The 72,089-nt window shown below is 41.3% G+C and overlaps 1 protein-coding gene across 1 annotated transcript; it reads left to right on the top strand.

The window, feature by feature from the left end:
- The first annotated feature begins 21,062 nt into the window (after nt 1-21,062).
- On the top strand, nt 21,063-46,234 carry LOC138873484 (uncharacterized). Its single transcript, XM_070151954.1, has 8 exons — nt 21,063-21,129; nt 21,217-21,360; nt 22,193-22,342; nt 42,636-42,989; nt 43,424-43,691; nt 44,968-45,058; nt 45,260-45,530; nt 45,975-46,234. Exons 1-8 carry the CDS (start codon nt 21,063-21,065, stop codon nt 46,232-46,234), a joined length of 1,605 nt encoding a protein of 534 aa, XP_070008055.1.
- Nucleotides 46,235-72,089: the final 25,855 nt, after the last annotated feature.

The raw sequence follows: 72,089 nt of genomic DNA, 5'->3' as shown, positions 1-72,089 counted from the left end.
CCCTAATGCTGACTAAAAAGGAAAATTCAGTTTAGGGTTTAAAACCCTAATGCTGATTGCATGAAAAAGCTCAGTTTAGAGTTTAAAACTCTAATGCTGGCTGAAAGGAAAATTCAGTTTAGGGTTTAAAACCCTAATGCTGACTAAAAGGAAAATTCAGTTTAGGGTTTAAAACCCTAATGCTGATTGCATGGAAAAGCTCAGTTTAGAGTTTAAAACTCTAATGCTGGCTGAAAGGAAAAAGTTCAGTTTAGGGTTTAAAACCCTAATGCTGACTAAAAGGAAAATTCAGTTTAGGGTTTAAAACCCTAATGCTGATTGCATGGAAAAGCTCAGTTTAGAGTTTAAAACTCTAATGTTGGCTGAAAGGAAAAAGTTCAGTTTAGGGTTTAAAACCCTAATGCTGACTAAAAGGAAAATTCAGTTTAGGGTTTAAAACCCTAATGCTGATTGCATGGAAAAGCTCAGTTTAGAGTTTAAAACTCTAATGCTGGCTGAAAGGAAAAAGTTCAGTTTAGGGTTTAAAACCCTAATGCTGACTAAAAGGAAAATTCAGTTTAGGGTTTAAAACCCTAATGCTGATTGGCTGGGGATAGAGCTCTAGAATGCTATACGATCATCTTTCTGAGTTTTCTTGTTTTAATAGAAAAATAAGAGGGAGTTTTGCGGGAACTTACCTTTTGAGTGAATTCCTTATTGCCAAAATGTTTCTTGTACCCGCGTACCTTCTTCTTTGGGCGACACCTGCTTCTTGCACGGTTGTCTTGGATTAATACCTGTTTCGACTTAAAGAACAATTGTTAGTTCGAAAATGACGGTCGGTTCGGTGACCTTGATCGTTCCCGGTTGCTTTGTTGCGTCTTCATTTCTGTTGTGAAGTCCCGCCATTGATTTGATTCATATGCCGAAACCCTTTAGACCGCTCAGGCTTGTATTTCCAGATTCTGTGATGATTTGCCTCGTAAGGCTCTTTTTTTTTTTTTTTTTTTGTGTCCCGTTTTGCTTGGAGGTTCTCAACGGGGATTTTATTGGAGGTATTTTGTGGGGATTTGTACAAAAGGGAAGCTCTGTGGGGAATATTTACAAAGTGGATTCTTTGTGTGGATTTTTGTACAATGGGCATGCTGGGGATTTATTTCAAAGTGGGATTTCTAGGATTTGTTGGGGTAAGCTTGTTGGGGAATGTTTACAAAAGGACTCGCTGGGATGTGCTGGGGAGATTCCATTTTTTTTTTTATATTGAGGAGATTTTGTGGGAGATTGTACAAGACTCTGTTGGGATTTGTACAGGGGGAGACTCTGTGGGGATTTGTCCGAAGGTGGACTTGCTGGGGAAGATTTCAAGATTTCTCTCTTTTTCCTTTACTCCGGAACACCATCAAACGTCATGATTCATCATGCTTGGGTAATCATATCAACGAGATGAGGTGCTTTCCTTCATGAGACGGGATTCCGTGCAAACAAACCATGCCACCTACTCTTTCCGGTGTGTCCTGAACTCGGGGTTAAAATGCAAAAGGGATTCGAAAAGAAACAAAGCAGGGGAAAACAAATCAGAAAAGGAATACCCTTTTCGGGACGAGAAAGACTTATCTGAGGAAGATAACGCTGGCTTTAAATGACATGACATGCTCTTTGGACTGGACGTCCGACCTTCCATGAACTTGCGTTTTCCTGAACCAGAACAGATCTGTGATTCCAAAACCGGTGGAACTTTGCCGAGACCTTCTTGGGGTGGCGTCATTCCTTTTCGGCCAACAGCGCCCTTTGCGGGTTTTCACTGGCTGACCTCTCTCATTTCTCTTCCTGTCATCGCTTGATAGCACTCTTTGCGAGTTTTTACTAAACAAGCTCTCTCATTTTGGTTTCTCTACTCCCGTCGCCTCGTGGTGCCCGAAGGTTTTCACCGCCGAGACTCTCTCATTTTATTTCTCTCAACTCAGGGTGTGCCGGTTTCCATTTGTGATGCTTATTGGTTTCCCACTATCTTTGGTAATTGATTTGAAGGCTTGCACTTGGTAAAGAGAGGTAGCTGATACTAAACTTCTCAAGTGTCCGACATGCCCCGGTTTTCAATTTCAGGGTGGATGGGATTTTGTTGTTGGTGTGACTGAACCTCAGGGAGAGGCTGCCTACGTATCCTTTCGGAATCAAGTCAAACGTAGTTCAGGCCTCAATCAATGTTTTGTTTTCTTTTCTTTTCTTTTCTTTTTTTTTTTTTTTGTAAGCGGCTCAAAAGTTGGTAGAGAGAATTGGGTAGTGTTTGGGGAGCAGTGGGGAATAAACACCTTCGCCATTTTCAACGTGTCAGGACCACTTGGAGTATGATCTAGACGTAGTACCTCTTGACTGCATCTGCATTCACCGCTGTGTCAGGGTCATTTCCTTCGATATCACCTAAATACAATGCTCCTCTTGGCAATATTTTCCTTACGATGTATGGGCCTTTCCAATTTGGGGCAAACTTTCCTTTTGCTTCTTCATGATGCGGCAGAATACGCCTCAGTACCAATTGTCCTACTTCGAAATTCCGAGGTCGGACTTTCTTGTTGTAAGCACGGGCCATCCTTCGTTGGTATAACTGTCCGTGACAAACTGCAGCCATCCGCTTTTCATCAATCAACGTCAATTGCTCCAGTCGAGTCTTAACCCACTCGCTGTCCTCGATTTCTGCTTCGACAATGATTCGAAGTGAAGGAATCTCTACCTCTGCCGGTATTACGGCCTCGGTCCCATAAACCAAAAGATAAGGAGTCGCTCCCACCGATGTGCGTACCGTAGTGCGGTACCCCAATAATGCAAAAGGTAACTGCTCATGCCACTGTCGGGAACTTTGTATTGTTTTCCTCAAAATCTTCTTGATGTTTTTATTTGCAGCTTCCACAGCACCATTGGCTTTTGGCCGATAAGGAGTGGAATTCCTGTGTGTTATCTTGAATTGCTCGCACACATCTCCCATCAAGTGACTGTTCAAGTTTGCTGCATTATCTGTAATGATAGTCGCAGGAATACCGAAGCGACAGATAAGATTTGAGTGTACAAAATCCACTACAGCTTTCTTGGTGACCGACTTGAGAGTGACAGCCTCTACCCATTTTGTGAAGTAATCGATGGCAACCAGTATAAACCTGTGTCCATTCGAAGCCTTTGGTTCAATTGGTCCAATGACGTCCATGCCCCAAGCGACAAATGGCCAAGGTGCGGACATGGGATGCAGTTCCGTGGGAGGTGCATGAATCAAATTACCGTGCACCTGACACTGATGACACTTCCGAACGAAACTAAAGCAATCCTTTTCCATGGTCATCCAGTAATAACCTGCTCGAAGGATTTTCTTTGCCAAGACATACCCGTTCATGTGAGGTCCACACACACCTGCGTGTACTTCGTGCATGATCTTTCTCGCTTCCTCGATATCGACACATCTTAAGAGATTGAGGTCCGGAGTCCTCTTATATAACAATTCACTGCTCAAAAAGAAACCACTTGCATGTCGCCTAATGGTCCTCTTTTGATCTCCAGTTGCATGCTCGGGGTATTCTTGTGTCTTCAGGAATTTCTTGATGTCATGGTACCAAGGCTGCGTATTTGATCCCGCCTCGATTACACTGCAGTAACCGTGTCTTTCCTTGATTTGGATTTCCAAAGGATCAACGTGGGCGTCGCCCGGGTAGGGTAGCATAGAAGCCAGAGTAGCAAGTGCATCTTCCAGTTCATTGCGACACCTCGGAATATACCTGAATTCTATTGAGGTAAAGCGCTTGCTGAGGTCCTCCACATGTTGTCGGTATGGGATAAGTTTGACATCCCGAGTTTCCCATTCGCCTTGAACTTGCCGGATGATCAGGTCAGAATCTCCCATAATCAGTAAGTCTTTGACATCCTGATCGATTGCCATATGTATGCCCATAATGCAGGCTTCATATTCAGCTGTATTATTTGTGCAGAAGAAACGAAGTCTAGCTGTGGCGGGATAATGCTGACCGGCAGGTGAGATCAAAATTGCCCCAATCCCTATACCCTTGGCGTTCACGGCTCCGTCAAAGAACATCTTCCAAACATGAGCTTCCTCTGAGATCACTTCTACGGTGTTTACCTCTTCATCTGGAAAGTAGGTATCCAATGGCTGGTATTCCTCATCGACCGGGTTTTCGGCCAAATGATCTGCTAACGCCTGGGCTTTCATTGCCGTGCGAGTGACATAAACTATGTCGAATTCCGTAAGCAAGATTTGCCATTTAGCCAGTCTCCCAGTAGGCATTGGTTTCTGAAATATATATTTCAAGGGATCCAACCTGCTTATGAGGAATGTAGTGTGGGCTTGGAGATAATGCCTCAGCTTTTGAGCAACCCATGTGAGAGCGCAGCATGTCTTTTCCAACAGAGTGTATTTGGCCTCGTAGCTGGTGAATTTCTTGCTCAGGTAGTAGATCGCCTGCTCCCTTTTCCCGGTCACATCGTGTTGCCCGAGGACGCAGCCAAAAGAGTTCTCCAAGACTGTCAGATACAAGAAAAGTGGCCTCCCTGGTTCGGGAGGGACCAAGACTGGGGGATTCGAAAGGTACTCTTTGACTTTATCAAAGGCTTCTTGACACTCCGTTGTCCACTTAATCGCCGCATCTTTTCTTAACAACTTGAATATGGGCTCACACGTGCTTGTCAGCTGGGCAATAAACCGACTGATGTAGTTCAGCCTGCCCAAAAGACTCATCACGTCTTTCTTCGTTCTTGGGGGAGGTAGATCTTTGATAGATTTTATCTTAGTCGGATCTAGCTCGATACCTCTCCTGCTTACGATGAAACCCAAAAGTTTACCTGACGGAACTCCGAAAGCGCATTTGGCTGGATTTAGCTTCAAGTCATACTTCCTTAGCCTCTCGAAGAATTTCCTCAAGTCTTGGATGTGATTATCCTGTGTCCTGGACTTGACTATTACATCGTCCACGTACACCTCTATTTCCTGATGCATCATGTCATGGAAAATGGCGGTCATGGCCCTCATGTAAGTAGCCCCAGCATTCTTTAGACCAAATGGCATGACCCGATAACAGTAGGTGCCCCAAGGCGTGGTGAAAGCGGTTTTCTCGGCGTCCTCTTCATCCATCAGCACCTGATGATATCCAGCGTAACAATCTACGAAGGATTGTATCTCGTGTTTGGCGCAATTATCAACGAGGATGTGGATGTTGGGCAGCGGGAAATTATCTTTGGGACTTGCTCTGTTCAGATCTCGGTAATCTACACATACCCGAGTTTTCCCGTCCTTTTTCGGTACTGGAACCACATTCGCCAACCATGTTGTATATTGGACTACCCGGATCACTCCTGTTTTCAGTTGCTTGGTGATCTCCTCTTTAATTTTGTCACTGACCTCGGTTTTGAACTTTCGTTGCTTTTGTTGAACCGGAGGACAATCAGGATGAATCGGCAATTTGTGAACCACTAGATCGACACCTAGTCCCGGCATGTCATCATATGACCAAGCAAACACGTCTTTGAATTCGAAAAGAAGTTGAATTATCGCCTCTCTCGTTTTCTTGTCCGTGTGAATGCTTATCTTGGTCTCCCGGATTTCTTCCGGGGTTCCTAAATTTACCGGTTCAGTGTCATTCAGATTTGGCTTAGGTTTATTCTCGAAATATTCCAACTCTCGGTTTATCTCCCTAAAAGCCTCTTCCGCATCATATTCTGGTTCTGGGTTCATTAATTCGCAGTTAAATAGCTCATTGTGATCTGGGCGTGAAGTCCGCAAGCATGTCATATTTAAAGCCGCATTATTAGGACTGAAAAGGAAGATAAGAGGAAAAGTAATAAAATCAGAACAAAAGAAAGAATAGGAAAGCAATGATGATTTTTTTTTATTTTCTTTGGAAAATTGGAAGACAACAACGTTTACAACTAGGAATTCGGAACAACAATTGAAAAGAAGAAAACGTTCAAGTTATGTCCCGGAGATAACTTGTGATACAGGAAAGGTGGCAGGACAGGTCTACCCGGACTTCCGTCTAGTTGGGAATGGCGTGATCTCCCAGTTTTGGAGCTTGGCGTTTGGCCCCATGTACATCATCTCAGCAGTGCTCGTGCCTTCGCCTGGTTGAACCATGTGGACCTCGTAGAGCATTTCCCTCATTGCCCCACATATTTCCTCGATTTCCTCAACTGTGAAGACCTCATCTTCTTCTTCTTCAGTGTACCTTGGCCTGACAAAAGTCGCATGTAAATCCGGCAGTGGTTGAGGCAACTTCCAGCCCTCATTTCTCCTTTTCTTTGCCCATTTTTCGTTTGCTGGAGTAGGTTTGAAACCTAGTCCAAAAGGTTTCTTGATGACTGGTAAAGTAATGGGTTCCGTCATTCCCTGAAGGGTTCGTCCAAGCCCCTTCCCTGGCCTAAATCTGTGTCGGATCATCTCTTTGGCCACCATAACCGAAGCGTTAGACAAGAAAGGCTGGGGGCAAGGTACTCCCTCTTCGTGCTGCTCTGCCAATACCACCTCGAAAGCTTGATAGACCGTATGCTCGCTCCCTTCTCTTGGTTCAAGATACGGGATAGATGGGTCCCGATAAATGGCATGTTCGTCTTCTCCATGGACCACGATCTCTTGGTCTTCATACTCGAACTTCACCATCTGGTGAAGAGTAGAAGGCACGGCTCCTGCCGCATGGATCCAAGGCCTGCCAAGGAGGAAATTGTAAGATGTGTCCATGTCGATCACTTGGAAAGTGACTCGAAATTCGACTGGTCCTATGACCAGCAGCAGGTCTATTTCTCCCATGGTGTCTCTCTTGATACCATCGAAAGCTCTTACACAGACGTTGTTGGGTCGGATTCTTCCGGTCTCAATTTCCATTCTTTGCAGCGTGGAGAGCGGGCAAATGTCAACACCTGATCCCCCATCCAGCATTACCCGCTTGACATAGTAGTCCTTCACATTTGACTGTTAAATGTAATGCCTTGTTGTGTGCTGCTCCTTCCGGGGGTAGATCGTTCTTGCTGAAGGAGATTTGGTTGACGGCGAAGAATCTTTCTGTCATCCGCTCTAATTGCTCCACCGAGGTTTCAACCGGCACATATGCCTCATTCAGGGTCTTCAGTAAGATCTTTTGATGCTCGGCCGACCTTGTCAATAATGATAGCATGGACACCTGCTCAGGGTGCTTGCGCAACTGATCTATCACTTCGTAATCCGGCATCTTCATTTGTTGGAAGAACACTTCCGCTTCTTCAACACTCACGGGCTCCTTTGGAGGGAAGCGCCTTTGTGTGGCGTTGTTCAGTTCTTGGGTATTTGAGTACCCTCCAACGAAAGTATTTTCTGGAAGTTCTTCCATGACCTCCTTACCTTTGTATGTTACCAAAGTCTTTTGATAATTCCACGGCACTGTGGACGGGTTGGTCATTGGCTTTTGTGGCACGCGTCCGATAACCACTGGCTCATTCAGCCGAGGTGGTTGAATCGTCCCCCGGACCACATAGGCCCCTTTTGGCACATACATAGGTTTTGTCTTTTTGATCCCGAAGTTCTGCGTCTTCTTGGCTTGACCTCGCGGTATGTAAAGAACTCCACCCTTTGCCGGTACCACTTTCTTCTCCACCTTCTTTTCAGGCTTGCTTTCCGCAGCCTTGGCCTCCTCCCCCCTTTCTGATTTCTGGTCTATTTCAGGCCTCCTCCCCGTGTCGACAATGGCAATTATGGCTTTCAAGGCAGGGTCGAACTCTTTGTCTTCACAAATCATGCCGATCAGCGGCCCATTATTGTGAGCGGGCAATGGATTGTTAGTCACATTCGGGATCTCTTCGTCCCTTAGCACTATTTTCCCCTGCTCTATCAAATTTTCGACCACTCTTTTCAATGACCAGCAGTCGTTTGTATCATGTCCCTCGGCCCCTGAATGATAGGCGCATCTGACTCCGGCTTTGTAAGAAGGAGATGTCGGGTTTTGCCTCGTTTGGGGAATTGGTTGCAAGAAACCCAACTGGACTAGCTTAGGGAACAATGTAGAGTATTGTTCACCGATGGGCGTGAAAGTCCGCCGTCGAAGGTGGCTCCTGGGGGCGGTAGTTATTCTGCGGGGGTTGTGGGTTATAGTGGTTGCGGTAAGGAGGCTGATTTCTGGGAGGTGGAGCTAGGCCTCGGTTGGCTTGTTGTGGTGGATGGTTATAAGGTTGGGCATTCATGACCATATAAGGTTGATGAGCATATGCCACATTTGAGTGGGGGTAGTAGTGTTGTGGGGCCCTTTCCGGAAAATGGGGCCTGGGATGACGATACTCCCTTGCTTCAGAGGCTGCCATAGCCGTTTCTTCCTTCTTCTTCCCCCTTGTCGTTCCTCCCGACCCGCTTTGGACGGCCTGAGAGGTTGCCCTTATGGCTGCTTGACTCAAAATCCTTCCCGTTTTCAACCCATTCTCTACCATCTCTCCTATCTTGATCGCTTCTGCGAATGGCTTACCCATGGCCGACATCATGTTTTGGAAATAGTCAGACTTCTTGAGCCTGGAGAAAGGTAGTGACCATTTCCACTTCATCCATGGGAGGCTTCACTCTCGACGCCTGTTCACGCCACTTAATAGCATACTCTCTAAAGCTTTCCGAAGGCTTCTTCTTCAAATTCGACAGAGAGTTTCGGTCTGGCGCAATGTCGATGTTATACTGGAATTGCTTTACAAAATCTCTGGCGAGATCATCCCATATATGCCATCGGGACATTTCCTGATCCATATACCATTCTGAAGCTATCCCTACTAAGCTTTCCCCAAAATATGCCATGAGCAGTTCTTCTTTTCCGCCGGCTCCCCGCAATTGGTTGCAGTATTTCTTAAGATGTGCAATGGGGTCACCGTGCCCATCGTATTTCTCGAATTTGGGGGTCTTGAAACCCGTTGGCAGGTGCACGTGAGGGAACATGCACAGGTCGGCGTAAGAGACGCTCTTTTGTCCGCTCAACCCTTGCATATTCTTCAAACTTTGTTCAAGGCTTCTCATTCTCTTAGCAATCTCATTTTGTTCCGCAATCCTGGGGTTCTGATCCTGTCCCGGTGCGAGTTCGCACTGAGGCGGTAGAGGATTATTGTTGGTAGCGAACCTGGTTGGTTCCATTGAGAACGATGGTGCTTGGAATGTAAAAGAGGATGAGTCAAAGCTTGGCTTGTATGTGGCAGGCTGTGCCGTAGCTGGGCAAGGCGATGCAGTAAAGATGTTCATGCTTGCATCAGTGGCCGACATTCGGGGATGAGGCTCAGAAGGTGATCCTGCGGAGAAGGCGGAGGTGGCTGGGTACCCGAATGGGGTAGCAGGGTAATTTATGGGGACATTAGAAGTCCCACCTGACCTGGAGAATAATTCAGGGAATCCGGGGACGACACTTGGCGGCTCTTTCCCATTGTTCCAGTCATCCAGCATTTCCAACATGCGGAGCCGTAGGATTCTATTTTCTTCCGCAGTTGCGGATTCAGGCGTGAGGACGGCTGAGATTGAGCTCTCCTCAGAGACGGGGACTGTTTGCAATGGAATTTCCGAAGACATTTCCACACTTCCTTTTGACCTGGTGAAGTAAGTGTGAGTACTGCTTCTGGTCCTAACAATAGGTAGTTGAACACCTCTCCTTGACCTCGTGAAGTATGAGTGCGAGGCCAGACTTTCACCAAACCAACCGTCTTTTCAAAAACCCTGGAAAAAATGCTCAATGACAAACGCACGGTTAATTCTGCAGCAAATAATAGATAGTTAATCTCACGTTGGGCATGATGCACCTATACAGTTAAGTGGATTACTATATGTTTGCTACAAGAGCATGCGTCATTCCGGCATTTTTTCTCTTATTAGTTTTTCCCTTTTTTTTCTTTTCTCTTTTGTTTTCCCTTTTATTTTATTTATTATATATATTTTTTATTATTTTTGTAGTAAAAGAAATGCGACCGGATCCGATGAGGATTGCCTACGTATCACGATGCCTACGTGAATCAGATCATTACGTAGTTCGAAAAACACAAATGGACGTGAAAGAAACAACCTCTTCATTGTTGAAATGTTCTATTACAAGCTACATTCTGCAAAAGGAAAAGCAAACTTGGAAAATGAACCTAGACTCAAAATAGACTGAAAATCACCTTGATAAAAAAAAAACGAGCAGAAGATGCTGAAAATACAGATTTGACCTATGAATGCATTATGGTTTTAAAAATTGGTTTCCGCGGGGCATCGTTCGGCCTCGCCGCGGTCCTAGGCGCGAGATCCCTCTCAAGTTGTTCCAGCTCGTACATAGTCTGCTTGACATAACCCATTACTGCCGAGAGGACGGTAGTGCTGGACATGTTCTCACATCGTAGACATCGTCTGGTGATGGCATGGGCAATGGCCTTGATCCTATCTCTGGTTTGCTTCTTCTCTACGAGCAGGCGTTTTGTCTGATCGCTGCATATCTTGAAAACTTGAGCATCTTGTACATGCTGATGCTTCAGTCGTCGTACTTCCAACTTCATCTGGGCTATTGAGTCATACCAGTATCTGCTCTCAATTTGGAAATCCTTGGCCTGATTAGCTGCTTTGATCTCAAGTGCAGCCATCTCTCTCTTTATCTTAGCAACAGTCTTCTCATGGTCGCTTTCCAATCGATTCAGGTACCTGCGATGCTTATCCGTTCTTGTATCCCACTGTGCTTTGAGCTCTGCTATGATGTTTTCAGATTTCTCCAAACCATCTCGCCATTCCCTGATTTCACCTTTTAGCCCTTTTATCAGCTGCTCGTCCGATCGACGCCTTGGTTGTCTATCTGCATCCAACCTTATCTGTTTGATCTGGGCTCTGAGCATTTCATTTTCTTGAATCAACCTGTTCCGCTCTCCCAGATCGGTAGCAACTTGCACGTTGTGTTCATATTTCAAGTTTTCCACTTGTTGCTTTAACCTGCTGATTTCGGTGCAATAGCCTCTTTCTTTTGCTAACCAATCCCACTGCTTTTGTGATGATTCGGTAAAATTCCGGATGTGGGGTCTCTTAGCTGGCCTTTCATGCTCGAGTTCCCTTCTGTACCATGCAAGGTAACCTGGCGCCGTTTCTCCTTTGGCTTGATCCCGCACGCAAGTATCTGATTTCAAATATTGACCCTCATTCCAGATTTGGCGAATCTTTGCTTCTGGGAACTGTCCGTTAGGACTTATCTCAATTGCTTGAGTGCTTAGATCTTCCTCATGAGGTACTGTCTGGCATCTTCCGAACTGTCTTAAAACTCGGCAGGGTGCGTAAGGTTGAATGCTCTTAAGCCCCATCAGCAAGAAATGAGTTTTAGCCGCTGACATATATAAGACCTCATCAACGGGCAACCATCCCAACTTCCATTGTATTTGGCTGGCAGTAAGAGCTTGAAAGAACGAGGTCCAAGCCAGGACTCCTTCGGGCAAACTGATCTCTTTGGCTCTCGCGTAAGATTCTTCTATGCGGGTCTTTTCCGGGGAACCATGGCTCAAAATCTCGGAATGATGGCAAAGGTGCTCGGTCATCCATATCTGCAGGAGCAAGTTACAACCTTCGAAGAAATTTCCCCCAGCTTTACAAGCTGTGAGAGCTCGAAAGATGTCGGATACCACCATAGGCGCGAGAGTACTGTCACTTTGCGTGAGTAAAGTGCTGACGACCCCAGATATCTTCAAATCAATGTTTCCATCTTTCCTGGGAAATACCAGAAGACCCAGAAACGTTATCATGAACGCCACCCGTCTGTGCTCGTCCCACTTCTGACGAACTCCTTTGCTGCACAGTTTGTTGATTGGATTATTGAATCCCCCCTCGTGACCGTATCTATCATATATGAAGCATGGAGTACAGAATCCGGCTGCTAGATCCGGGTTGTGGACTGTTCTAGGTATTTTCAATGAATCCAGGAACCGATGTACCGTGACGACTCTTGGGGCGACCAAGTATTTTTCCCTCAACGGAAGTTCAGTATTCCCGATGTATCCGGCCATTTCTTCCAAAGTTGGGGTGAGCTCAAAATCAGAGAAATGGAAAACATTGTGCGCCGGGTCCCAATAGGTAACCAAAGCTCTTATGATATCTCCCCGAGGCTGGATTTCCAACAGACCCACAAGACCTTTCAGATTTTTCTTAACCTCATTTTGCCCTTCAACACCTAGATCATTCCACCATAGCCGTAACTTGATAGGGATTTTGGTCATTATTGAAAAATGTTCATTTTGCATCGTGCTCATCCTGCACATTTATTAAGGTGATTTTAACAAAAATGACTGACTCAAAATATTTTACAGAGGGGACCAAGCTTTGAACACGGCCTTTAAGCACTTCGGGGACGAAGATTTTAAGGCTGTGTGGGTCTAAAAATGCTAAGCAAAACCCAAAAGTGGCTATTTATGCAAAGTCAGCCTTCCGGCGTCCCTTTCGGGAACATTCGGCTATTCATGTCAAAACAGCATCACCTGACTTATTTATGACTCTTTAAAAATTTGAAACATATTTTTTTTTGATTTTGGCTATTTTAGCAAAATGGGGGTTGAACCTGACGAGGGTTGCCTACGTATCTCACATCCGGTGAGAATCAAACCGGCGTAGTTCGGGCATATCATGAATAGAGAAAACCTAGAAATCAAGAATAAGTATTATTATTTTGAAAAAAGATAAAGGCTCAAGAAAGAATTTTTTTTTTTTATTTTTTTTTTATACAATATTTGGATCATTAGTCTGAATTTATAAAAGGGGTACTACAAAAGAAACAACACACTTTTTTGAATTATGGATTTTCCATTTTTTTTTACTTTTAAAATAAACACTTTTTTTTTGGTTTTGAAAGTGATAAAAGAATTTTTTTTTTATTTTTTATTTTTTATTTTAATAACTCTCAATAAAAGACAGTTTTTTTTAGAAAGAATTCCGGCGAGGTTTTTACACTACTTGGACATTGGTTTTATTCTCCCCTACGCTGCTATTTTCCCCTTTTTAGGAACCGGTCGACATGCGGAACCGAAGCAAATAAATGCACAACACAAATAGGATGCACCAGGGGGTCTTTTTCGTTTCAGGCTGCCTGTCCTAGACGGACCCAACCCCTGTGTTGAGTCCCCTAAGTCAAATGCAACATGATGCAGATAAGCGTTCCTACTAGGGATCCGGCATGAAGTCAAGTTATTCTAGGTTCGTAACCTGGGTATTTGTTCTAGACTGTGCACCCGAGCGGACAACTCGAGTCGAGGAGGGGGCTACGTACCGGGGACCCGCGAGATCGTCCGGCTTTGTAACTTGTCCGTCCTCTTTCTTATTTTAGGTATTGACATTAACAGAATAGGGAGTCCCGACCAGCGAGCTTCTCCCCGGAAGTAAGAAGAGAAAGGTTTCGGCACAGTTTATATACAGTTCAGATAATATCAAAGCGGTAAAAGACAACATTTAGCACGTTACGCAAAAAACATGTAATAAAAATCAGATAATAAAGCCAAATATAACAATTATTCTAAGCTCGAATTCTTGAACCCTGAACCAGTGGTTCTGGGTCTACAATTCCCCAGCAGAGTCGCCAGAGCTGTCACACCTCCTTTTTGCGTGCCCGGCCCCGAAGGGATAGATGCGCGGGTGGAGTTTTTCCAATTTAAGTGACAATATTCGAAATGGGATTATTTATTTAATTCAGAGTCGCCACTTGGGAAAGGTTTGGCTTTTGGTGTCCCAAGTCACCGGTTTATCTTGAATCCCAAATCGAGGAAATTTTCGACTTTTCCAAATGAAGTCTGCGAACCAGAAATTCTAAGTAAGGAATTCTGTTGACCCGAGGGAAGGTGTTAAGCACCCTCGAATCCCGTGGTTCTAGCACGGTCGCTTAAATTGTTATAATGGCTAAATATCTGATTTAAATACATGTTGTGACTTATGTGCTTTTATTAAGTTTTAACCGCTTTTATTATTATCATTTATTTTTATAGAATTGCAACGTCGTGAAAATGTATCTCGAACCACGTCACAATCAATGCACCCGTAATTGTTAACACATTTCGACTCCATTGAGATTTGAAATTGGGTCACATAAATGCGCACCCGAATTTAGGAATGTAATTTGATTAAGTCGCGCCTAAAGAATCTAACGCGTTATTGTCTTCGGGGAGGGGAGTGGAATTCACTAAACAGCCCGTCCCAAATTCTAAGTATTTATTATGACCAATTATTGAGGGCCCCGCAATTTGCCTTTTGATTCGGCGAGGCTCGTCTCATTATTTTAGAAGGGTACCCTACAAGGACTACATTTTTACTACATTTATCTTTAAAGGGAAGGATGATGCCGAATTTTGCTGGTTTAGACAAATACGGACTGAATCCTTATTATGTTTGCCGAACCTAAACTTGTTTGATTACCTGATTGATTGTTCATGAGGTGAAAGCTACGGCATTCTTTGTCTTCAACAAGTGAATATGCTTATTAATTCGCTAAGTGAGATTGCAAACAAACTAACAACATATATTGAGTTATGTTTTAACGACCTCCAAGTTCTATTCTTAACACTCTAACCTATTTGAGATTGATAAAGAAATCGGCTGTTTTATTAGGAAAAATTACTACTAATTGAACTCAAAAATGATTATTAGTTTTTCTCAACAATCATTACATCATTTCGAAACGAAGAATCTGTACCGAAACCTGATATCAAACCGGCATTGGAACAAATAAACTGACAAGCGAAACTGGCATTCATAGCCAGACTTTTAATATGACTGCATGAGAGTTTGTTTGGGATACATCTATCCCAGACCTAATACCACAGATTTGTCGATTCAGTGGTCTAGGCAGAAATACATACAAGTGTTTGCCCTGACTCTATGTTATACAGTCGTAACTAAACCAAACAGTATTATACTGAACTGAACGTATCCCAAATCAAACATGTTGTCTATCATATTGTTATTGCTATTGAACAGCGCTATCTAACAGTCCATCTCAGCAGAATGTATGCTAGTTTTATACAAAGTGTTTGCAGTTTGCAGTAAAATACAATCCCACTAACATTCGACCTATTTTTAACACCAATGTTATAACATGAACAGCTGTTCTTTTCTTTATTTCAACTTCAAACTTTCAACAATACAAAGTTTCAGAGGTTGTGTACCTGGAAATATTTGACAATTGAAGGAAAGGGGGAGTCAGCAGAATATAATGACAACAAAATGCAGCAGCAATCACAGCACTATCAGTAGCAGCAGGGCAGAAATAGCAGCAGACAAAGCAATACAGCAAGAACCCAGCTCGAGTGCAGAGATGCAAATATAGCCAATAGAAAGCAATAGCCAAATAACAGCAACACCCAGTGGAGTAGAATCAGAACTCCAGATAGTAGTAGACCAATGAAAGCACTCAACTAATAGACACAACTGAGATTTCAAAGGATCAGAATTGGCTTGAACAAATTGAAACAACTGAAAACCCAATAACAAAAGGAGGAAGAAGGTTTCTGATTGTTGGTTGTATAGCTTATATCCCTTAACCTCTCTCTATCTCTGTTTGTGTTTTTCCTATTCAGCTCTTAAGGTTCAATGTCTATCCTTTTGTGTGTGTGTGTATGTATTTCTATCTCCCCCTTGTCTCTAATTCTGTCTGTATTTTATAAGCCTAAACCTCAGCCCTTTATCAGCCTGTTGGATTAATCAAATACCCCTCCCATGTGCTGTCCCTTTTCAGTTCCACTTAGTTAATTAAGTATTAACCCCATCAATATTCCCTGACAGGCTTCCCTTTCCTATTTTATTAACTAAAAGCAAGCATGGGCAGTAGAATATATCTGACAGCATATGCTGTCAAACCATTTCTAAATCAAAAGCCCTTTGTACAGGGACCAGGCTGTGCACAATGCACATGCTGTGCACAAGTGCACATGCCATCAATTCAGATTTTAGTTACAGACCAAGCCTTAGGTTTTCTGAAATCATATTAACGACTATAATTAACAGGACTTGGTTCTTAATTGATTCAGGCAAATGTTCAACATAAGCAACTCGATTTGTTATTGTTTGGACAGTTAAAACCAATTGACGACACATGTCGACTCGACTATATCAGCATTAACACATACAATCGTAGCCAAAAATCAGACATTTAACAGTATCACATAAGGGGTTCATTTTGCAATGTCAAACAGAAAGGTCCTAAGAACTAAATGGATGACCAGTTACGGATTCAATTGAACATACATTTATACACACGCATTATGAAGAAAGAAATTGACTGAATACAGAGGTCCGGCCAAGGTGGACAATAGCAGTTCAAAAACACAAAACAAAAGTTTGGCCATGCGGACAGGCCTTTAACAACACACAGACATACGAACTGAAATAAAGAAAAGAAAATTAACTCACCTTAAAACAAATCAGAAATATCCACTGGCGTTTGGACGGACCTTCTTTAAGGTTGAATGGACTTTTAAACGAAGTGTTTCTCGGAAGAGAAACACCTCGATTAAGGTCCATTGGGCCTTAATTTCTTCGGTTTGAACAAAGCACGGAACATGCACAGGGAAAACTAGAGCTCAAAAACTTAGATTTGGGATTCGTGTTTCCCTGGTTAGATTCGGACCAAACCAAGTATGGTTTGGTCACGAGGGGGGCCTGGGGAGTGTCTGGTATGATTTCAAGGCAGATCGGTGTAGATTAGGTTCCGACTCGAATCTTCAAATGAAGATTCGAGAAGGCGGGATAGGATTCGAGGTATGTGGTTGGTAGATTTGGGTTCAGGACGTCAAGGGGGTTCTATGGTGTTAAGGGGAAGGTCACCGGCGTTCATGCCGCCGGTTTTCATGGTGGGGGATACTAGGGCGGCTCTAGGGTTTGGGGGTTGCGGTAAGGACGACGAAGGCTGGGGTTTGGATAGGGGGGCAGGGTAGTGTTAGGAGTTTATATAGTTAGTGAGCAAATGGATCCTGGCCGTTGGATGAGATGAGATGAAGGGCCAAGATCCTTTGGCTAACCAGGGACGACGTCGTTTCAAGGATAAAGGTTTGGGGTCGGTCCGGGTGAGATGGGTCGGGTTTGTTGGTGGGTTACGGGGAATGTGATCTTGGCCGTTGATCAATTTGAGATCAACGGCCCAGATCAGGCTGCAGTAAAACGGTGTCGTTTGGAAGGCCCCCTGAGGCCAGCTGGTCTGGACCGGGTTTACATGGGGTTTGGGCTGAGTTTGTTTGGGCTTGTTTTGTTTTAAAAACCGGACTGGCCCAAGTCCGAAACTCCTTCTTTTCTTTTTTTTCTTTTTAATTCCTTAAAATAATTTGCTAAATAATACCATGTAAACATTGGACAACAATTATCACACAATTAACATTTAATTATACTAAACACTTAATGACAAAATACAATGAAGGACGCACATATTTTATTTTTCTTTTAATAAACAGATTGCAGTTCACACGACATATAGACATATATATTTTTTTTATATTTATTTTTTGAATAAAACAACCATGGGCAAAATCAACAAATAACTAACAAAAAATGCCACGTAAAAATCCAGCAAATGTACAGTAAAAACCAATTGCTATCATTTTGTTTCTTTTGGAGTGATTGTCGCGTAAAACAAAAATCACGTGCTCACAACTAATACAAAATAAGCCATAAAATGTAGCAAAAAAGGATAGGAAGGAAGAAAGCGGGGTTGCGGACACCGTGCAGCTACCTTGCAGTTTTCGATAAGCTCGGGAAAATTCTGGGGACCCTCACTCTACCGCTCGAACACCTAGATCTGCACAAAAAGTGCAGAGAGTAACATGAGTATGCCAACTTAGTAAGTAACTAAAGCAAATAAGGTCTGAGAGCAGTGACGAGAAGTTAAAAATCATATAAAAGAGTATACAAAAGAATATCAAGTCAAACTCAACAGTTTAAAAGCCAGTTTCTTCATAAAGCTTAAGTTTCAATAAAAATACTTTAAAATCATTTACTTAGCAGTTTTCAACAGAGGCTCATTATAAAAGAAGAGTAAAATCAGCAAAAATATCATAAATAGGCCCCTCGGGCAAGGTATCACTCATAAATATAGCCTTTCGGGAAAGCCTCTCGGTCACTCATGACTCAGCTCTCATCACACAGTACTCACACTCAGCACTCAGGCAACAGGCAGGGTTAGTGATTGTCGTAGATGTGACCGTTGGTCCGCAAAAGTGGGACCGCAGGTGCGGTCTCATGACCGCAAAAGCGAATTAGCTGGGCAGAAACATATAAATTCTTGCCTTCGCGATTTTTTGCCAATTTTCACCTCTTTTTAAACGGGAAAAAGCCTTGGGAGCATTTTCAAGAGGAATTTTCAGAGGAGTTCATTGGGGTAAGGTCTTTGGTCCCTAAACTCATTATTGGAATGATTTTTATCATTTTAATCATGAAATATTAAGGAAAATCAGTGGTAAATCGGGGGTTAGGGCTTGACTAATTAGAGACTTTTGAGTGATCATTTGAGGTCCGATTTTGCTACTTTTGGTATGAATGAACTCGTGAGATTGTGAGGATTTTGGAAATGTAAATTTTACCCAATTCCGAGACGTTGGCCTGAGGGGCATTTTGGTTATTTTACCTAATTTCGCATATTAGCTTAGAATTTCTTTGTAGAATCAGTTACATGAAGTGTTATTTACATTATGAAATTGAATTGAATAGATTTGGGCCATTTGGAGTCGAGTACTCGTGGCAAGAGCATGTTTTAGGATTGATTGAGCTGGTTCAAGTTAAGTGGCTTGCCTAACCTTGTGTGGGGGACCTTCCCCTTAGGATTTGATATTATTTTTAATTGAAATACCTTGTACGTAAGGTAACGAGTGCATACTTGTACTAATTGTTGAAAATTCGGTTTTCATTAAGTAATTACTAGTATGTTTTCATTTCCTGTTTATATTACTTGCACTTTAAACATGTTGTTAGCTTAGGAAAGTATGTCTAAATGATTTAATTGCTTTAAGCTCAAACTACTTTATCTGAATTCTGTGCAGCATGTTAGGCTAGAATTACTAGTTTGCCTTAATATGAAATTGGTCATTTGCTGAATATTTTCTATTACTGCTGTGTATTTACATTTGGGACTACGGATGCGGGATTCCGGTAGATCCCCCTTGTTTGTATATTTGGAACTACAGATGTGGGATTCTGGTAGATCTCCCTGCACAGTTATATGGAACTACGGGACTGCACCCGGTAGGTTTCCCCAATAATGGGTATTTACATTTGGGACTACGGAACTGGATTCCAGTAGATCCCCGCGCACTATGAGTTGGACTATGGAACGGGATCCCGGGAGATCCATTGGATATGTATATTTGGGACTACATGACAGTATCCTGGGAGATCCCGATTGTTATTTTGGTGCTGAGTCGTATTTCTCTTTTTGTTTACCTTGTATCTGTAATAGTTGTTGTTGCCCTTTATATCTTGTGTTACGTTTACGGCTATACTTATTTATATTGTTCTGTTCTACACTGCCAAACTTTATATTTTATTTAACCTCAGTAGGGCCCTGGCCTTCCTTGTCACTACCCGACCGAGGTTAGGCTTGACACTTACTGAGTACCGCTGTGGTGTACTCATTCCCTTTCTGCGCATGTTTTTCATGTGCAGATCCAGGTACTTTGACTTAGTCCTATCACCCTTGAGGCGAGGCGACTGCTCTAGAGACTTCGAGGTATATCTGTCGCGTCTGCAGACCGAGGAGTCCCTTTCCATTCTATCTTGTAGTGATAGCCCTTCTATTTTCTTCTGTTGATGTAGACATTCCTGAGTTAGAGCATTTTTATTATTTTCGTAGCTTGTGATTCATGGGTTATCGGGTTTTGGGAGAAATGTATTGGTTTTAAGAGTTAATATTGTGTATGCTGAGTGAAACTTTTAAACAATGTTTTATTAATCTATCCCTATTTTAAATTGTTTTCTTCCGCAAATTTGGTTTATCTTTTGCATTTTAGGCTTACCTAATCGTAGAGACTAGGTGTCGTCATGATGGTACATGGAGCGCGAACCAAGGTCGTGAAAAGTTGGTATCAGAGCTCTAGATTCATAGGAGTCATGAATCACAAGCCGGTTTATTAGAGTCTCGATGATCGGTATGGAGACGTCTGTACTTATATACTAGAGGCTATGTAACTTTTAGGAAAATTCCACTTCATTTGATTTCTTTTTTGTGCAAGATTTTGATATCACAATTCTAAACTTTTGTCTTCTATTCTCACATAGATGGTAAGGATATTCGCTACCCGAGATGATCAGGCACTCGCGTCCCCTACCGCAGCCTTTAGAGATCGGGGCCGGGGTAGAGGCTGAGGACACGCACGTAGTGCAACCAGAGCACCTGCGTGAGCTGCCACCGAGGTACCACCAGAAGTTCCAGTCGGAGTCCAAGCACCTGATACGCCTACTGCTACTACTACTCTAGCACTTCAGGAGACTCTGGCATAGTTCATGAGCATGTATACCACTTTGGCTTAGACAGGGTTGCTACCCCTTGCTGCAGCTACAACTTAGGCTAGGGGAGGAGAATAGACTCCAGCCGCCCGCACTCCTGAGCTGCGAGTGCATGTTGAGCAGGTCCCGAAGATTATTCCTGTATAGCCTGTAGTCCAAAATCTGCCTGAGGACAGAGCAGCGGTTTCTGAGGATGAGCAGTTGAGGCTTGAGAGGTTCAAGAAGTACAAGCCTCTTGTATTCAGTGGTGTAGCATCGGTGATGCTCTAGGATTTCTAGATGAGTGTTACCGTATTCTCTGTACCATAGATATATCAGGATCGAGCAGGGTTTCCTTCACTACCTTTTAGCTTCGAGGAGACGCCTGTGAGTGGTAGCGTACCTATGAGTTAGACAGTCCAGATGAGGCTGCTTCACTGACTTTGACTCAGTTTTCAGATCTGTTCCTAAGAGAGTATGTTCCTCAGAGCCTTAGGGACGTATGGCGCACAGCTTTTGAGCATTTGTGCTAGGGTGCTATGACTATCTCAAAGTATGCTGTCCATTCACTAGTTTGGCTAGATATGCACCAGCCTTGGTTTCTACTGTTCGCAAGAGGGTTTGTTGGTTTATTGAGGGCCTTATTCCAAACATCAGGTCTACCATGGCTCGTGAGTTGGAGATGGATATTTCTTATCAGCAGGTGGTAAGCATTGCTAGGAAGATTGAGGGTATGCATGATAGGTAGAGAGAGGAGAGGGAGGCCAAGAGGTCTCGAGAGTCGAGCCATTATTCTGGTTCCCGTGCCCTAGCTACAGGTCATCATGGTAGGGGTTATATGAGCCGCCCTGTTCATTCAGATCTTCTAGCAGCCAGTGGTATTCTAGCTCGTCCTGGACCTCAGGAGCCTTATTATGCACCTCTGGCTTCTAGCGCGCCTCTTGCGCGGGGTGCTTTCAGAGGTCAGTCCAGCAGACCTGGCCCCGGCCAGTCACAACCGCCATATCCTCCCAGAGCTTGTTTTGAGTATGGTGACATACGCCATATGGTGAGGGATTACCCCAGACTTGGGAGGGTACACCTCCATAGACTTCTCAACTACAGCATGCCCCGCAGAGAAGGCTATGATTAAAGCTCTAGTTGCTATACCACCTGCTTAGCCAGCTAGAGGTGAAGGTCGGGGAGGTAGAGGTCGCCCTAGAGGGGGAGGCTAGTCCAAATACTATGCCCTTCCTACCCATACCGAGGTTGTTGCCTCCGATTCTGTCATCACAGGTATTATACTGGTTGATCATAGAGATGCATCGGTTCTATTCGATCCAGGCTCCACTTACTCTTATGTGTCTTCTTATTTCGCTCCGTATTTGGGTGTACCTCGAGATTCTTTGAGTTCCCTTATTTATGTTTCTACTCCCGTGGGAGATTCTTTTGTTATGGACCGTATTTATCGGTCTTGTTTGGTTGCTCTTAGTGGTTTTGAGACTAGAGCCAATTTATTATTGCTCAAAATGGTAGATTTTGATATTATCTTCGGCATGGACTGGTTGTCGCCTCATTATGCTATTCTTGATTATCATACCAAAATCGTTATGCTGGTTATGTCAGGTGTACCGCGTGTTGAGTGGAGAGGTAATTTAGATCACACTCCCAGTAGAGTTATTTCTTTTCTTAAAGCTTAGTGTATGGTTGAGAAGGGGTGTGATGCGTATTTAGCTTATGTGAGAGTTGTCAGTGTTGATACCCCTTCAGTTCATTCAGTCCCAGTAGTACGAGATTTTCCCTATGTTTTTCCAGTTCATCTTCCAGGCATGCCGCCTGATAGAGATATTGATTTTGGCATTGATCTGTTGCTGGGCACTCAGCCCATTTCTATTCCTCCGTATTGTATGGCTCCTCTTGAGTTGCAGGAGTTGCAGGATCAGTTACAGGAATTGCTTGATAAGGGTTTTATTCGACCTAATATATCACCTTGGGGTTCTCCTATCTTGTTTGTGAAGAAAAAGGATGGTTCTAAGCATATGTGTATTGATTATCGCCAGTTGAACAAGGTTACAGTGAAGAACCATTATCCTTTGCCTCATATTGATGATCTGTTGACCAGCTTCAGGGCGCACAAGTATTTTCTAAGATTGACTTGCGCTTATGTTACCATCAGTTGAAGATTCGGGAGCCGGATATCCCAAAGACTGCTTTTAGGATTCGGTATGGTCATTACGATTCCTTATTATGTCATTTCGGCTGACCAATGCCCCAGCAGCCTTTATGCATTTGATGCACAGTGTGTTCCAGCCATATCTTGACTCGTTTTTCATTGTCTTTATTGATGATATTCTGGTGGATTCCCAAAGTCGGGAAGATCATGAGCAGTACCTGAGGACAGTGCTCCAAACCTTGAGAGAAAAGAAGTTATATGCTAAGTTCTCGAAATGTGAGTTTTGGTTGGATTCCGTGGCATTCATAGGCCACGTGGTGTCGAGTGAGGGTATTCAGGTGGATCTAAAAAAAGAAGAGGACATGCAGAATTGGCCCAGACCATCCTCAGCTACAGAGATCCACAATTTTCTTGGTTTGGCGGGTTGTTACCGTTGTTTTATTGAGGGGTTTTCATCGATTGCAGCCCTTATGACCAGACTGACCTACAGGGGTGCTCCATTCTAGTGGACAGAAGAGTGTGAGGCGAGCATTCAAAAGCTCAAGACAACTTTGACTACAGCCCTAGTTTTGATATTGCCTAAAGGATTGGCATCTTATACTGTCTATTTTGATGCCTCGAGGATTGGCCATGGAGTGGTATTGATGCAGGACTGTAGGGTGGTAGCCTACGGGTCCAGACAGATAAAGGTACATGAGCAGAATTATCATGTCCATTTTCTTGAGTTAGCTGCTATTGTTCACGACTTGAAGAATGTCGTCAAATTTGTACGGTGTTCCTTGTGAGATCTATACTGATCACCGGAGTTTGCAGCATCTATTCAAGTAAAAAGACCTTAATTTGCGCCAGAAGAGGTGGTTAGAGCTGCTGAAGGACTATGATATCACTATCTTATATCACCCGGGCAAGGCCAATGTGGTGGTCGATGCTTTGAGTCGTCAAGAAGAGAGTTTGGGGAGTTTGGCTTATCTACTAGCATCGGAGAGGCCCATGACAATGGATGTTCAGGCCTTAGCCAGCCAGTTTGTGAGATTGGATCTTTCGGAGCCTAGTCGGGTTCTACATTGCGTGGTTTCTTGGTCTTCCTTATTTGATCGTATCAGGGAGTGTTAGTATGATGACCCTCATTTGCTTTTCCTCAAGGACAAGGTCCAGCACGGTGATGCCAGAGATGTGACTGTTGGTGATGACGGTGTATTAAGGATGCAGGGTTGGATTTTGTACCCAATGTTGATGGGCTTCGGGAGTTGATTCTAGAGGAGCCCACAGTTCGTGGTATTCCATTCATCCGGGTGTCACTAAGATGTATCAGGATTTGAGGCAGCACTATTAGTGAAGGCAGGTGAAGAAGGATATAGTTGTATTTATAGCTCGGTGCCTCAACTGTCAGCAGGTGAAGTATGAGCACAAGATACCGGGTGGGTTGCTTCAGCAGATGGAGATTTCGAAGTGGAAGTGGGAGCAGATCACCATGGACTTTGTAGTTAGGCTCCCACGGACTTTGAAAAAATTTGATGCTATTTGGGTGATTGTGGATCGGCTGACCAAGTCCGCGTACTTTATTCCTATGTGTACTAACTATTCTTCGGAACGCCTAGCGTAGATTTATATCCGGGAGATTGTTTGTTTGCATGATATTCCAGTGTCCATCATATCAGATAGAGGTACTTAGTTCACATCGCAGTTCTGGAGGGCCGTTCAGCATAAAATGGGTACTCGGGTGGAGTTGAGTACATCATCCCACCCTCAGATGGACGGACAATCCGAGCGCACTATTCAGATTCTTGAGGATATGCTCCGTGTGCATGTGATTTAGTTTGGAGGGTCTTGGGATTAGTTCTTTCCATTGGCGGAGTTTGCCTACAACAACAACTATCAGTCCAGCATTTAGATGGCACCGTATGAGGCTTTATATGGTAGGCGGTGTAGATCCCCAGTGGGTTGGTTCGAGCCGGGCGAGGCTAGATTGTTGGGCATAGACTTAGTTTAGAATGCTTTGGAGAAGGTCAAGGTGATTCAGGATAGACTCCGTACAGCCCAGTCCCAACAGAACAGTTATGCAGACTGGAAGATCTGTGATGTTTCCTATATGGTTGGGGAATGGGTTCTGCTTCGGGTTTCGCCTATGAAGGGCGTTATGAGATTCGGGAAGAAAGGAATGTTGAGTCCGAGGTTTATTTGTCCTTTTGAGATATTGCGGCGTGTTGGGGAGGTTGCTTATGAGCTTGCCTTACCTCCCAGCTTGGCAGGAGTTCATCCAGTATTTCATGTTTCGATGCTCCGGAGGTATCACGGTGATCCGTCGCACATGTTGGATTTTAGTTCAGTCCAGTTGGAGAAGGATCTATCTTATATTGAGGATCCGGTGGCAATATTGCATAGGCATGTTAGAAAGTTGTGGTCGAAGAACAGTGCATCAATAAAGGTTTAATGGCGAGGTCAGCCGGTCAAGGAGGCGACCTGGGAGACCGAGCAAGATATGCGCAGCCATTACCCTCATCTTTTCACTACATTAGGTATGTCTTTATGCTCGTTTGAGGACGAATGAATGTTTAAGTGTAGGAGGATGTAACGACCCGGCCGGTCGTCTTAAGAAATAATGCCCCGATCCCTTATTAACTACTTTCCCTGTGTTTATTTCTGCTATTTTGATTTGCCGGGATGTTCGGTTTTGAGTTTCGGAGAGTTTTTGGACACTAAGTCCCTAAATGAGAGCTTAAGTGTTGGAAATTTAACCATAGTGGGAACGATGAGAAGACGGCCTCGGAATGGAATTCCGATGGTTCCATTAGCTCCGTTGGGTGATATCGGGCTTGTGGGCATGTTCGGATTGTGTTTTGGAGGTCCGTAGCTAATTTAGGCTTGAAATGCCGAAAGTCAAATTTTGAAGTTTCCGGTTCGATAGTGAGATTTTGATCAAGGGTCGTAATGAAATTCCGGAAGTTGGAGTAGCTCCGTAGTATTGAATGTGACGTAAGGGAAAAATTTCAGGTCATTCGGATGAGGTTTGATAGACTTTTTGATTGAAAGCGTATTTTTAGAGTTTTGGAGTTCTTAGGCTTGAATCCGTGGGTGATTCGTCATTTCGATGTTGTTTTAGGTGTTTTAAGGATTGGTATAAGTTTGGACAGTGGTATTAGACTTGTTTGTGTTTTTGGTTGAGGTCTCGGGGTCCTCAGGATGATTTCGGAAGGTTGTCGGAAGGTTTGGGAGTTGCTTGACCAGCTGAAGCTGCTGATCTACTGTCATAACTGCACCTGCGGTTGGGTCCCGCAAGTGCATAGCCACAGAAGCGGCATTTATCATCGTAGAAGCGGAATTAGGCAGGAGCAGCAGGGTCCGCAGATGCAGAAGATTTACTGTAGAAGCGGTACCGCATCTGCGAATGGGGAATCACAGGTGCGAAAACAAGTTGGGTTAGTGATTGTCGCTGATGCGACCATTGGTCCGCAAAAGTGGGACTGCATGTGCGGTCCCATGACCATAGAAGCGGATTAGCTGGGCAGAAACACATAAATTCTTGCCTTCGCAAATTTTAGCCATTTTTCACCTCTTTTCAAACGGGAAGAAGCCTTGGGGAGCATTTTCAAGAAGGATATTCAGAGGAGTTTATTGGGGTAAGCTTTTTGGTCCCTAAACTCATTATTGGAATGATCTTTATCATTTTAGCATGAAAAATTAAGAAAAATCAGTGGTAAATTGGGGGATAGGGCTTGACTAATTAGAGACCTTTGAGTGATAATTTCAAGGACCATTTGAGGTCCGATTTTGGGACTTTTGGAATGACTAAACTCGTGAGAGTGTGAGGATTCTGGAAATATAAATTTTATCCGATTTTGAGATATGGGCCTGAGGGGCATTTTGGTCATTTTACCTAATTTCACGTACTAGCTTAGAATTTCTTTGTAGAATCAGTTAGTTGAAGTTTTATTTACATTATGAAATTGAATTGAATGGATTTGGTCCATTTGGTGTCGAGTACTCGTGGCAAGAGCGTGATTTCATATTGATTGACCTGGTTCGAGGTAAGTGGCTTGCCTAACCTTGTGCGGGGGACCTTCCCCTAAGGATTTGATATTATTGTTACTTGAAATGCCTTGTACGTAAAGTGACGAGTGTGTACTTGAGCTAATTGTTGAAAATCCGATTTTCATTAAGTAATTACTAGTATGTTTTCCTTTCCTATTTATATTACTTGCACTTTAAACGTGTTGTTATCTTAGGAAAGCATGTCTAAGTGATTTAATTGCTTTACTTGCTCAAACTACTTTACCTAAATTTTGTACAACATGCTAGGCAAGAATTACTTGTTTGCCTTAATATGAAATTTGACATTTGCTGAATATTTTCATATTACTGTTATGTATTTACAGTTGGGACTACGGATGTGGGATTTCGGTAGATCCACCTTGTTTGTTTATTTGGGACTACAGATGTGGGATTCCGGTAGACCCCCCTACACAATTGTATGAAACTACGGGACTGCACTCGGTAGGTTCCCCCAGTACTAGGTATATACATTTGGGAGTACAGAACGGGATTCCAGTAGATCCCCGCGCACGATGAGTTGGATTACGGGACGGGATCCCGGGAGATCCATTGGATATGTATATTTGGGACTACAGGATGGTATCCTGGGAGATTCTCGATTGTTATTTTGGTGCAGGGCCGTATTTCTCTCTGTGTTTACCTTGTCTCTGTAATAGTTGTTATTGCCCCTCATATCTTGTGTTACTTTTACTGCTGTACTTATTTATACTATTCTATTCTACACTGTCGAACTTTATATTTTATTTAACCACAATAGGGCCCTGACCTTCCTCGTCACTACCTGACCGAGGTTAGGCTTGGCAGTTATTGAGTACCGCTATGGTGTACTCATGCCCTTTCTGCGCATGTTTTTCATGTGCAGATCCAGGTACTTTGACTTAGTCTTATCACCCTTGAGGCGAGGCGACTGCTCCAGAGACTTTGAGGAATATTTGTCACGTCCGCAGACCGAGGAGTCCCTTTCCATTCTATCTTGGAGTGATAGCCCTTCTATTTTCTTCTGTTGATGTAGACATTCTGGAGTTAGAGCATTTATATTATATTTGTAGCTTGTGATTCATGGGTTTTCGAGTTTTGGGAAAAATGTATTGGTTTTAAGAGTTAATATTGTGTATGCCGAGTGGCACTTTTAAACGTTGTTTTATTACTTTATCCCTATATTAAATTATTTTCTTCCGCAATTGGTTTATCTTCCGCATTTTAGGCTTACCTAGCCATAGAGACTAGGTGCCATCACAATGGTTCACGGAGAGCGAATCGGGGTCGTGACACATTAGACACTAAATTAACTACCTAAATCAGTGGTTTTCAATAGACTACCTAAACCAGCGCAACAAGTCTTGGTTAAATTGAAAATATTTATGGGGGTTGATAATAGAACATTGGTTGATTATAGGTGGTTGTAGATACATTAAGGGGATTGATCGTAAAATAGGGAATAAGTATGTCACATGACTCCTTCTTAAAAATAAGGAGGTTGATTCAATATCATCGGTCAACAATAGATAATGTGAGTGGTTGATTCTAAAACAGTAGTCTATAAGACAACTTGGTCACATGACTTCTTAAAATAAGGGGGTTGTTTCTAGATTAAAGGTCTACAATAAGCAATGTGAGTAGTTGTCAATAAAAGAGTAGTCTACGAAACAACTTGGTCACATGAATCTTTATTAAAATAAGGGAGGGAACAAGTTTAGAATATTAAAAGAGCTAATTATCTTATTATAACACCAGTAGCTAAAAGATCAAGAATGTTGCAACAATACTTTACAAGTTGTTTTCTTGTGGCCAATTTCTTTTGCCTTTCTTCCTGCAACTAGAAGAACTAGGTTCTAACATTCTTGGTCATCTCTTAAACATCCTTCTACCCATTGTAGGCTCGACATCAGGTGGAAGTATTTTTGTGGATCGAATCTCGTCATGCACCAACCAATTCTCTTCTAAAGGGATTGCGTGAATGGTTCTTTCATATGCAGACAAATATGTTGAAACCTTATAGAATGGAGATGAGTGAACGTAAATGGAGGAACCATAACCATCTCTAAAGCTCAATCTCAGAGCTACCATTGCATGTGGGCAGGGTATGTTTTCCAAATCAAACTGATATCAAGAACATGTGTTCAAATCCAGATCAACTACTGCATCTCTGACGTGCCCAACGACGCTAAACTGGTTATTCTCTAGTTGATGCACCTAAAGCGCGTCGCCGACAACCATATTATTCCTAATCTTATTTTCAGCAGAAGGAACAAAGAGGGTCAAAATATTTTTCATTTTATTGCACCTCTCCTCGATTTGTTTTGCAAACTTTCGAATAATATGATTGAATAGGAAACGATCGGGAAGTCTCTTTGATCCTTAAGCATTGCTTTAATCGATTCTGCAATGTTTGTTGTCAACACGCCATATCGATTTCCTGGAAAGAAGGCCCTGCTCCACTTTTGGAATCCAATTTCATTCGCGAGGTAGTTAGCTACTTCCATGCTTTTGCATGAAATTGATGAAAATGGTCAAAGAATTCCTCAGTACTGTATAACCGTGCTGCAGGAAAGAAATACTTAATAAAAATTCTACAATGAAATCTCTTGCATAGAAGCAATCTCCAACTGTTTCATTAGATCCAATATGTTGTCAAAACATTTTTCAAGGAAAAAACATGTACCCTCATCTCCAACTGGACGACTAACAATATCTGGGAGCTCGTCCACTCCATCTGTATCTTCCAGACCATACGAGTTCATTTAATTGTCACAAATATCATGCAAGTCATTGCTAAATCCGCTGAAGCCATCTTTTACCTTTTTTCCTCCTCTACTTCTAAAATTGGTGGTTGTGTTGGTGGTGCAGCTGTGGCATTTGAACCTTGATGAGACATTTCAATAGGAATGTCATCCCCTTCTTCATTTCAGCCACAAATATCTTCAAAAAAGGCCATATACCATTAATTGTAATATCAAGGAGGTATGATTGCAAATCATTGTCATTCTTAATAAAGGAAGGAGGAATCTTGTCCCTCTTCGGTACAGAGCAAAGCATATATGTATTATTCAAATTCCCCAGGGAACATATTAGTTTTTCACGTTTAATGATGACATCAACAAATTCGTCAAATGTACAATTGCTAGATATACAGATAGGTAATGTATCCTTTGTATAGGAATTCCAATTCCAGATAGTTGGCCCCTCAATCCATTCACCAAAATATAGACCGCATACTAATATACAATCTCTCATTAGTTTATTGTGAACTTGTGGTTTATTCTAACAGTGGTCAATTACACACTAGTGCTTGAGCACTGTGAAGAAAAGATTTGCAGAAATCCAAATTAACAACGACAAAAAATATAAAATGAAAACCCTTACAAAGGAGGTACATAGTATACCACTTGGAATGAATTATCAATCCAATATACTACCAAATTTTTTCCCAAATTGGACAGATCCGTAAAAACCCAAATTTGTCGATTTCTTCAAAGTAAATGTTAAGTGAAAAGAATGAATCTTTGAGAGGAATGAGGAAGAAGGGAGACGACCTCTGTGTATTGAATGCAAGAAAAACAAACTGCAATGGAAGAATCAGCCGTGGAAAATAGGGATTGGGGTGGCAGATGAGGCGGGGAAGGGATGGATTTTTTTTTTTAAATATGGTAATATTACATTTATATAGGTTGGGGCTAAAGTATAATAACTTAAACTTTAGGGATAAAGACTCAACTTTTCCCTTTCACTTTATAATCCTACTTAGCCATTAATTAAGCATAAGGTCAATCCAACAATAATTAAAACATGAAGGACACTTGGTCAATTCAAATTTGAAAGGAGGTCATATTGCCAACTACCCCCTAAAACTTCCCTAAATTATTATATTTTTGTCAGTTACCAACTTAAACTATCTGGTATCCCCAAAATTTCCTTCACAACTTATTTCGATGGTTGTTACATGTTGTATTGTATCACATTATTACTTTAAATATAATATTTATTTTGATTATTACTTAAATTTTATTGTATCGTATCATTAAATCCGTCATTACGTAATGACAAAAAGTATCACTTTATGGAATGACCGATTTGGTGCGGTTGCATCGTTCTTTTATATTTTCTCTCATCTTGCCCTTCCATATTATTAAATAATTTTATTTTATCCTTTACCTTACTTTTTGTATAATAGTTCTATCTCATACCTTACTTTTCTTTATAATGTTGCAAATTCTTCTTCATATTGTTGGTGCTTGAGATCATGAAACGACGGAAAATAATACAATCTATCCAAATATTGTTTATATCATAACAATACAGTACAATACTATACTATACTATACGATACATTATGAAACGATGCATAACAATCATCCAAAGAAGTTGTAACTACATACTCCTATATATTAGAAAACCCCTCGTCGATTTTTAATGGTGAGTGTCATACACTCTTTTAGTTAACTTAATCTAATCTAAATATCAATTTAGTTAAGAATTTTAACTAATAACTGAAAATACTTAAATGGATAAATACTTGGGGATTAAAATATCAAATAAAGAGGGATGAAGGATAAACACATGGTCATTTATATAAAAAAAAATTCTCTTCCATCACCTCCCATAATGGCTAAACCATGTCTCAATCGTGATTTTGTCATTAAACATTGAATTTTTCCTATTAACCTTTGATTTCACTGAAAATTTTAGTTTCATACGAGATTTGAATAAATAAATTTAAAATTTGGTAAATATTCCAGGTTTGGTAAACGTTATGGGCTTTTGGTGGACTAAATAGTGTTAAAAAAAGAAAATCAAAATAAAGAAGAAAGATAATTTTAGAACAAACAAGAGAAGAAAAAAATTTCAGACGAAACAACTAGGAGAAAAGAAGAAGAAAGATAAAAAATGAAGAAGGGTAAAATATAAAGAAAATAGACGGAGAATAGAAAAGTTGAAATTGTTAAAGGGGGTAACACTAATTAACTATTAGACACGGCCAAGTGGGGAAATTTTTGTGTATAATTTTCTCTCTCAGCGCCTTTTGACGAGTTATCTTATATATTTTACTAAAAATTAATGAAGCATTTTTTTAATATATAGGGGGATATAGGTAAGGGTGATTTTGGGAAAGCCAGATAGTTTAAGTAAGTAATTGATAAAAATATGATAATTTAGGAGGGGTTTAGGATATTCACTCATTTTTATTTCTTTTGCTTGTTCAGTTTAGTAAATTAAGAGAAACACAAATATTCTTTCCCGCTTTACCATTATAATTAATTACTTTTTATCCAAAATTATAATCCCATGATTTTAAAAGTGCTAATAGTCAGTTCATTTGTTATGGGTATCTATATATATATTAAAGCAAGAAAGTTACCATATATAATTGACATTATGGTTAAGCCAAGTGGCAAGCTAATAAATATCAATAGTATATGGTAACTTTATTATATATTTAACTATTTTAGTTAAATACAAATATTATATAAATATTATTAATTCGGTTAATGATACCCATAATTTTATCATATTTTAAATTTATAGATAAAGTTCCAAAATTATCTTTTTTTATCATATTATCATAATTAATTCGGTTAATGATCATATGCAATCATGTTAGGAACTTTTGTTATTTTTTATAATTATTTAAATACTACTTCGCCTCTAGACAAAAAACACTCCTTATAACTATAAAACTCCTTCACATTTAAAATCCTATAAGTATAGTTCTTTGAAATACTGTAGCTAGATTTGAATAAAACGAAATTCTTTTAAAATAAATGTAATATATAGGGTACACGTCTACAATAACAAAAAAGAGTTTACACAACCAAATAAAAGTTTACTTACATATATAATAAAGTAAACATACATGCTGGAGAAAGAAATATCACAAAATCAGTCAATATTTAAAAAAACAGAAGAAATATCACAAAATCAGTCAATATTTAAAAAAAACAGTTGTTTCTTTTTTCTTCTTGAAGAATATTTGTTTGAAGAGTCAATTTGCATAAATGGACATCAAACATATAATAAAACTTTGGCTATACAATTGCTATCATTAATTTCAATTTAGCACATTTAAGGAATTGAAGGGTATAAGCTGAAACCTCTTCATTTAGCTGTAGTCAATCCAATATTGCAAGGGTATAATATTTTTTTCGTTGAAGAATATTAATTTTGAATCATTAGATTATGTGAAAGTTTTTTTTTTCAAACTTAACAAGAGATAAATTGGTTTCTAATTGATAATTTTTATAGCGACTTTTAAGTGTAACAAAGAATATATATAAAGAAAAAATTGGTATGGCGTGAAATATTTTTTCTTAAAATGTAAACAAATTATTTCAAAAAATCTCTTTACTTTTTTTAATTCAAAGATAATAAAAAGATAAGATATTTTTGAACATTAATAGAGTGTTTTAAAATTATTATAATAGAAGCAATATCATGGATAAACTCAAAAAACTGAAATCTAATGGAATGTTTACATATATCCGGCCATTTATTGTTTACTTTTTATAGCTAATATAAATAGAAGATATACCGACAACACATGATTATACACGTATTATATATGGATTATATATAAATTACACATCATTCAATTTTTTAATTTAAGTGGTCGGGTGAGAACTTATTTAGGCTAATTAGATGAAGCCAAAAGAAAAATATGAAATAATTTAAACCAAAGACTAAAAATATAATCAAAATTCATATGTAAACAATTTTTATTAAAACTCATCCTTTTATAGTGAGATAAATTAATTTTTTGTATCTGATATGATAATCGAATTTGAATTGGAATGCAATTTGAGTAGTCTGCATTGAGGTTAAGCCAAGTATAGTGTCGAAAAATAAATTATTTGACAATTTTAAGACAATATATGCAATATTTTATAATAATAATAATAATCAACTAATTTAACAGTTAATGATTCAAAGAACAAAATTTTTGAATATATACGGTATTAAAAATTCAAATTTTGGGGCTAGAGATATCGATAAACTTAAAGTGGAGTCATACTGAAATAAATCCGGCCAAAGAATCATTTAAATTTTTAGATAACCGATTAAAGTGAATTTATAATTAAGGATAATGTCTTCACTTGCATCATTATAAAGATAATCATTATTATTATAATATATATATAAAAAAATTTAGAAATTAAAATTTCAAAATAGAATTATTTTTTGAAAGATAAAATCACACCAAATAAAAGCTCAAGTCGTAGTATAAGAGTCAAGTCGTAATCAAAGAATCATTTATATCGTGTCAACCTTTGTGCTTTGCCATAAATATGAGTTATTATTTTATTTTGTGGCTATTTTTAGGTTCCAATGACACCTATGAGAATGGTGTAAAAATAAAATTATCACTACGAGAATTGAGAAACTGTTAGTCTTTTTTCATGTGGTGTTTCTTAATTAATATCTAACGATTATCTATAATTATTTAGAAGATTTAAGTGTTAAGGTTATTTACATATAATTCAAATAACTCAGATATTTAACATGGTTAATGTCAAATATCAAAATGGAGTAAAAAGAATTTCACTAGCTAAAGAATTTTTTATATTTTTATATAGCCAACTAAAATGAGTTTTGAATTAAGAATAATATTTTCAATTACATTATTGTAAAAATAATTATTATTGAAAAATAATGTTTTAGAAACTGAAATTTTAAGAAAGAAATATTTTTTAAGAGATATCAACACACCAAATAAGAGTTCAAGTAGTAGTAAAAGAATTAAGTCTTATCCAAAGAGTCATTCATTGTCTCAACATTTGATTGTTTTGTTATAAATATGAGTTATTATTTTACTTCTTAACTATTTTTAGGATCTAATGACACCGGCAAGAATGGTATCAAGAAAGAAAAATAGAATAAATTGTTAATTTTTTTTCATGTAGTTAATATATAATGATTATCTATATTTACTAAGAAAGTATAAATTTTAAAATTATTTACATACAATCCAAATAACTTAAATATTTGATATGATTAGTGTCCGCGCATCCATACGGGTACTAATACTAGTTATGATAATATAGGTGTTTTATTTGTTATTTCTTAAAAAAGTATTGCGGACAAGTTTAAGGACGGAAGAAAAAATATCAACCAGTTAAGACGTGGCAATAAACAATTAGGCTTTGAAAGGGCAATCGAATGCAGATCAACCTATGGCGTAAGGCCTTTTAGGAACCATCAAGCTTTTAAGCTTCGATTCATGTTGGACAGAATAGTGTTGTGCAATTAATCAAAGTTACAGTGGAGCAATAAATATTCATTTATTTTTAATTTAAAATTTTGGGCTCAACCTTTTGGTATAAAATTATTTTTATTAGAAAATAATTTTGTAACGACCCGACTAGTCGTTTTATTTTCTAAAACCTTGTTCTCCTAAATAAGACTTCATGTACTTACTTTTACTTATTTATGACTTGCGGGGATAGTTAGTTCGGGATTTGGAAGAGTTCGGGTTGAAATCAGAACACTTGGTTCCTTAAGTTGGCTTAAAAGGCTAAGTTTGACTTTGGTCAATATTTTAAGTAAACAACATCGGAATCGGGATTTGACGGTTCCAATAGGTTCGTATGATAATTTCGGACTTGGGAGTATGTTCGGCTCGGGTTTTGGATGAACCAGGAGCGTTTTGGCGCCAAATAGTAAAAGTTGATTCTTGAAGGTTTTAGAAGTTCTTTAAATTTGGTTTGGAGAGGGTTTTGGTGATATCGAGGTCCAAAATGAACTCCGAGATTGGAAAAAGTTCCGTAATGTTATTAAGACTTGCACGCAAAATTTGGTGTCATTCCGAGTAGTATAACTACATTTCGGCGCATTGGAAGTAAATTGAAGAACTTGAAGTTCATAAGTTTGATTCAATTGGTTTTGGGGTGTGATTCTTTGTTTTAATTTTGTTTCGGGCGTTCCGAGAGTTTGAGCGACTCCATTTTATGATTCCAAACTTGTTGGTACGTCCGGGCGGGGATCAAGGGGCCCCGAGTGTCAATCGGACAAGGCTCGGGCTAAGTTGAGAATTTGGAGCAACAGTTGAAGCATCAGGTCTCTCATAATCGCACCTGCCCTTGTCCAGCCGCAAAAGTGAGAAATCAAGGGCAGCCCAGGAAACGCAAATGTGGAAGATTGGGCGCACCTGCGTGACCGCAGGTGCGAGAGTTGTGGTCGCAGTTGTGGCTAGGCTCGCAGAAGCGGCCCCTTCTGTCCGCAGATGCATAGACTGGCCAGGTGAGGGGAATGCGCACCTGCGATGGCTTTTTCGCAGGCATGAGACCGCAGATGTGGCCAAGTCACATCAGCTGCGAAAATCGTTGGGTAGTGAGAGGTCATTTAATATGGACTTAGGCCATTTTTATCACATTTTCTTCAACTCTTGGGCGATTTGAGAGTTTTTAAGGAGGGGATTTCGACCTAGCTTTGTGAGGTAAGTAATTCCTACTTAATGTGGGTTTAATACATAGATTATGGGTAGATTCAACATGAAAATTTGTAGAAATCATGGGTATGAAAAACCCAGGGTTTAATAAAAATGAGATTCTACCACGAAAAATGGTTATGGAACTTAGTAAAAATTATATATTTATGTTCCTAAAATTATGGGTAACAACTTTCATCAAAAATTTCTGAAATCCGGACATATGGGCCCGGGGGTGAATTTTAAGAATCTTGCATTTTGGGTTGGATGTTCACATTAATAGTGGGAATATGAAATTTTGAGCATAGATTGATTAATTTATGTAATGTTTGACTAGTTTCGATTCGTTTGGCATCAAATTTGGAGGTTTGAGCACCTTTTTGAACCAGAAAGTAGGCTTTGAGATGAGGTAAGTCTCATTTCTAACCTTGTAGGAGGGAATTAACCCCATAGGTGAATTAAATAAATGTGTGTACCTATTTATGGGGGCTATGTACGTACGAGGTGAAGAGAATCCGTACGAGGCTACTCTCATGCTATTGTCCGGGTAGTTTAGGACCCGTATCATGGTTTATTTGAAATGTTTTTTCCCTACATGCCAATTTAATTGCCTAAGTCATGTTGGAATTTGCTTAAAAAATTGTAAAGGTTAAATTCACTCATTTGAAGATTGAATGGCAAACTTGATTGTAAATGAGAAATTTGTGTTTCCTTTAAAAATAATTGCTATTTGTGGATCGGGTCGAATACCTCGGTAGCAGATAGATGAAACTATGGTTCATGCTGTTCGACCCTTGGCAGTGCACAATTTAAATATCATGTTGGATCGGACCGTACGACTGCGGCATAATTTGCGCATGAAAATACTTTGGAACCCTCCATAATTGATATTGCATAAATGTCTTGAAATGTAAGCCATTAAATGATAAAACTAAACTTAGATTTAGTATTCGTTAAAGTCAAATTTATTATTTCCTATTATTGAGCTTTTAATATTATTCATGAAATCCATGTTAGTATAATATTTTTAATATATTATTGTTTGCCCATAGTATGTGTAAAAATCGACCCCTCGTCACTACTTCTTCGAGGTTAGACTGGATACTTACTGGGTACATATTGTTTATGTACTCATACTACACTTCTATACTTAATTGTACATGATATGAGGCAGGTGCATCTGGTTACCTGTTCGGCGCGCATACTTGATCATGGATCGAGATTTCACGGTGAGCTGCCTCCTTCCGAGCCGTTCAGCAGCACACCAGAATCTCTCTTATGTTTTGTTGTTGTCTATTCTATTTCAGGCAGTATGATAAACTTCTTTTGTATATTCCACTAGTTTTCCACGTACTTGTGACACTAGATCTGTAACGACCCGGTCGATTGTTTTGAGAATTAACGCCCCGATCCCCTATTAACTGTTTTGCTCGTGTTCATTTCTGCTATTGTGGGTTATCGGGGGGATTCGTTTTGAGTTTCGGAGTGTGTTGGGACACTTAGTCCCTAAATGAGAGCTTAAGTTTTGGAATTTGGACCGTAGTTGGAGCAATGTGAAGACGTTTCCGGAATGGAATTATGTCGACTCCGTTAGCTCCGTTGGGTGATTTCTTTCTTAGGGGCGTGTTCGGATTGTGTTTTGGAGGTCCGTAGCTTATTTAGGCTTGAAATGCCGAAAGTTGAATTTTTGAAGTTTCCAGATCGATAGTGAAATTTTGATATCGGGGTCGGAATCTGACTCCGAAAGTTAGAATAGCTTCGTAGTGTTGAATGTGACTTGTGTGCAAAATTTGGGGTCAATCGGACATGATTTTGTTGGTTTCGGCATCGGTTGTAGAATACTTGAGATTTCAAGTTTATTAGGTTTGGATTGGAGGGTGAGTCGTGGTTTTAGCGTTATTTGATGTGGTCAGAGGGTTGGATTAAGTTCGTATGATGTTTTAGGATTGGTTGGCATGTTTGGTTGAGGTCTCGGGGGCCTCGGGTGAGTTTCGGATGCTTAACGAAAGTTGAATGGGACCTAGGAAATTGCTGAACTTTGCTGAACCTGTTAGTTTCGCACCTACGGAGCTTGGACTGCAGGTGTGGTGCCACAGAAGCGGTTTGGGAACTGCAGGTATAGTTTAAAGCATAAGTGAAGTTAGTCGCAGATGCGGACCAAGGACCACAGGAGTGGAACTCCATCTACGAGTAAATGGGCGTAGGTGTAGAATTTGGCTGTTTAACAAAAATTCGTAGGTGCGGAGTGTTGGCCGTAGAAGCGGGACCGCATGTACGGTTAACCCCTCACATAAGCGGATTTAGCTGGGCAAAAAAGAGTAAATCGAGGGATTGAGTTCATAAGTTGTAAAATTGAATTGGAGCTCGGCGGAGGGCGATTTCTGGAGAGATTTTGAAGGCGAATGATTGGGTAATGAATCGTAACTCTAATTTGATTCTAATACATTAATCTATTGTTAGTTTTATCATTTAATTCGGAATTTGGGATAAAAAATTGAGGAAAGTTCTTAGGCCAAATTTTGAAATTTTGATCGAGATTTTAGTATCGAATTTGAGTGATTTTGGTATGGTTAGACTGAGTTATATTCCTTCTATGATTTTATTCTTTATTGACTGTTACTATTTTAATTATACTACCACATTTCATACTGTTTTACCTTGTTATATTTATATAACTAGTAGGGCCCTGACCTTCCTCGTCACTACTCGACCGAGGTTAGGCTTGACACTTACTAGGTACCGCTGTAGTGTACTCATGCCCTTTCCTGCACATGTTTTTTCGTGTGCGGATCCACGTTCATCTGCTTAGCCATTCTATCAGTGAGGCGGGCGATATCAAAGACTTTGAGGTATATCTTCCGTGTCCGCAGACCTAGAAGTCCCTCTCTATTCCGAGATGTGGGCCCGAGAGGATTTTTGTGTGTTTTTTCTATTTTCTTACCTTAGTTTCGATCCCTTTAGCTAAATTCGTTGTTTGTAGTTATATTTACATTATGAAGATGATTTGATTAGATTTGGACCACTCGGAGTTGGATACATGTGGCATGAGTGTGATTTCGGGTTAATTTGAGCTGGTTCGAGGTAAGTGGCTTGCTTAACCTTGTGTGGGGAACTCCCCTTAGGATTTGGTATTATTGTTATATGAATACCGTGTACATGATGTGACGAGTGCATACACGTGCTAATTATTGGAAACCCCCGTTTTATTAAGTAAATAATTCGTGTGTCCTTTTTGTTGAACACTAATTGTATTTTAAAGCCTACTGTTTATCTTAGGAAAGCATGCTTAGGTGACTTAGCTGTTCTATCTACTTAAATTGTTTACTTGAATTATGTGCAGCATGTTCAGAATAGAAGTCTTTGCTTTCTTGCTACGAACTTGAATAGAACTGTAGATTCTTTCTTAAGATTGTTGTGTGTTTACATTGGGACTACGGGACGATATCGTTGGAGATCCCTTTTATATTTACTTTGGGACTATGGGACGATATCCCAGGAGATCCTCTGCATATTTACGTCTGGGACTACGGGACGATATCCTTGGAGATCCCCTGTTGCTATTTCTATGTACTGAGTTATATTCCTTCTATGATTTTATTCTTTATTGACTGTTACTATTTTAATTATACTGTCACATTTCATACTATTTTACCTTGTTATATTTATATAACCAGTAGGGCCCTGACCTTTCTCGTCACTAGTCGACCGAGGTTAGGTTTGACACTTACTAGGTACTGCTGTAGTGTACTCATGCCCTTTCCTGCACATGTTTTTTTGTGTGCGGATTGACGTTCATATGCTTAGCCGTTCTATCAGTGAGCCGGGCGATATCAAAGACTTCGAGGTATATCTTCTGTGTCCGCAGACCTAAAAGCCCCTCTTTATTCCGAGATGTGGGCCCGGGGAGGATTTTTATGTGTTTTTTTTTTATTTTCTTACCTTAGTTTCAATCCCTTTAGCTAAATTCTTTGTTTGTAGTTATATTTACATTATGAAATTGATTTGATTAGATTTGGACCACTCGGAGTTTGATACATGTGGCAAGAGTGTGATTTCGGGTTGATTTGAGATGATTCGAGGTAAGTGGCTTGCTTAACCTTGTGTGGTGAACTCCCCATAGGATTTGGTATTATTGTTATATGAATACCGTGTTCATGAGGTGACGAGTGCGTACATGTGCTAATTATTGGAAAACCCCGTTTTCATTAAGTAAATAATCCGTGTGTCCTTTTTGTTGAACACTAATTGTATTTTATAGCCTACTGTTTAGCTTAGGACATCATGCTTAGGTGACTTAGCTGTTCTATCTGCTTAAATTGTTTTCTTGAATTCTGTTTAGCATGTTCAGAATAGAAGTCTATGTTTTCTTGGTACGAACTTGAATACAACTGTAGATTCTTTCTTGAGATTGTTGTATGTTTACTTTGGGACTACGGGATGATATCGTTGGAGATCCCCTGCATGTTTACTTTGGGACTACGAATCGGTATACCGGGAGATCCCCCTAAATATTTATATCTGGGACTATGGGACAGCATCCCAAGAGATTCCTTTGTACTGGATATTTACTTTGGGACTACAGGACGATATCCCGGGAGATCCTCTGCACATTTACGTCAGGGACTACAGGACGATATCCTTGGAGATCCCCTATTGCTATTTCTATGTACTGAGTTATATTCCTTCTATGATTTTATTCTTTATTGACTGTTAATATTTTAATTATACTGTCACATTTCATACTGTTTTACCTTGTTATATTTATATAACCAGTAGGGCCCTGACCTTCCTCGTCACTACTCGACCGAGGTTAGGCTTGACACTTACTAGGTACCGCTGTGGTGTACTCATGCCCTTTCCTGTACATGTTTTTTCGTGTGCGGATCCACGTTCATATGCTTAGCCGTTCTATCAGTGAGGCGGGCGATATCAAAAACTTCGATTTATATCTTCCGCGTTCACAGACCTAGTAGTCCCTCTCTATTCTCCCCTTTAGCTTTAGACTTCCTGTATTGACTTTTGATTAGACATTCTGGACTTAGAACACTATAAAGTTTTCTATAGCTTGTGATTTCATGAGATTCCGAGTTTTGGGAGTTTGGTTCAGTTTTGTGAATATGTATTGTATGTGCCGAGCAGAATTTTAAATTCTTTTATTATGTTTTACCCGCAACTTGCTAGTTTCTTATTTTATTTCCTTTTTCCGCAATTTGTTAGGCTTACCTAGTCGTAGAGACTAGGCGTCATCACAACAGTTCACGAAGGGAGAACTTGGTTCGTGACAAGTTGGTATCAGAGCTCTAGGTTCATAGGAGTCATGAATCACAAACCACTTTATTAGAGTCTCGCGGATCGATATGGAAACGTCTATTCTTATCTATGAGAGGCTATGTAACTGTTAGGAAAATTCCACATCATTTGATTTCCTTGTTGTGTAAGATGTTTGATTTCGAAATTCTAAACCTCTATCATCTATTCTCTCACAGATGGTGAGGACACGTGCTACCAGAGATAACCAGGCACCCGCTCCCCCTACTAAAGCCGCCAGATGTGGGGGCCGAGGTAGAGGCCGAGGAAGCGCATGTGGTGCAGCTCGACCACCCGCTCGAGCTACCATACAGGAGCCACCAGAAGCTCCAGCCAAAGCTCAGGAACCTGATACGCCTACTGCTACTACTATTCCAGCTCTCTAGGAGACCCTTGCACAATTCGTGAGAATGTACACTGCTCTAGATCAGGCAGGGTTGATTCCCCTTGCTGCAGCCACATCCCAGGGCGAGGGAGGAGCATAGACTCCCTCCGCCCGCACCCTAGAACAGCGGGTCCAGGTTGATCAAATTCTAGAGGTTATAGAGTATCTCCTTTAGCCCCAGTTCAGCCCGGGGACAGGGCAACAACTTCAGAGGATGAGCAGCAAAGGCTTGAGAGGTTCAAGAAGTTCAAGCCTCCTACATTCAGTGGTCTAGCATCAGATGATGCTCTAGGATTTCTGGAGGAGTTCTATCATATCATCCGCTATGGGTATATCGAGATCGAGTGGGGTTTCTTTCACTGCCTTCCAGCTTCGAGGAGCAACCTATCGGTGGCGGCGTACTTTTGTGTTAGATAGTCCAGCTGAGGCAGCTTCCCTTACATCTACCCAGTTTTCAGATATGTTTTTGAGAGAATATGTTCCTCAGAGACTCAGGGACGCATGGCGTGCAGAGTTTTAGCATTTGCACGAGGGTACTATGACTATTTCGGAGTATGGTGTCTATTTCATTGACTTGGTTATGCATGCACCGGCCTTGGTTTCTACGATTCGTGAGAGAGTTTGTCGATTTATTGAGGGGCTCATTCCCAACATCAGGTCTAGCATGACACGAGAGTTGGAGATGGTATTTCTTTTCAGTAGGTGGTGAGCATTTCTAGGAGAGTAGAGAGTATGCATGCTCGGGATAGAGATGAGAGGGAGGCCAAGAGGTCTCGAGAGTCGGGCCATTATTGTGGTGCTCGTGCCCCAACTGCAGTTTGTCATGGTAGGGGTTATATGAGTCGCCCCGTTCATTCAGCTCTTCTAGCAGCTAGTAGTATTCCAGCTCCTTCTAGACCTTAAGAGCCTTATTATGCACCTCTAGTATCTAGTGCGCCTCCTACATGGGGTGCTTTCAATGGTCAGTCCAGTAGACCTGCCCTGAGCCAGTCACAGCCGCCACGTCCTCCTAGAGCTTTTTTTGAGTGTGGCAACACACGTCATATGGCGAGAGATTGCCCCAGACTTAGGAAGGGTGCACCTCCAAAGACTTCTCAGCCACAGCGTGCTCTGTATAGTTCCCAGGCTATGTTCACAGCACCAGTTGTTGCCCCACCTGCCCAGCCAGCTAGAGGTGGAGGTCGGAAAGGTAGAAGTCGCTCTAAAGGGGAAGGCCAGGCCAGATACTATGCCCTTCCTTCTCGTACTGAGGTTGACGCCTCCAATTCTGTCATCACAGGTATTGTCCTGGTTTGTCATTGAGAGGCATCAGTTTTATTCGATCCAGGCTCAACTTATTCTTATGTGTCCTCTTATTTTGCCCCGCATTTGAGCGTATCTCGGGATTCATTGAGTTTACCTATTTGTGTTTCTATTCCTGAGGGAGATTTTCTTGTTGTGGACTGCGTTTATCAGTCGTGTTTGATTGCTCTTAGTGGTTTTGAGACCAAAGACGATTTATTATTGCTCAACATGGTAGATTTTGATGTTATCTTAGGCATAGACTAGTTTTCGCCCCATTATGCTATTCTTGATTGAAACGCCAAAACAATGATGCTGGATATGCCAGGTGTATCGCGAGTAGAGTGGACGGGTGCTTTAGATCACACTCCCAGTAGAGTTATTTCATTCATTAAGGTTCAGCAAATGATTGTAATGTGGTGTGATATCTAGCTTATGTAAGAGATGTTAGTACCGATACCCCTATAGTTGATTTAGTCCCATTAGTGAGGTATTGTCCTGATGTGTTTCCAGCTAATCTTCCGGTTATGCCACCCGATAGAGATATTGATTTCGGCATTGATTTGTTTCCTGGCACTCAGCTAATTTCTATTCCTCCTTACGATATGGCTCCTCCTAAGTTGGAGAAGTTGAAGGAGCAGTTACAGGAATTGCTTGACAAAGGTTTTATTCGGTCTAGTGATCACCTTGGGGTGCTCTTGTATTGTTTGTGTTGAAAAAGTATGGTTTTATGCGTATGTGCATTGATTATCGCCAGTAGAACAAAGTTATAGTGAAAAACCAGTATCCTTCGCCTCGCATTGATGATCTGTTTGACCAATTATTGGGTGCATGAGTGTTATCTATGATTGGATTTCATTCAAGTTACTATCAGTTGAAGATTCGGGGGCCAGATATCCCAAAGACTACTTTCAGGACTCGATATGGTCATTACAAGTTCCTAGTTATGTCATTTGGGTTGACCAATGCCCCAGTAGCATTTATGCATTTGATGCACAGTGTGTTTCGACCATATTTTGACTAGTTCGTCATTGCCTTTATTGATGATATTCTAGTATACTCCTGGAGTCAGGAAGATCATGAGCAACACCTGAGGACAGTGCTTCAGACTTTTAGAGAAATGAAATTGTATGCGAAGTTCTCGTAGTGTGAGTTTTGGTCGGATTCCGTAGCATTCTTGGGTCACGTGGTATCGAATGAAGGGATCAAGGTGGATCCGAAGAAAGTGGAGGCAGTGTAAAGTTGGCCCAAACCATCCTCAGATACAAAGATTCGTAGTTTTCTTTACTTGGCAGGTTATTACCATCGATTTGTTAAGGGATTTTCATCTATTGCAGCACCTATGACCAGGTTGACCCAGAAGGGTGCTTCGTTCCAGTGGATAGAAGAGTGTGAGGAGAGCTTCCAGAAGCTCAGGACAGTTTTGACTACAACCCCAATTTTGATATTGCCTACAGGTTCGGCATCTTATATTGTCTATTGTGACGCCTCGATGATTGGCCTTGGAGTGGTATTGATGCAGGACGGTAGGGTGGTTGCCTACGGATCCAGATAGCTGAAGGTATATGAGAAGAATTATCATGTCCATGATCTAGAGTTAGCTGCTATTGTTCACGCCTTGAAGATATGCCGTCATTATTTGTACGGTGTTCCTTGTGAGATCTATACTGATCACCGGAGTTTTCAGCATCTGTTCATCCAAAAGGACCTTAATTTGTGCCAGAGGAGGTGGTTAGAGCTGCTGAAGGACTATGATATCAATATCTTATATCACCCGGGCAAGGCTAATGTGGTGGTCGATGCTTTGAGTTGTCGGGCGGAGAGTTTAAGGAGTTTAGCTTATCTACCAGCAGCAGAGAGGCCCATGACAATGGATGTTCAGGCCTTAGCCAACCAGTTTGTGAGATTGGATATTTCAGAGCCCAGTCGGGTTCTAGCTTGTGTGATTTCTCGGTCTTCCTTGTTTGATAAATCAGAAAGCATCAGTATGATGACCCTCATTTGCTTGTCCTCAAGGACAAGGTTCTTCATGGTAATGCCAAGGATGTGACCATTGGTGATGACGGGGTATTGAGGATGTAGGGTTGGGTATGTGTACCCAATGTTGATGGGCTTCAGGAGTTGATTTTAGAGGAGGCCCACAGTTCTCAGTATTCTATCCATCCAGGTGCCGCGAAGATGTACCAAGATTTGAGACAACACTATTGGTGGAGGCAGATGAAGAAAGATATAGTTGGGTTTGTAGATCAATTTCTCAATTGTCAGCAGGTGAAGTATGAGCACCAAAGAACTGGTGATTTCCTTCAGCAGAAAGAGATTCCAAAGTGGAAGTGGGAGCATATCACCATGGACTTCATAGTTGGACTCCCGCGGACTTTAAGGAAGTTCGATGCCATTTGGGGGATTATGGATCGGCTGACCAAGTCCATGCACTTCTTTACTGTGTGTACTACCTATTCTTCAGAGCGGTTAGCGGAGATTTATATTTGGGAGATTGTTCGTATGCATGGTCTTCAAATTTCCATGATTTCAGATAGAGGTACTCAGTTCACATCATGAGTTTGGTACTCGGGTGGACTTGATCATAGAATTTCACCACCATACGGACGGATATTCTGAACACACTATTCAGATTCTTGAGGATATGCTCTGTGCGTGTGTGATGGAGTTTGGAGGTTCTTGGGATCAGTTCTTGCCACTGGCGGAGTTTGCCTACAACAACAGTTATCCGTCCAGCATTCAGATGGAACCGTATGAGGCTTTGTATGGTAGGTAGTGTAGATCCCTGGTGGGTTCGTTCGACCCAGGCGAGGCTAGATTATTGGGCATAGACTTGGTTTAGGATGCCTTAGAGAAGTTTAAGGTGATTCAAGATAGACTCCATATAGCCTAGCCCAAACAGAACAGTTATGCGGACCGGAAGGTTCATGATGTTTCCTATATGGTTGGAGAGCGGGTGTTGCTTCGGCTTTCACCTATGAAGGGCGTTATGAGATTTGGGAAGAAGGGGAAATTGAGTCTGAGGTTTATTGGTCCTTTGAGGTACTACGACGTGTTGGGAAGGTTGCTCGTGAGCTTGCCTTACCTCCTAGTTTAGCAGGAGTTTATCCGGTATTTCATGTTTCGATGCTCTGGAGGTATCACTGTGATCCGTCGCACGTGTTGGATTTTAGTTCAGTCCAGTTGGATAAGGATATATCTTATGTTGAGGAGCCAATAGCGATATTGGCCAGGCAGGTTTGAAAGCTGAGGTCAAAGAACATTGCATCAATGAAGGTTCAGTGGCGTGGTCAGCCGATCGAGGAGGCAATGTGGAAGACCGAGCAGGATATGTGCAGCCGTTACCCTCATATTTTCACCACTTCTTGTATGTCTCTATGGTCGTTCGAGGATGAACAAATGTTTTAAGAGGGGGAGGATGTAACGACCCGGCTGGTCGTTACATCCTCCCCCTCTTAAAACATTCGTTCATCCTCGAACCCGATCCCCTATTAATTGCTTTCCCCGTATTCATTTCTGCTATTGTGTGTTGATGGGAGGATTCTTTTGGAGTTTGGGAGTGTCTTGGGACACTTAGTCCATAAATGAGAGCTTAACTTTTAGAATTTGGATCGTAGTCGGAGCAGTGTGAAGACGGTTCTGGAATGGAATTCCGTCGACTCTGTTAGCTTCGTTGAGTGATTTTGGGTTTAGGGGCGTGTTCGGATTGTGTTTTGGAGGTACGTAGCTTATTTAGGAAGATTGGAAAATGAATCCTAACTCTAATTTGGTTCTAATAAATTAATCTATTGCTCGTTTTTTCATTTAATTTCGGAATTTGGGACGAAATATTGGAGAAAGTTCTTAGGCACAATTTTGGGATTTTGATCGAGATTTTAGTATCGAATTTGAGTGATTTTGGTATGGTTAGACTCGTGAGTGAATGGGTATTCATAATTTGTGACTTTTATCCGATTCCGGTACGTGGGCCCGGGGAGGAATTTAGGACATTTTTTCTATTTTTCTTACCTTAGCTTTGATTCCTTTAGCTAAATTCATTGTTTATAGTTATATTTACACTATGAAATTGATTTGATTAGATTTGGGCCTCTTAGAGTTGGATACTCGTGGCAAGAGTGTGATTTCGAGTTGATTTGAGCTAGTTCGAGGTAAGTGGCTTGCCTAACCTTGTGTGGGGAAAATCCCCTTAGGATTTGGTATTGTTGTTATATAAATACCGTGTACGTGATCTGAGGAGTGCGTACACATGCTAATTGTTGGAAACCCCCTGTTTTCATTAAGTAATTAAATTGTGTTTCCTTTTTGTTGAACACTACTTGTATTTTAAAGCCTACTGTTTAGCTTAGGAAAGCATGCTTAGGTAACTTAGTTGTTCTATTTGCTTTTACTTGAATTCTATGCAGCATTTTTAGAATAGAAATATCCGCTTTCTTGGTATGAACTTGAATAGAACTGTAGATTCTTTCTTGAGACTATTGTGTGTTTACTTTGGGACGATATCCCGGGAGATCCCCTACATGTTTACTTTGGGCCTACGGATCAGTATTCCGAGAGATCCTCCCGCACATTTATATTTGGGACTATAGGACGACATCCCTGGAGGTCCCCCTGTACTGGATATTTACTTTGGGACTACGGATTGGTATTCCTGGAGATTCCCCGACATATTTATTATTCGGACTGCGGGACCATATCCCAAGAGATCCTCTGCATATTTACGTTTGGGACTACGGGATGATATCTTGGGAGATCCCCTGTTGCTATTTCTATGTACTGAGTTATATACCTTCTGTGATTTTATTCTTTATTGACTGTTACTATTTTAATTATACGGTCACATTTCATACTATTTTACCTTGTTATATGAATATAACCAGTAGGTCCCTGACCTTCCTCATCACTACACCACCGAGGTTAGGCTTGGCATTTACTGGGTACTGCTGTTTTACTCATGCCCTTTCCTGCACATGTTTTTTCGTGTGTAGATCCAAGTTCTTATGCTCAGGAATCTTATTAGTGAGGCGGGCGATTTCAGAGACTTCGAGCTATATCTGCTGCGTTCGCAGACCTAGAAGTCCCTCTCTATTTTCCCCTTTAGCTTTAGACTTCCTGTATTTACTTTTGATTACATATTCTGGAGTTAGAACACTATGTAGTTTTCTATAGCTTATGATTTCATGAGATTCTGGGTTTTGGGAGTTTGATTCAGTTTTGAGACTGTGTATTGTATATGCCGAGCGGCATTTTAAACTCTTTTATTATGTTTTACCCGCAACTTGCTAGTTTCGTATCTCATTTCCTTTTTCCACAATATGTTCGTAGAGACTAGGTGTCGTCATGACAGTTCACAAAGGGAGGACTTGGGTCGTGACAAGATCTTAGCACACATTAGTAGACTAGTGATTTTTGGGTTCTATTCCTATGGTTATAAATGTTTCTAATTGCTTTTATTTATTAACTTAAATCGGTTTCTTATTAAATCATGGAAAAAAATTTATATTGGAAAACTCGTTAAAAATGTGAAATCACTAGGTTGTTCATTATTGGCTTGTCTATCAATGGTGATGGACGCCATCATGGTCTGACATGGAGTTGGGTCATGAAAACATCGTATCAGAGCACTAGGTTCACATAGGTCTCACAAGATTTTGGCAAACCTAGTAGAGTCTTACGAATCGGTGCAGAGATGTTCGTACTTATCTTAGAGAGGCTATAGGGTGTTAGGAAACTACTCTTTATTCATCTTCTATCGTGCAATTTATGGTATACTAAGTTCCTCTCTCATTCTCTCACAGATGGTGAGGACGCGTACGACAGACGTTCTAGACCCGGCGAAGCTACACCCGCCGTTACTAGAGGTCTAGACGGAGGCTGAGGGACGGAACCGGCCCGAGGTAGGGGACAAGGGCATCCCAGAGCTGCCCCAGTAGTACCACCAACAGATCCAATGGAGGATCCCATCATCGAGGAGCAGGGCGAGGTGCCTGTAGCAAAGCCAGCCTCGGTAGATTTCATGTCAGCACCGGGCTTTCAGGAGGTCATGGGCCGTATGCTGCGGTTCATCGACATTATGCTGAGCTTAGACCAGCTGCGGATGGTTAGCCATAGAATCTATTGGATAGATGGACTAGTCTACACCATCCTATCTTCGGAGGTGAGCGACATGAGGACCCCCAGGACATCACTGATCGGTGTAGGGACAGACTGCACAACATGAGGCTATTGGAGTCTCATGGGGTAGATTTCACTACTTTCCAGTTAGAGGGTAGGGACCGTAGGTGGTGGCAGTCTTATCTTCTCGGTAGGCCAGTGGGTTCTCCTCCCATGACTTGGGGCCTGTTTACACAGCTTTTCTTGGATAGGTATATTCGACCCTCCGAGAGGGAAGAGTTGCGATATCAGTTTGAGCAGCTCGAGTAGGGTCATATGTCAGTGACCGATTATGAGACGAGGTTTTCTTAGTTGTCTAGCCTTGCACTTATGATACTTCCTATTGACGTAGAGAGAATGTGGAGGTTTTTTGCAGGGTTGCACTTCGGTATTAGGGCTAATATGGCCTGGGAGGTTGAGATGAGGACTTCTTGTCATCTGGTAGTGGAGATTACTTAGAGGATTAAGGGCTACCGTCAGAGGGGTAGAGAGCAGATGCAACAGGACAGAAAGAGCCCATTTCTCTGGAGTTTAGAGGTGCCCCAACTAGGGGAAGAGGTAAGTTTGACAAGGGTCAGCCTAGCAGATCCACATATCCAGTACATTCACCCCCTCGGGGTACTCAGGCGTGACCCTATTTCAGTACCATACCAGAGAGTTCTTACCGCCCACCAGCCATCTAGGGTTCTTCGAGTGGGTACTCAGGCCACAAGGGTTCTTCCAACTCACATTTTAGTGCCATGCTAGAGAATTCATATAGCCCCACAAGTTATTCACGCTTCTTCCAGTGGGTCTTCAGGCAATCAGGGTTAGACTTCAAGGTAGAAGATCACTGCACTGAGGGCTTGTTTCGAGTGCGGATATCTCAGTCACATGAGGAGATTCTGCCCTAGGTTTCGAGGCAAGGCAGTGCTATAGGCCAGCATCCAATAATTACAACACTAGCTATCCGGCCACCCAAAGGCGGAGGGAAGGGTGGTACGGCCCGTCCTAGAGGTAGAGGCCAGGCAGAGGAGGTCACCGAGCTACTATTTAGTAAGGTGGAGGCCAGCCAGCTGGCGCTCTTTCTAGATTCTATGCTTTTTTCTGCCAGACCAAATGCATTCTCCTCGGATGTCGTGATCACATATATTATTTCCGTCTACGATAGGGATGCTTCAATATTATTTGATCCAGGGTCTACCTATTCATATGTATCATCTCTATTTTCTCATTTCCTGGATATTCCTCGTCAATCCTTGGGTACTCTTATTTATGTGTCCACTCTTATAGGCAATTCTATGGTTGTGGATTGGATCTATCAATCTTGTGTAGTCACATTATGTGGTTACGACACTAGAGCGGACCTTATACTGTTTCATATGATCGAATTTGAGGTTATCCTATGCATGGCTGGTTATCCCCATATTACGCCATCCTTGATTGCTATGACAAGACTGCTACCTTAGCGATGCTAGAGTTGCCTAGATTGGAGTGGAAGGGTTCATCTATTAGTACATCTAGTCAGGTTATCTCTTTTCTGAAGGCTCAACGTATGGTCAAGAAGGGTTGTTTGGCTTATCTAGCCTATGTTTAGGATACCACCGTAGAGTCCCCGACAATTGATTTAGTGTCAGTAGTCCAGGAGTTTTCCAATGTGTTTCCTTCTAACCGTCTAGTCATGTGACCAGATCGTGATATTGATTTTTGTATTGACTTGGCTCCAGGTACCCAGCCTATATCTATCCCATCGTACCGTATGGCTTCGAAGGAGTTGAAGGAGCATCTTGAAGAGTTGTTAGCAAAAGGGTCTGTCAGACCAAGTGTATCACCTTGGGGTGCACCAGTGTTATTTGTAAAGAAGAAAGATGGAACTATGCGGATGTGCATTTATTACCGCCAGTTGAACAAAGTTACCATCAAGAACAAGACTGTTACTTTAGTGATGCCCATGTTGCCTAGATTTGAGTGGAAGGGTTCATATGTTAGTACATATAGTCAGGTTATCTCTTTTCTAAAGGCTCGACATATGGTCGAGAAGGGTTGTTTGGCTTATCTAGCACAAGTTTAGGATACCACCGCAGAGTCCCCGACGATTGATTTAGTTCCAGTAGTTTGGGAGTTCGCCGATGTGTTTCCTTCTGACCTTCCAAGCATGCCACCAGATCGTGATATTGATTTTTGTATTGACTTGGCTCCAAGTACCCAACCTACATCTATCTTGCCATACCGTATGGCTCCGAAGGAGTTGAAGGAGCAGCTTGAGAAGTTGTTAGCAAAAGGGTCTATCAGACCAAGTGTATCACCTTGGGGTGTACCAGTGTTATTTGTAAAGAATAAAGATGAAACTATGCAGATGTGCATTGATTGAACAAAGTTACCATCAAGAACAAGTACCCGTTGCCGCGTATCAATGATTTTTTTGACCAGTTGCAGAGTGCTAGTATGTTATCTAAGATTGGCTTGAGATCAGGGTACCATCAGTTGAAGATTCGAGACTCTGGTGTTCCGAAGACTGCTTCCTGCACTAGATATGGTCATTATGAGTTTCTGGTGATGTCCTTCGGCTTGACTAATGCCCCAATTGCGTTTATGGATTTGATGAATAGGGTGTTCAGACCTTATATTGACTCGTTTGTCATTGTCTTCATTGATGACATCTTGATCTACGCACGAAGCATGGAGGAGCACGAGCAGCATTTGAGAGTAGTGCTTCAGACCTTGCGGGAACAAAAGTTATATGCTAAGTTCTCCAAGTTTGAGTTTTGGCTAGAGTCAGTGGCATTCTTGGGGCATGTTGTATCAGGCGAGGGTATTAAGGTGGATCCCAAGAAGATTAAGGCAGTTCAGAGTTGACCTCGTCCTATTTTGGTGACTGAGATTAGGAGTTTCCTAGGGTTAGCAGTTATTATCGCTGGTTTGTGGATGGCTTTTCATCTTTTTCAGCACCTCTGACTAGATTGACCCAAAAGGGTGCTCCGTTCTGTTGGTCCTATGATTATAAGGCGAGCTTTCAGAAACTTAAGACAGATTTAACTACGACACCGGTTCTAGTGTTGCCTTCCGGTTTGAGGATGAATACGGTTTATTGCGTTGTTTCACACGTTGGTTAGGGTTTTGTACTTATGTAAGAGGGATGAGTTATTTTATATGTTTCACGTCAGCTGAAGATTCATGAGAAGAACTATCCTGTGCACGATCTAGAGTTAGACGCGATTGTTCATGCTCTTAAGATCTGTAGGCATTATCTTTATGGGGTGTCATGTGAGGTTTACACTGATCATTACAGCATACAATATTTGTTCAAGCAAAGGGATCTCAATTTGAAGAAGCGTAGATGGCGTGAGTTACTAAAGGATTATGACATCACCATTCTTTATCATCCGGGCAAGGAAAATGTGGTTGCGGATGCCTTATGCAGAAAGGCAGAGAGTATGGGTAGCTTGGCATTTATTTCAGTAGAGGAGAGGCCACTAGGTTTGGACGTTCAGTCTTTGGCTAACAGACTTGTGAGGCTGGAAAGTTCAGAGCCCGGCCGAGTTTTTGCATGTGTTGTTGCCCAGTCTTCACTATTATTGCAGATCAAGGCTCGACAATTTATTGATCCGCACTTGGAAGTTCTGAGAAAATGGTACTATCGGGTGGTGACAAGGAGGTTTCTATCGGCGAAGATGGTGTTCTGCAACTCTAGGGTCGTCTATGTTTTCCTATTATCGATGGCTTGAGAGGAAATATTCTAGAAGAGGCACACAGTTCTCGGTATTCCATTCACCCAGGTGCTATGAAGATGTATCGTGACCTAATGTAGCAAGTTAAGTATGAGCACTAGAGGCTAGGTGGCCTACTCCGGCATATTACTATACCTGAGTGGAAATGGGAGCGCATTACTATGGACTTCGTAGTCTGTTTGCCGCAGACGTTGCGGATGTTTGATGCAGTTTGGGTCATTATCAACAGGATGATCAAGTCAGCACACTTCATTCTGGTTGTGACTACATATACTTCAAAGAGGTTGGCCCAGATTTACATTTAGTAGATAGTTCGGTTGCATGGTGTGCCCGTTTCTATCAGATCAGATAGAGGCTCTTAGTTTATTTCACATTTCTAGAGATCCATGCAGAGTGAGTTGGGGACCCGTGTAGAGATCAACACAATATTCCATCCACAGACCGATGGGCAGTCGGAGCGGATAATTCAGATCCTGGAGGACATGCTCAGATCATATGTGATTGACTTTGGAGGTGTTACGACCCATGTTTTCGTACGTAAAAGTATGCCATAAGTAAATTGATGAAAGTTCGGGAATGAGATTATTTTGAGATTAAAAGCATTATGTTATTACAAATAAGTGATGAGTAAATTCGTGAAGGTGAAAGGGTAAACAAATCGAAAAAAATAAATTTCGTCGAAGTTTGACATTTTGGGAAAAATACTGCCCGAGCTAAAATACCCGGTATCTGTGGACTAGTACCATACCAGATACCGCATGGCCATGATTGTAAGGTGTATAAGTTGTGTTAACAGTGAGTAGTATTTTAAGCAATTTGAGATAATTCTCAATTATGTGAGTGATTGGTTAATTATTGGATAATGGGATATTACCCAATTAATTAAGGAATTTTATTAGGTAAAGATTGGGGTCATTAGGTGGCATCCCCCCATTCATATTAAAATGAATCTTACATTAAATTGAAAGGTGGCAAATTAAAGACATGTGGTTAAGCCACCACATGAAGTGGGTTGTAATGACTCGGCCCTATTAACTATTTTCCCCGTGTTTATTTTTGTTATTCTGAGTTGTCGGGAGGATTCGTTTTGGGTCCCATAGTATTTTGGGACACATAGTCCCTAAATGAGAGCTTAAGCTTTAGAATTTGGACCGCAGTCGAAGTAGTAAAGACGGCCTCAGAATGGAGTTCAATCGGTTTCGTTAGCTCCATTGGGTGATTTCGGGCTTAGGGGCGTGTTCAGATTGTGTTTGGAGGTATGTAGCTTAATTAAGCTTGAAATGCCGAAAGTCATTTTTTTGAAGTTTCCGTTTCGATAGTGAGATTTTGATATCGAGGTCGGAATGGAATTCCAGAAGTTGAAGTAGGTCCTTTGTGTAATTTGGGATATGTGTGCAAAATTTTAAGTCATTCGGACGAGGTCTGATAGAATTTTTGATCGAAAGCGGAAATTGGATGTTTTGGAACCATTAGGCTTGAATCCGAGGGTGTTTTGATGATTCGATATTACTTTGAGTGTTCCAAAGTTTGGTACAAGTTTGAATAGTAGTATATGACTTGTTAGTACTTTTGGTCGAGGTCCCGGGGGCCTGGGAATGATTTCGAAGGGTTGACGGAAGAAATTGGGAGTTTGTTGGGGCAGCTCCAGTTGCTGAACTACTGTCATAACCGCACCTGCAGATTGGGGACCGCAAGTGCGGATCCATAGAAGCGAGTGGTCAGTTGCAGGTGCAGAGCCACAGAAGCGAGTGGCCAGTCGCAGATGCGGACAGAGGAAGGAAAATAAAATGTCGCAGGTGCGGGTGCTTTATCGCACCTACGAGACCACATATGCGTAAGTGAACAGCAGGTGCAGCTAGTGCATTTAAGTGGATTTTCGCAGATGCACACCTGGGACCGCTAGTGCGGGTCCGCAGGTGCGAGGAAATGGTCGCAGGTGCTGAAACCCTGGGCCAGAACCTATATAAGGTTCCCATCGCGATTTTAGCCTATTCTTTCACCATTTTTATCCGAGAATTGAGCTTTTTGGGAGGTTTTTGTGGGAGGATTCAAGGGAGCTTCAAGGAGGTAAGATTTTTGGAACCCAAACTCGTTTATATGGTATTATTCTACTGATTTGGCAAGAAGGTTATGGGAAATAAGGGTTAGAATTGGGGGTTTAGGGTTTGAACTTGGAGACTTGGATTTGTGGATTTGAGGGATTGTTTGTGGTCCGATTTTGATGTATTTGGTATGCATGAACTCGTAAGAGTGTAAGGGTTCTAGCTTTATGAATATTATCCGGTTCCTAGATGTGGGTCTGGGGGACTTTTGGGCGATTTTCTTAATTTCTTGTGTTAGCTTCGAATTAATTAGTGGAATTAGTTACTTGAAGTTATATTTACATTATGCAATTGATTTGAATAGATTTTGAGTTGATTGAGCTGGTTTGAGGTAAGTGGCTTGCTTAATATTGGGTGGGCTTAGGATTTGGTATTTTGTTATATGAGTGCCGTGTACGTGAGGTGACGAGTGCGTACATATACTAATTATTGAAATCCCATTTTCATTGAACTAATACCTTTGTTTTCTTGTAATTTAGCAAATATCTGTGTTGAAGCCTCTTGTTTAGATTAGAGAAAGCATGCTTACGTGATTTAATTGTCTTACGTGCCTTAATTGCCTACTTGTACTCTGTGCAGCATATTAGAGTAGAAATTTCCGATTTAATTCTTGAACAGAACTGTACATTCTTTTGAGATGGTTGTGTGTTTACTTTGGGACTATGAGACGATATCCAAGGATATCCCCTGCTTGTTTACTTTGGTACAACAGATCGGTATTCCGGTAGATCCCCCTGCACATTTATGATTTGGGACTACGGGACAACACCCTGTAGATTCCCCATACTGGATATTTACTTTGGGACTACGGATTTGGTATTCTAGGAGTTTCCCTTGCACATTTATGATTTGGACTACGGATCGATATCCTGGGAGATCCTCTGGACATTTACGTTTGGGACTACGGGACGGCATCCCGGGAGATCCTTTGTTGCTATTTCTGTGTACTGAGTTAGATTCTTTCTGTGCTTTTATTCTTTATAGACTGTTAGCACTTTAATTATATTGTCGTATTTTATAGTGTTTTACCTTATTTTTCATCTATAATCGGTAGGGCCCTGACCTTCCTTGTCACTACCCGACCGAGGTTAGGCTTGGCACTTACTGAGTACCGCTGTGGTGTACTCATGCCCTTCATGCGCATGTGTTTTGTGTGCATATCCAGGTTCTTCGGCTCAGCCATACCATCAATGAGGCGAGGCGATCTTCAGAGACTTCGAGGTATATCTGCCGCGTCCGCAGACCCAGGAGTCCCTCTCTATTCTCTCCTCTAGTATTAGCTCTCCTGTATTTACTTTTGCTTAGACATTCTAGAGTTAGAACACTTGTAGTTATTCAACAACTTCTGATCTCATGAGATTCCGAGTTTTGGGAGTTGATTCAATTTTGGAGTTTATACTTGTATATGTCGAGCGACATCTTAAATGTTTTATTTATGGTTAGTCTGTAGTCTTTGGCTAGTTTTATCTTTCATTTTTTTCCAGCAAATTGTTAGGCTTACCTAGTCGTAGATACTAGGTGTTGTCATGACAGTTCACGGAGGGCAAACTTGGGTAGTGACATGGGCCCACATCTACTCAAACACAAATTTTTGACCATTTTAATTCATTTGGCCTTTTAGATCTTGAAGATATTCAGATGTAGTGTTCTTTCTATTACAAGAAACGTGAGTACACCTTAGAAAGAACACATAACATTTTCCTAAGGAGTCTACAAGCCATGTCCAGTAGAGTCTTGTTTATGGGTGTGTCGTACACCACACTTATAAGCAATAGGTTATAGGGCATTTAGGACTGTCACTCTTTCTTCTTACTCTAGATCGTATGGTAGAGCTTAGTTGTAAGAACTCAATTTCCTAAACTCTATCTTATTCGTAATACAACGATGCCTACATTTAGAAAGATAGTCGATAGGAGATATAGTTGTGGAAGTGTTGAGCCAGAGGAACTCAATTTACATTATGCTTATGATGAGTAAATGTGATATCTTCAGCAGACCACGCATGTACCAAAAGATGTAAGGTTCTTGACATGGAGTTTTAAGGCAAGAATACTTCTCCACTCTTACGGTAAAAAGGAATAACAGAATTGGAAGGTAGACACAAGTTTTAGCAAGAAAAAGAAGCAAGGTGAAGAAAGGTACGAGGTACCCAGTTAATAATGATTGTCATTATTTACCATTCAGGAAGGGAGATATAAGCATTTTGAGTTACCTTCAACAGTGACAGATGTATGTAAAATCGGCCACATCGATCTCAGTTATGCCCTATGGGAGCTAACAAATATAGTTTAAGAGAAAGACGAGTTATCAGGATTCGACTGGGGTTAGAGTAACCCAAAATGGGGAAGGGATTGGTAGAGTTAGTTGAGATTTCCGAAGGATAGTGCAAACGTGGCAATGGATCTCCTTGTGAGACACCTAGATGGTGCACTCTGAAATAGTACAACTAGATATGAGTGCTACAAAGATAGGCACTGGAAGTCTGGAAAGGATAAATATTATCTCAGTATGACTCCCATCCCTAGTAGAGAGATAATGCTAAACAATTGTCATGACCCTATACCTAGACCCTGTCATGATGGCACCTCTCGTGAAGACAAGTCCAGTCGACACAACACCCAATTTATTTTAAACAATTAAAATAACACAATTTAAGTCATTAACATGAGAATAATCCCAAAATAAAAGTGAACTAGTACAATTTACGGAAACCAACATAGCCCGATATCGGAGTGTCACCAGTCATGAGTATCTAAACATGTGTCTAAGAGTTTGAAAGAGTTTATACAGTCTATTACATAAGAAATTAAGATAGGAGGGAGAAACACTGGGCTGCGAACGCCGAGCAGCTACCTAGTGGACTCCGAATAACTTGCTGGGAGCAATCAACCCTCACTGGCGGGACCTGAAGCTCCTGAATCTGCACACAGGGTGCAGGGAGTAAAGTGAGTACTCCAACTCAATGAGTAATAATAATAAATAAATACTGAGCGATAAGAAATCACGTAAAATCACAACAACATGCTATAAATAGGTAGTGTAAAACCAATAAATGCAATAAAGCAGAGAAATCTTATAAAATCACCTTGGTTCAGAATAAGCTTCTTTAAAAAAAATCAACAATTAAACAAGTAAATAAAAATCAGTTAGAGAATATAAACACATAAAATCTGCCCCTCGGGCACAAAGTCAACAGAATCATTCCCTCGGGCAATAACATGGAACAACACCAGCCCCTCGGGCTATATCTCATATCACAATGGGTACCCACGCTCACTGGGGGTGTACACACTCCGGGAGGGGCCCCTTACGACCCAAGTGCAATATCAAGCCATCTCGTGGCATAATCAATAGGCTCTCGGCCTCATATCAAGCCACCATGTGGCGTACAACTCAGGTCCTCGACCTCATAATCATAATCAGTACGACACTGCTGCGGTGTGCAGCCCGATCCCATAACAATCCTCACAACACAGGCCCTCGGCCCTACTCAGTCAGAAATCTCTAAAAGCCACTCGGGTGCAGTAAACATGATGCTCAGCCCAAAATATCATTTAAAGTGTTTAGGATAGAGTAAACATGGCTGAGTTATGAAAATAGTAGAATATAGCATGATTGAGTGCAGATTTAAAATCAAAACAGTGAGGAAATAGTAGTAAAAGTCCCCTAAGGGTTCAAAATAGTTAGCACGAGGCCCAAATAGGGCTTTCAGCCAAAACATGATGATAGCAAACAGTTTTCAAACAAATACGCGGTAAAATAGTCATTTGGGATGGACTAAGTCACAATTCCCAACAGTGCACGACCCCACGCTCATCATCCAGCGTGTGCGTCACCTCGATACAACACAACGATGTGAAAACTGGGGTTTCATACCCCCAGGACAATATTTACAATCATTACTCACCTCTATCCGGTCCGAACTCTAGCCCGCGGTGCCCCTGCCTCTCGAATCGGCCTCCAAATGGTCCAAACCTAACCAAAATCAGTGCAAAACCATTAAAATATGCTAAGGGAACAAAGCCCCACTCGAAAGAAATCAAATTACAACACAAATCCCGAAATTGGCCAAACCCGACCCCCGGGCCTACATCTTAGATTCTGATAAAAATTACATCAATAGACTCCTTATCACTCCCCGAGTTCATTCATATAAAAATCACCAAAATCCAACCATAAATGATCCCTTAAATCCCTAATTTTAGGTCTCCAATTACAAGCCATAGTTCTTCAATATTTAGGCTTAAATTCAACAATTTCCAAGATTAATTAGGTAGAAATCACACTAGGATCGAGTATTAAGTCCATGAATCTTACCTCCAAGTGTTCCCCCTTGATCCTTCTTCAATCCTCTTCAAAAAGCTTCAAAATTGCCCAAAAATGGAGGAACTTATGCTCAAAATCGCGGAATAGGCCTTTTAACCATTCTACCCAGCCGTTTCAATTCCTTCTTCGCGAACGCGGTCAAAGCGTTGGGTTCGCGTAGCACAAACTTAAGTTGACCGAAATTCCTCTTACGCGAATGCGACGACCCCCTCACGAACTCGATGCCTCAGTAGCTCAAACCTTCGCAAATGATGGACCTCCTCGTGAATGCGAAGACCAAATCTCCAGCTTCACATCTCAACCCTTCGTGAATGCGAGGGCCCACTGGCGAACGCGAAGCCCAACAGTCTGCAACATTCACAGCAGTTTTCAGCAAATTTCCACAACTTGAAATGATCTGTTTAACAACTTGAAACTCACCCGAGGCCCTCGAGACCTCAACCAAATTCCAACATATCCCATAACATCATTCAAACATGCTCCAACTTTCGGAACGCTTAAAACAACATCAAAACACCAAATTCACATCGGATTCAAGCTTAAGAATTCCAAAATTTCTAAATTCCGCTTTCGATCAAAAAGTCTATCAAACCACGTCCGAATGACCTGAAATTTTTCACAAACATCCAAAATGACTCAACGGACCTACTGCAACTCCCAGAATTCCATTCTGGCCCCTATAGCAAAATCTCACCTATCAACCGGAAAATGCCAAAATTCCAATTTCGCCAATTCAAGCCTAAATCTACTCCAGACCTCCAAAACACATTCCGATCGCGCTCCTAAGCCCCAAATTACCTCCTAAAGCTATCCAAACCATCGGAACTCACTTTTGAGCCCTTTAAAACATAAGTCAACATACGATTGACTTTTCCAACTTAAGCTAACTCAAAAGAGACTAAGTGTCTCAAACCTTACCAAAACCTCTCCGAACCCGAGCCAACTAACCCGATAACATAAAATACATCTGAACAAGGCAATAAGAAGTAGAAATGGGGGAGACGGAGTAGTAACTCATGAAATGACCGGCTGGGTCGTTACATCCTCCCCCTCTTAAACAAACGTTCATCCTCGAACGAGTCAAGAAACATACCTGAGGCCTCAATCATGTGAGGATATCTGCTCCGCATCTCCTGCTCGGTCTCCCAGGTAGACTCCTCCATGGGCCAACCTCTCCACTGCACTTTCACTGAAGCTATATCCTTTGATCTCAACATTCGAACCTGATGCTCCAAAACAGCTGTTGACTCTACCTCATAAGTCAAATCACCATCTAACTGCACCGTGATGAATCTAGAACATGAGACGGATCCCCAATATACTTCCGGAGCATAGAAATATGAAATACCGGATGCACACTTGACAAGTTAGGTGACAAAGCAAGCTCATAAGCCCCCCCCAATCCTTAGAAGTACCTGAAAAAGGCCCAATGAACCGAGGACTCAATTTACCTTTCTTTCTAAATCTCATAACACCCTTCATGGGCAAAACCTTCAACAGAACCTTCTCACCAACCATGTAGGACACATCCCGAACCTTCCTGTTAGTATAACTCTTATGTCTCAACTGTGCTGTACGAAGCCTCTCCTGAATTACCTTCACCTTTTCTAAAGCATCCTACATCAAGTCTGTCCCCAATATTCTAGCCTCACCCGGCTCAAACCAGCCAACTGGAGATCTACACCGCCTCCCATACAAAGCCTCATATGGAGCCATTTAAATACTCGACTGGTAGCTGTTATTATAAGCAAACTCTACGAGCGGTAGAAACTGATCCCATGAACCTTCAAAATCAATGACACAAGCACGCAACATGTCCTCCAATATCTGAATAGTGCGCTCGGACTGCCCGTCTATTTGAGGATGAAAAGCTGTGCTCAACTCAACCTGAGTATCCAACACTCACTGCATAGACCTCCAAAACTGTGAAGTAAACTGAGTGCCTCTATCTGAAATGATGGAAACTAGGACACCACGCAAACGAACGATCTCTCGGATATAGATCTCTGCCAACTGCTCCGAAGAATAGGTAGTACACATAGGAATGAAGTGTGCGGACTTTGTCAGCCGATCCACAATCACCCAAATAGCATCGAACTTCTTCAAAGTCCGTGGGAGCCCAACTACAAAGTCCATGGTGATCCGCTCCCACTTCTACTCTGGAATATCCATCTGCTGAAGCAAGCCACCCGATCTCTGATGCTCATATTTCATATGATGACAATTGAGACACCGAGCTACAAATCACACAATGTCCTTCTTCATTTTCCTCCACCAATAATGCTGTCTCAGATCCTGATACATCTTCACGGCACCTAGATGAATGGAATATCGTATACTATGGGCCTCCTCTAGAATCAACTCCCGAATCCCATCTAAATTGGTCACACATATTCGACTCTGTATCTTCCACACCCTATCAACACCAATATCACATATCTAGCACCATCGCAGTGAACTCTATCCTTAAGGACAAGAAAATGGGGATCATCATACTGGCGCTCTCTGATGTGATCATATAAGGAAGACCGAGAAATAACACAAGCCAATACCCAACTGGGATCTGAAATATCCAACCTCACGAACCGATTGGCCAAGGCCTGAACATTAACTGCAAGAGGTCTCTCCCTAACTAGAATATATGCCAAAATCCCCATACTCACCGCCTTCCTACTCAAGGCATCGACCACCACATTGGCCTTTCCCAAATGGTATAAGATAGTAATATCATAATCCTTTAGCAACTCCAACCATCTCCGCTGCCTCAAATTGAGATCCTTCTGCTTGAACAAGTGCTGGAGGCTACGATGACCAGTAAACACCTCACAAGACACACCATACAAGTAATGCCTCCAAATCTTCAATGCGTGAACAATGGTAGCCAACTCCAAATCATGAACAAGGTACTTCGTCTCATGGGGATTCAACTAACGAGAAGCATAAGCAATGACTCTACCCTCCTGCATCAATACATACCCAATACCAACCCTCAAAGCATCACAATACACGATATATGAACCCGAAGCTGATGGCAAAACTAACACTAGAGCTGTGGTCAAGGCAGTCTTGAGCTTCTAAAAGCTCTTCTCGCACTCGTCCAACTACCTTTATAGAGCACCCTTCTGAGTCAACTTGCTTAAGGGCGATGCAATAGATGAGAATCCCTGAAAAAACTGGTGGTAATAACTCGCCAAAATAAGAAAGTTGCGAATCTCCGTGGCTGAGGACGGTCTAAGCCAACTCTGAGCTGCCTCTATCGTCTTCAAATCAACCTGAATACCCTCGTTGGACACCACATGCCCCAAGAAAGACACTGAACTGAGCAAAAACTCACACTTGGAGAACTTTGCATAAAGCTTCTCCCCCCTCAATCTCTGTAACACAATTCTCAAATGCTCCACGTTCTCCTCTTGACTATGCGAATACACCAGAATATCATCAATGAAAACTATGATGAAAGAGTCAAGATAAGGCCAGAACACGTTGTTCATCAAATGCATGAACGTTGTTGGGGCATTGGTCAGCCCAAAGGACATCACCAAGAACTCATAATGACCATATCAGGTCCTGAAAACCGTCTTAAGAATATCCGAGTCCCTGATCTTCAACTGTTGATAACCTGAACGGAGATCAATCTTGGAGAACACTCTCACTCCCTGAAGCTGGTCAAACAAATCATCGATACGAGGCAAAGGATATTTGTTCTTGATTGTTACTTTGTTCAACTGCCTGTAATCAATGCACATCCTTATAGTGCCATCCTTCTTCTTCACAAATAAAATATGCGCACCCCAAGGAGACATACTAGGCTGAATGAACCCCTTATCAAGGAGTTCCTAAAACTGCTCCTTTAACTCCTTCCACTAGTGTCATACGATATGGTGGAATAGAAATAGGTTGAGTTCCCAGCACCAGATCAATGCCTAAATCAATATCCTTGTCCAGTGGCATGACCGACAGGCCTACAGGAAACACATCAGGTAAATCCCTCACAACAGGAACAAAATCAATACTAGGAGTCTCTGCACCAACATCCCTCACAAAGGCTAGATATGAAAGACAACCATTCCTAACCATACGTTGGGCCTTTAAGAATGAAATTACCCTACTGGGAAAATAATCAGTCGAACCTCGCCACTCAATCTATGGCACACCTGACATAGCCAATATCACTGTCTTAGCGTGATAGTCTAATATAGCATGACACAGAGATAGCAATCCATGCCCAATATAACATCGAAATCCACCATACATAATAACAAATGATCCACTCGGTTCTCCAGACACCCAATAGTTACCACACATGACCGGTACACACAGTCTACAATAACAGTATCGCCCACTGGAGCAGATACACGAATAGATGAAACAAGAGAGTCACGGGGCATATCCTAAATAAAGAACAAAGTATGATGACATATAAGAAAAAGTGGAACCGAGATCAAATAATACAAAGGCATCTCTGTGGTAGACTGAGACAATACCTGTGATCACGGCGTCTGAAGCAATAGCATCGGGTCTAGCTGGAAGTGCATAGAAATGGGCATGACTGCCACCTGATCGACCTCCCGCTTTAGAGTGACCCCTAGCTAACTTACCTCCACCCCTAGTTGGATGGGTGGGTGGTGGTGAAGTAACTGGCACTGAAGCTGATGGCGGACACCTCTGCTGAAATAAACCCGCAAGACAACGAGGATACTACCTCCATATATGACCCATCTCTCCACACTCATAGTAACTCCCGGGTGCTGGAGATAGGTACTGAAGGGAACCTCTAGAACTGGAATGACTAGCAGATGGACCTGGCATAGAAGAGCCCTGAACGGATGGAGCACGAGACGAACTCTAAGCTGGAAGGGCACTAAGTGATGACTGGCCCTGATGAGAACTTTGAGAACCATGACCCGATAATGCCCCACGATAGCCTGGGTAAGTTGGCTGAGCATGCCTAAATGGATGGCCTCTGCCATGCTGAAACTGACCTCTCGAAGGAGCACCACCATATCTACCAGATCCCTGAGGCCTCTTGGCCTCCCTCTCTTCTCGCTCTTGGCGACAAACTGACTCAGTCTCACGAGCAATGTATACAACCTCCTCAAAAGTACCACCAGACACCCTCTCACTAATCATAGGAATACGAAGAGGATAAGTGAGGCCATCAACAAACCACCTAATTCTCTCTCTATCTGTCGGAACCAACCAAATAGCATGACGAGCTAACTCTGAGAACCTCATCTCATACTGCTTCATATTCATCTCTCCCTAATACAACCACTCGAACTGCATGCGCAGCTCCTCTCTACGAGACTGTGGCACATACTTCTCTAAAAAGAGAACGGAGAACTGCTGCGAGGTAACAGGTGCTACACCAACAGGCCTACACCTCTTATAAGCCTCCCACCAAGTGAAGGTAGATCCAAAAAATTGAAAAGTAGTGAAAGCGACCCCGCTGGTCTCCAGAATACCCATTGTACGAAGAATCCTCTGACACTTGTCTAAGAAACCCTGGGCATCCTCGCCATCTGCACTACTGAAAGTCGGAGGCTGAAGTCTACCAAACCTCTCCAACCTGCACTGCTCGTCCTATGGCATAACAGGAGCTACATAGTCCTGAGCAGCTGTAATCGGCTAGGCTGGATGCGCCCCCAGTTTCTGAAGTCCCTGCATGACCTGCTCAAGTATGCGAGCGACGGTGCCTCCCCCGACATGAGAAGTAGTTGCGGCTGTAGTAACTGAAACCGCCTGAGCTAGGCCAGTGCATACTGATAGAATTTGAGCCAAGGCCTCCTGAAGACTCAAAATCACAATGGGCACAGCTGGTGCCTGAGATGGTGCTACTGGAGCGTCCACAACTGGGACCTGATCCTAAACTGGGGTGGCTGGTGGATCTGCAGGTGCTGCCATAGATACTATGGGGGCAACACCCCTACCTCTACCACGACTAAAACCACATCCTCGACCTCTAGTGGCCATAGCTGGTGGTACTGGTAGTCATCCATCCTGACCGGTAGCGCGTGTCCTCACCATCTGTGAGAGAGTAGAATAACAGAAGTTTAGTGCTCTGATCAATACATTCGCACGACAAGAATTTCAAGAATATGAAGCTTTTCCTAAAGGTTCTGCAGCCTCTCGAGGATAAATATAGATGTCTCCGTACCGATCTGCGAGACTCAACTAAACTTGCTCATGACTCGTGAGATCTGTGTAACCTAAGCTCTGATGCCAACTTGTCACGACCCTAAGCCCAGACCCGATCATGATGGTGCCTCTCGTGAAGACAAGGCTAGCCGACACAACACTCAATTCATTTTAAATAATTAAAATAACACAATTTAATTCTTTAACATACGAACAATCCCAAAAAAGAAGTGAACAAGTATAATTTGTGGAAACCAACATAGCCAGACATTGGGGTGTCACCAGTCATGAGCATTTAAATATGTGTTTAAGAGTTTGAAAGAGTTTATACAGTCCATTACAAAACTAGAACAGAAAGTAAGATAGGAGGGAGAAACACTAGGCTGCGAACGCCGAGTAGCTACCTAGTGGACTCCGAATAGCTTGCTGGGAGCAATCAACCCTCACTGGCGGACCTGAAGCTCCTAAATCTGCACACAGGGTGCAGGGAGTAAACTGAGTACTCCAACTCATTGAGTAATAACAATAAATGAAGACTAAGCAATAAGAAATCACGTAAAAACACAACAACATGCTATAAAGAGGCGGTGTAAAACCAATAAAAGGCAATAAAACAGTGAAATCTTATAAAAACACCTTGGTTTAAAATAAGCTACTTTAAAACACCTTTTCAATAGTTAAACAAGTAAATGAAAAGCAGCTAGAAAAGATAAACACATAAGATCCGCCCCTCGGGCACAATGTCAACATAATCATCCCCTCAGGCAATAACATGGAACAACACCAACCCCTCGAGCTCTATCTAATATCATAATGGGTACCCACGCTCACTGGGGGTGTACGGATTCCCGAAGGGGCCCCTTATAGCCCAAGCGCAATATCAAGCCATCTCGTGGCATAATCAATAGGCTCTTGGCCTCATATCAAGCCACCTTATGGCGTACAACTCAAGCCCTCGGCTTAATAATCATAATCAGTACAACACTGCTGCGGCGTGCAAGCCGATCCCATAATAATCCTTACACCATAGGCCCTCGGCCCTACTCAATCAGAAATCTCTAAAAGCCACTCAGGCGCAGTAAAACATGAAGCTCAACCCAAAATATCATTTAAAGTGTTTAAGACAGAGAAACCATGGTTGAGTTACGAAAACAGTAGAATATAGCATGACTGAGTACAGATATAAAATCAAAAATAGTGAGGAAATAGCAGTAAAAGTCCCCTAAGGGTTCAAAAGAGTTAGCACGAGGCCCAAATATGGCCTTCAGCTCAAAACATGATGATAGCAAACAGTTTTCAAACAAATACGCGGTAAAACAGCCATTCGAAATGGACTAAATCATAATCCCCAATGATGCACGGCCCACGATCGTCATCTAGCATGTGCATCACCTCAATACAGCACAACTATGTGAAATCAGGGGTTTCATACCCTCAGGCCAACATTTATAATCATTACTCACTTCTATCCGGTCTGAACTCTAGTCCACGATGCCCTTGCCTCTCGAATCGGCCTCCAGATGCTCCAAATCTAACCAAAATTAGTGTAAAACCATCAAAATATGCTAAGGGAACAAATCCCACTCGAAAGAAATCAAATTACAACACAAATCCCGAAAATGGCCAAACCCGACCCCTGGGCCCAGTCTCAAATTCCGATAAAAATTACATCAATAGAGTTCTTATCACTCCCCGAGTTCATTCATATCAAAATCACCAAAATCCAACCATAAATGATCCCTCAAATACCTAATTTTAGGTCTCCAATTACAAGCCCTAGTTCTTCAATATTTAGGTTTAAATTCAACAATTTCCATGATTAATTAGGTAGAAATCATACTATGATCGAGTATTAAGTCCATGAATCTTACCTCCAAGTGTTCCCCTTTGATTCCCTCTTCAATCCTGTTCAAAATGCTTCAAAATCGCCCAAAAATGGAGGAACTTATGCTCAAAATCGCAGAATAGGCCTTTTAGACATTCTGCCCAGCTGTTTCAATTCCTTCTATGAAAATGCGGTAAAATCCTCGCGTTCGTGAAGCACAAACTTAAGTTGACCAAAATTCCTCTTACGCGAACGCAATAACCCCCTCACGAACGCGATGCCTTAGCAGCTCAAACCATCGCGAATGCGTCTGCTCTCTGCGAACGCGATGTTTCCTGACTCCAACCCTTCACGAACGCAGGACCTCCTCGTGAACGTGAAGACCAAATCTCCAGCCTCACATCTCAACCATTCGCGAACATGAGGTCCCACTCAGGAACGCGAAGGCCAACAGTCTGCAACACTCACAACAATTTTCTGCAATTTTCCACAACTTGAAATGATCCGTTTAACCACCCGAAACTCCCCTCTGGCCCTCGGGACCTCAACCAAACATGCCAACATATCACATAAAATCATTCAAATTTGATCCAACCTTCGGAACGCTCAAAACAACATCAAAACACCAAATTCGCATCGGATTAAAGCCTAAGAATTCCAAAATCTAATAAATTCCGCTTTCGATCAAAAAGTCTATCAAACCACGTCCGAATGACCTGAAATTTTGCACATACATCAAATGACACAACAGACCTACTGCAACTCCCAGAATTCCATTCCAACCCATATATCAAAATCTCACCTATCAACCGGAAAACGCCAAAATTCTAATTTTGCCAATTCAAGCCTAAATCTACTCCGGAACTCCAAAACATATTTCGATCACGCTCCTAAGCCCTAAATCACCTCCCTAAGCTATTCGAACCATCGAAACACACATCTGAGCCCTTTAACACACAAGTCAACGTCTGGTTGACTTTTCCAACTTAAGCTCACTCAAAATAGACTAAATGTCTCAAACCTTACCAAAACCTCTTTGAACCCGAGCCAACCAATCAGATAACACAAAATACAGCTGAACGAGGCAATAACAAGTAAAAATGGGGGAAATAGAGCGATAACTCATGAAACAACCGGACGAGTCGTTACATTAACACGAAGAGTCAATGGATGAAGCAAAGGGGAGCTAAAAGCAAAAGAATATCTTGTTGAAGTTTTCAAAATAAAGTGATAGACAGAAATGTTAGAAGGAAATAAGAAGAGAGCTAATGAAGTATTAAGAGTAAGATGCGATATATGGATGACAATGGTAGGTCAAAAAGATGACAATATTACAGTGTCTATAGTCAAGTGAATGAAAAGACGAGAGGTGACATGATTTGAAACAACAAAATAGTATAGGCCATAAAGTCATATCCTCACTTCGAGAAATAAGTTTGTGACTCCAACACAACTACCGGAAGGAAAAGTTAGACCACAAAATAATAGAAATCAGTATGGGCTGATGAATAAGATAAACTAAATGTGAATTAGGGACTAAGTTATTGGATAATAGTCGACATCATTAGAGTTTCAGATTTCATTCCGGTGATATAGAATGGACAATAGAAAAAGATTCATGAGAAATTCAGAGAATGGTCAATCAGGAAGACGATTTCCTAAAGTAAGTAAGAAGGATTATCGCGAGGCAAGTAAGGATCATCGACGATGTGAAAAGATTCCAAAGATGAGAGGGTAAAATATCTATACGTAGATTATCGTAGAACTAAATCTTAGTGCTCCCCAAAAAGGGGTGAATATGGTGTGATGTGATATTAAGTCAGAATTAAGTGGTTCTAGTAACTATGGAATGGTAAATAAAGGATGCGGCGAAAACATGAAAGGGATGAAATTGCATTTATTCCAATCCCATAGATATGCTACGACTCCAGAACATTATGCAAACACGACATCAAGGAAAGGAAGTAAGGGTTCCTGCCTGGGATGTTATTGATAAATAAGAAGCTAGTGCGAGAGGTAAGTTAAGACAAAGGAAATTACCCAAGAAAGATTACACGGAATATTGATATAAGAATGGGCCAACGAGTGGATAGTAGTTGATTTGGGAAGAGCCTAGTTATGGCTAGATAAGAGGATATAGATAAATCAGTAGATCGTGCAAGATAAATAGTGAACCCTAACATGGGCAATCCAGCCTTGCAGTTATGACATTATAATACTTGAGATATATTCATATAGGAGTTGGGGAAGTTAAAAAGGTATCGTATGATTGGTACGGAAATAAAAGAGAGTACCACTGGGAAGACAATCAAAATATTAGTTCAGAAGCCACCTTATAGGTATAGGGGCATGGAAGTAGATAACTATAGATAACTATATGCGAGGAAGGACATCAAAATTCCGTCAGATACGATATAATAAGCTCGTAGCTTTACAAGAGTCAGAAGGTCCTCCCTAAGTACTACAATAAAAGACTAGCTGAAAAAATAAGGAAGAAGGCTTCAATCTAAACATGGTAACTTGAGGGAGAAATGGTTATGTAAAAACAGTCTCACAACAACATTGTATGCACTCCATGAGAAAGTGGAACCTATCGTGGCTACTGAACGGGAAGAAAAATCAAAAGTAATATTCGAGATCATATGAAGTTGCACGAAAACTCTAGAATGCGTGGGAACTAAGATAAGCTAAGTATGCACACCACAATGGGCAGAAAGACTAGGAAATGTAATTGCTTATATATAAAGAAAGCTGAGAAGGAACAAAAAGAATTATTCGATTAATGACGCAGAGTACATTATGAATGCACTTAAGAGTTTGGAATTTTATATATGTAGCATATATGTTGACAATCATACAGACATAGAAGACTCCGGTATAAGTTAAAAGAAAGAATTGAGCCTAGGGCATAGACAAAGAATTGAATTGTTAGAAGATTGAATCATGGATATTCTACACCGTCCATGAAGGGATAAAGTAATAACTAATACCATGATCCGCATATCGGAAGATAGCTTAAGCCTACACAAAGGCTGATCAGGAGGAAGAGGAAACAAAAGAGTTACATCAACCAAGTAAGTCAGGAATCTGATTATTGAACCCAGAAAATTATGGACATAGTGATTGACAACACTACAGAGTCATTCTTAATATCAGAGGTCTAGTTAGAAGAAAACCAGCCTCATAAGAAGTCAATATAAAGCTCTCATCGAATCATATAAAAGGGTGCAAGGATTATAATAGAAGTTCAAGTTGTGGCTGTGAATAGTCCATACTTCGGATAGAAGGCTAAAAGCACAGGGATTCAATATCCAGGAATGATAGTGGCATCGTCAGTGACATATCTTATAGCCTATGGATTCTAGGTATCAAGAGGTCTAGTTAAACAAGTAAAAGAAGAGTTAGAGACGATTTGATGTCTCGCTTGATGTTCTAGAATAACATTAGGAAATCTATGGTGCAAAAAAGTTGAAGGAAGGTTGCGAGTGGTATAAATGAATATGTGTAGGTCATAAGCTAAAGTATAGTAAAACAACAAAGATTTAGGAAGATAGGAGTAAGGATAAGAAAGGAAGAGTTAGAAGATGATGATAATGGATAATGTTCTTACGATTAAGCCCATGAAAACAAGAGAGCTGATGGTTTCTCTAAGTTATACAAAGCTCAGTATAGCCTGAATGAAATCAAACAAGTCGAAGACTAATGGAATTTAGAAGAGATGGAATGATGCATGATAGTACAATGAGGATGTAATTGTGATAAATAAGGGATAACGTTTGGGCCTTTTTATTGAGTAATGATTTGAAGAGCATTTCATGAATTGTATGGGATTAAAATACCCATGTAAGTGAATCACATTGGGATGCTATAAAATATGATTATTGAAGTACAATATCGCCGTTAAGTGGAACAGGAAAATCACTTCAAATATTCCTCGATGCAACGTAAGCCCTAGTGGCAAGGTATTACGTAAAAAGTTTCATGTTATCAGTTGTATATTGTAAATAAATATTTGGGTGAATCAACAATAGATGGACAAAAGTCACAAAGTATGAGATGAGATTAGGTTGTCATTCTTAAGATGAACAGTAATGAGGAAGCATTAACGGACATATATTTATATATGTAGGATAAGCAACGAGAATAACATAGAGTTGGGTAGCATACCTTGATAATAATAAACCCAAGGTAAGAATTATGGTATATTATGACCTAATTAGATGCAGTAAAGTCATGCAGATAGATAACTGGGCCTATGAAATAAGATATAGCAATATTTGTAAGTTCGACAAAGTATCGAGCAAAGAACTTCAGTATACCTATAAATGCCCAAAGAGACATCCTTTCAAGCTCTTTATATGCTTACAAAGTGACGCCTAGCGATTGGCTAAAAATTGAAGTAAAAAGGAGAGAAGAGTCGCATAGTCGCACATACAAGGAAAAAGTCGTACAAGCTGCGTGACAGAAGGTAGCAAGAGTTACGAGACTAGAAGAATTCCGACCACAGACCGTGGTGTGAGAAAGAGGCCTAAAGGAGGGGATGCCCTGGCCTTTGGATTTATTCATAGAACAGTTACCTAAATGGCAAAGAGAGTATTAAAGTATTCAAAAGAGCTATGGGTTATGAGAACGATAGGTGCATCAGTCAACATTCGAGGACGAATGTTCCAAATAGGGGTATTACACCCCATGTTTTCGTACGTAAAAGTACGCCATAAGTAAATTGATGAAAGTTTGAGAATGAGATTATTTTGAGATTATAAGCATTATGCTATTTCAAATAAGTGATAAGTAAATTCGTGAAGGTGAGAGGGTAAGCAAATCGAAGAAAATAAATTTTGTCGAAGTTT

Source organism: Nicotiana sylvestris, chromosome 7 (assembly GCF_000393655.2).
Source record: "Nicotiana sylvestris chromosome 7, ASM39365v2, whole genome shotgun sequence".
In the NCBI taxonomy this organism is placed as follows: Eukaryota; Viridiplantae; Streptophyta; class Magnoliopsida; order Solanales; family Solanaceae; genus Nicotiana; species Nicotiana sylvestris.
Note: the sequence above shows the minus strand (reverse complement) of the source record. Positions and strands in the feature narration are given on the sequence as shown.

Excerpts from the sequence above, each read along its gene's own strand:
- LOC138873484 (XM_070151954.1), top strand. The coding sequence starts at position 21,063 with ATGGCTCGTGAGTTGGAGATGGATATTTCTTATCAGCAGGTGGTAAGC. Across the intron at positions 42,990-43,423 it reads CTCCAATTCTGTCATCACAG|CTTATGTAAGAGATGTTAGT; the intron begins GTATTGTCCTGG and ends TGTGATATCTAG. Across the intron at positions 43,692-44,967 it reads GATCACCTTGGGGTGCTCTT|AAAGCATCAGTATGATGACC; the intron begins GTATTGTTTGTG and ends TTGATAAATCAG.